Source organism: Callionymus lyra, chromosome 13 (assembly GCF_982586985.1).
Source record: "Callionymus lyra chromosome 13, fCalLyr1.hap1.1, whole genome shotgun sequence".
Classification (NCBI taxonomy): domain Eukaryota; kingdom Metazoa; phylum Chordata; class Actinopteri; order Syngnathiformes; family Callionymidae; genus Callionymus; species Callionymus lyra.
Window position 1 is genome coordinate 7220437 of NC_141830.1, and position 53449 is coordinate 7273885.

The window sequence follows — 53449 nt, forward strand, 5'->3', positions numbered from 1 at the left end:
ATGGTTCCTGAACACACTTCAGGACCAGAGGAGAGAAATCCTTCCAGGCTGCTAAGCTTTGGAACGATCTTCCTCTCCCTCTGTGTTTGATGATCTACTGACTCCTTCAAGAAACATCTTTTAGACATTTTTATTTGTGCTTTTCCCTGATTTTCTGAGACTCCTGTGTTTGTCTTATGAGTCTTGATTTTTTAAAGTATATATTTTAACTGTGTCCTGGTCTAAAAGGCTCTTTACGAATATCTATTACTAATTCACTTACTTTGTCTCCCCATAAGACAAGTTGATGAGCTCAGTCATCGACTTGAGACATGGAGTAGTTTTAACTAATTGACTTGGTTCTATCATCACTAGAACCAGATCAGGTTTTTCGCTCTTAATATGGAATCAGTTTGTCCCTGACTCATCAAATCCTGATGAATATGTAAAAAGAGTAAAAAGTATCCATGAAGAAAAGAAGAAGCAGATAAAGTCTACAGTTTTCAACGTTTTTATTTCATTATTCTTCCTCCAGTACCCGTTGGTTTTGACCTCTTCACCCCAAAAACAGCTCAGCAACTACTCAGTCTGGGTAGAAAACACTTGATGATCAGTGTTTTCACTGGTTAATCCATCCCTTGTCCCCATCCTTCCTGCTTCCTCCTCTCTTTATCTCTCCATCGCCGCCTCTCTCTGTTGACCTTCCTCCTCTCGCTCTGTCACCTCATCTCCATCTCGGCTTTTCATTTAGACGCTTCGCTTGACGCTGCTTTCTCTCCACACTTTTTTGTGCAACCCTCTCCCACACACTCTGCCACAAAAGAGGGGGGGGGGGGAATGAATCATATGGCGACAATCTCTGGCTCAGTCTGTCTCTTAAGCACTTCTTTACTCGGCGTCTCTCCTCCATCTCCACCGCTGTCCATTCCTTTTAAAGGATAATCTTCAACTAAGAGGACAGCGCTTCGCTCTTCCCTCTTAAGTGACCATCCCATAATCTCAGGACTCCATGTTCCAAGCGCCACTCAGAGGGTTCGAGAGAACGGCTCAGAGTGCGTGTCCAGAACTGGGTCAAGACAACTGGGTTTTGTATTAAAGGTTTGTATTAAATAACATCAAAGTCTAGTGATGTTGAAATTGAAATAATATATTTACCAATAAGATAAGATATTTTATCAGATGTTTTTACCAGTAAAAACATAATGTATTACGCAAAACACGATACAATTAAACATATCATAAATAACTTATTTTAAGTTTTATATTTTAAGATTTTTTTTGTATTATTATAGGCTGCAAATCTTTCACATCTACTTGAAACTTTCTCCTATTGTGTTGTTCAGTTTAACTGGTTTAAACTGCTTTTCAGGTTTGTGTCTCAACGAAGGCTCTATTCATTTCTTTATCAAGAGAACTTGCATTTATTTGGGTCTTTTAAAAGAAAAATGCTGACTTAGCGCTTTCACTGCAACGAATAGAATGTTTTTTACTTGAAATGTAGGGCAGGTCGAAAGCAGAAATATTGGCATCTGGCATCATGAATAGATTGCCTCTGTTTTTGGCAACAACAACAACTTCCGGGTTCAACAATTGCTGTAAAGATAGGTTCACACCAGATGTTCACAGTGTGTTGATTCGATCGTTCTTCGGTGTTTCTGTCTGTCTTTTAAGTCAAGACTCGTCCATTTCCAGCTCTCTGGTTGAACGACAAAACTGCTATATTTTTTACAAACAATTTTGATTGATCATCATGACTAAATATATCAATACACCCTCTTTCCTCAAGTCAACATCCTTCCACTTCCTGTCCCCTTTGTAAAGTCCGGTTGAATATGTCCCAGTGACACGTGTTGCGGTGAGGATGGTTAATATGCTGACGGACCACACATTCAAACAGATAGTCGGGAAAATTATTATTATACAAGAATCATTCTTTTTTTTTTCATCCAAGACATCCAGACTCTTAAAATTACTTTTCCACAGGACAAACTTTTTATGAATTATTTAAATGGATGATGGAATCTTTTTTTTTGTTGGTAAAAAAAGGGCATGACACTGGATGCACACACACACACACACACACAACTCCCAGGTTGTGCTGAATGCACAAGATTCATGGTGCCGTCTTACTTGAATGAAAAGAAACCCTTAGTCAGGTTAGACACACACACACAAAAACACTCACACAGACACACTGTCCTCTGCACGGGTCATTGGATGAATAAAGCTGCTGTCGCTTTCCTTCGGGAGTCACTGAGAGCTTGACCACGATAAACTTCCGTACAGGAAGGGTAGATTCCTGCAAGGAAAAGGCCAAGAGGATCAGGAGAAGCCCCGGGCACCACTTGTCCTCTGGCTGGGCTTGAATTACTGAAAGCAGCGTGTGTGCGACGATGTGTGTGTGAAACAAAGGGACGCTAATTCCTCCAGAACAACAAAGAATTTTTCAAGATTTCCTCTTTTGCTTATCAGCTTATCACGATGCTGTCATGTGACCCACGCTGGAATCATCATACCTTTATTCGGGTAACTTACCATCCTTTTAACGCGTGATCTGGCTTTAACAAAGACATTGTTTCTTTAAATGACATCACAGAAAGAAAATGACATTACTCAAACCCTTGCAGGAGCCAAGGTTCCTAATTTGACTTGTAAGATTTGTAACTTTTACACTTTTTAAAAAGAATCACAAATTATTTCTGTATATCGTGCTTAAAAGAAAATACTTTTTTGGGGTGTGGGGTGGGATTTGGATTTGGAGGTGACACCCAAGACGACCAATAACTGGGGGTGTTTCCCAAATGGCGCACTTCTTCGAGTGCACTGGTTTACAGTACACATTAAGATAGCGCACGTATTGCCCAGTGCACAAATTTCGACATGTAGTATTTTCTAAAATCAAACACTGCTGCTACACACTTACAGGAAATGACTCGACAGCTTCTTCTTCTACTAATTTTAATGCTGATCGCAACCAGAAGTTGGAACACGATCATCGGCCAATTGAAACAAGTTATTAACTTGTGTTTTATTTTATATTTACTTTTGTTTTTGTTCGTTTGTGTTGTTTTGTGGTAAAAATTAGCGCTTTCTCAAGAAATTTACTGCCGATATCTGCTCTGGAAACGCATCGTGAAATAAACTCTGTGTGAAGACACCAATTATCCTGGAGTCACTTGAGAAATCACAAAGGGTTTTTTTTGTATTTTGGTTGGTATTCAACATTCAGCGAGAGTTCTGAGCCGCTCTAGTAGAAGAACTCACATTTCTCCGATCCTTAAAACTCTTTAATCTTTGATTAGCAATCTTTGGTGATTGCTCCTGATGATAAGATTCCAGGGTTGAGTCAGTACTTGGGTGACTTAGGTCAGTCTGTCAAACTGAGCCTGAGAAACCTGGGTGTTGTATTTGATAAAGACATGTCTCTTGTTCGACACTGCAGAAAACTGACCAGAAACTGTTTCCTTCAACTGAGAAAAATCTCTAAACTTAGGAAAATGTTGTCGGAACATGATCTGGAGCTTGTAATCCATGCGTTTGTTTCTTCTCGTCTGGACTATTGTAACAGTTTATTTTCATGTCTTAACAAGAAGGAGCTGTCTCGTATGCCGTTGATTCAGAACTCTGCAGCGAGAATTCTGACCCGCTCAAGTAGAAGAACTCACATCTCTCCGATCCTTAAAACTCTTCACTGGCTTCCAGTTTCTTTCAGGATCAACTTTAAAATTCTGGTTCTTACTTTCAGATCTATTCATGGTCAGACTCCTCCTTACATCACTGATCTGATCCAGCCTTACACCCCAGCTCGGGCTCTGAGGTCTGTGGATCAGAATCTACTGATGGTTCCTGAACACGGTTCAGGACCAGAGGAGAGAAATCTTTTCAGGCTGTTGCTCCTAAGCTTTGGAACGATCTTCCTCTCTCTTTGTGCTTGATGGATCTACTGACTCCTTTAAGAAACATCTTAAGACGTTTCTATTTGTTCAGGCTTTTCCTTGAATTTCTCGAACTCCTGTGTTGTTCTCAGTATTATCTTGATCTTCTTGATTTTTGAGTATTGTTTTGATTGTTTAAGCGCTTTGTGACCCTGGTCTCGAAAAGCGCTATATACATAAATATTACTTACTTACTTACTTACTTTACTGGCTGCCAGTTTCTTTCAGGATCAACTTTAAAATTCTGGTTCTTACTTTCAGATCTATTCATGGTCAGGCTCCTCCTTCCATCAGTGATCTGATCCAGCCTTACACCCCAGCTCGGGCTCTGAGGTCTGTGGATTAGAATCTACTGATGGTTCCTGAACACGCTTCAGGACCAGAGGAGAGAAATCCTTCCAGACTGTTAGCTTTGGAACGATCTTCCTCTCTCTCTGTGTTTGATGATCTAAGGAATCCTTCAAGAAACATCTTAAGACATTTTTATTTGTGCTTTTCCCTGATTTTCTGAGACTCGTGTTTGTCTTATGTGTCTTGATCTTTTAAAGTATAGATTTTAACTGTGTATTGTTTTTTATTGTTAAAGTGATTTTTTGCCCTGGTCTGGAAAGGCGCTTTACAAAAAACATTTACTTACTTACAAACTTACTTGTTTCTTTTTTTTCTTTCTTGCTGTTTAAAATCACTGTAAACCTAAAACAGTCACTTTTCTTTTCAACAATTGTTATTTTACTGAAGGCTACTATTACTAGCTTAGATTGTGAATTGCAATAATTGCTGCAGTCATTCTGAAGTGAAATTTACCAGCCCTGTAAGAATTAGTTTTTTCGTATGTTGTGAGGATTAGAATGAAAACTCTAACGAAATAAGACATTTTCATGACATGAGGAATTGAAAGTCTTTAAACAAATATATAAATAAAGTTTCAAAATCAGTGTCTGCTAGGGTGTAGTTAAGAACAACAACAATAATAATTATTTTAATCAATTTTATCTGAAGGATGAGTGGATCCATTATGAAATTAAAATTTGTTTAAAAATAAAAAAGCATATTCAAAGATGATTGATGTGAACTTGATGAGTTTAAAAGTGGAATCATTGTCATCAAGTGTTTCTTGATGATTTAAAAAGATCAATCGCTGACAAACATAGATGATGAAACCTAGACGAGCTTCACTCATCAGCCAAATTTGACACTGTAAATGAAAGCCTCTGTTTTTTTTTTCCCTCCTCTCGTTTTCTAATGAAAAGACAGTGTTGCGTGTCACTGCTTTCGTAAGCATTTTTCTTTGATATTAAATTTCACACTTCTTGCCAAGCAACACAAGCCAAGCTTTTCCAGAGCGGGTTTTTTTTTGCCTCCAACAAGACTTTTTGTGGTGCCAGTACCGGATGTTTGCCTTGCGTCTCCTCCTGTGGCTGTAAAAATCAAAGGAAATAATCAGCAGATGACCCCGAACTTCTCGCATTCTTCACGTATGGAGCTGTTTAATGGGACTCGAACCTGTAAAATCACCCCGATGTAAAGTAGCAACACCTGAACTGAACAGATGCGCGACAGGATGAGGGTGTCGGCATCCTCCGCTTAAACGTCTGCTTCCTGTTCATATTTTCGAGTCTTCCACCCGATTCTCATATTCCAGTCTTGAAGCAGGAAGTTGTTGGAATGGAGAAGTGGAGCAAAGAGGGAATTTTAAAAAAGTTGTTTTGTTGGTGCAAACAAGTATCGCGCTCCCTCAAGCCAGAGGTTCTAAAGATAGACGCCGGAGCTGGAGGAGAAAACTCTCCGAGAGAAAGGGAAGAAGGAAGGGAGAACGTGCGAGGGGAGAGGTGGTGGAGGGTCTTCTCTGGGGGTCGGGCTCGGGGGGGTCATCGGACGGCACGAGAGGCAGGATGTTATGGTTTATTCAGTCCAGGGGTGGGGGCCGTGTGGACAAGGTGCGCCTTGCCCTCAGCACCAACATCAGTGTGATTTATAGCCGCGCTGGCAGACGCCTACGTCCACGGGGAAGTCTTTGAAATGGCCCAGAGTCTGTCTGTGTACCATAGGATCTACACCCGAGTTTTTTTTTTACCCTGTCACACAAGTAAATATCAGATTCACTACCAGCAGGCTAAAAGTAACTGGTGTATAACAGTGTGTATCCTCAATACTGTCCTCTGCCTCTTGACCTCTACGTTTTGTCTTTGGCGTGAGGGGTCATTGAAAGGTCAAAAGAGGTCAACAACGGACGGCCAGACACGCGCGGAGAGAACAGATAAATAATCTAGAAGAGAAGCTTCAGATGAACAAGATGTTCCACTGGAAGCTCAAGCTTTTATTTTGAAAACCATCCACAAATACAGATCCAATAAAAAAATATTCATTAAAATACTACTACTACAGTCTTTTAAGCAGAATCAAGGTATACATGTGGATTCACCAAATAGTTTTTCACCATTAAAGGCAGAACATCTGCTACTTTTAGTATTAAAAAAAACTTCATTTGAGCATCATTTGAGAATAAATGCTGAGTCACTGTGAACAACATTATTGTCACAGTATTGAGCACATTTTCAAAACTACAGGGAGTGCGGAAATATTAGGCAAGTTGTATTTTTGAGGATTAATTTTATTATTGAACAACAACCATGCTCTTAATTAACCCAAAACACTCATTAATATCAAAGGTGAATATTTTTGGAAGTTGGAGCAGGGCTTTTTTAGTTTTAGCTATTTTAGGAAGATATCTGTGTGTGCAGGTGACTTTTACTGTGCATAATTATTAGGCAACTTAACAAAAAACAAATATATACCCATTATAATTATTTATTTTCACCAGGGAAACCAATATAACAGTTCAACAATCACAAATATACATTTCTGACATTCAAAAACAAAACAAAAACAAATCAGTGACCAATATAGCCACCTTTCTTTGCAAGGACACTCAAAAGCCTGCCATCCATGGATTCTGTCAGTGTTTTGATCTGTTCACGATCAACATTGCGTGCAGCAGCAACCACAGCCTCCCAGACACGTTCAGAGAGGTGTACTGTTTTCCCTTCTTGTAAATCTGACATTTGATGAGGGACCACAGGTTCTCTATGGGGTTCAGATCAGGTGAACAAGGAGGCCATGTCATTAGTTTTTCTTCTTTTAGACCCTTTCTTGCCAGCAATGATGGAGCATTGTCCTGCATGAAAATCATGTTTTTCTTGAAGGATGCCGACTTCTTCCTGTACCACTGCTTGAAGAAGGTGTCTTCCAGAAACTGGCAGTAGGACTGGGAGTTGAGCTTGACTCCATCCTCAACCCGAAAAGGCCCCACAAGCTCATCTTTGATGATACCAGCCCATACCAGTACCCCACCTCCACCTTGCTGGCGTCTGAGTCGGACTGGAGCTCTCTGCCCTTTACCGATCCAGCCACGGGCCCATCCATCTGGCCCATCAAGACTCACTCTCATTTCATCAGTCCATAAAACCTTAGAAAAATCAGTCTTGAGATATTTCTTGGCCCAGTCTACAAGTAGACGTTTCAGCTTGTGTGTCTTGTTCAGTGGTGGTCGTTTTTCAGCCTTTCTTACCTTGGCCATGTCTCTGAGTATTGCACACCTTGTGCTTTTTGGCACTCCAGTGATGTTGCAGCTCTGAAATATGGCAAAACTGGTGGCAAGTGGCATCTTGGCAGCTGCATGCTTGACTTTTCTCAGTTCATGGGCAGTTATTTTGCGCCTTGGTTTTTCCACACGCTTTTTGCAACCCTGTTGACTATTTTGAATGAAACGCTTGATTGTTCGATGATCACGCTTCAGAAGCTTGGCAATTTTAAGAGTGCTGCATCCCTCTGCAAGATATCTCACTATTTTTGACTTTTCGGAGCCTGTCAAGTCCCTCTTCTGACCCATTTTGCCAAAGGAAAGGAAGTTGCCTAATAATTATGCACACCTGATATAGGGTGTTGATGTCATTAGACCACACCCCTTCTCATTACAGAGATGCACATCACCTGATATGCGTAATTGGGAGTAGGCTTTCGAGCCTATACAACTTGGAGTAAGACAACATGCACAAAGAGCATGATGTGGTCAAAATACTCATTTGCCTAATAATTCTGCACTCCCTGTATGTACTGTATCATTTCAACAAAACATATAAAGGATACAAATCCATTTCTTTCCATTAAAAAGTAAACTTTCAAAAAAAGTCTTCTTGGAACAAGCTGCAGATAATACTTTATTTTGGAAGGTGCTCTTGTTGTGATGACGCAACATAAGCTAAGGAGCCTCCGTTAATTAAAATAAGGTTTGGTTTGTGGAATTATTTTCTAGTTTTTCATTGAGTTCAAGCATCTTCTCTATTCAAGTGCCATTTAACAGCTGAGAGAGATAAGAACAGGATTTCTCTATATTTGAAGAGGAACATAAAAGGATTATTCAAATAATTCTATTTACTAAAGATCACGTCAGAGTTTGCGGTACATTAAAACCATTTGAAAAAGTAAATTACATCTTTTAGCAAAATATAAGCTCATTTAAAGATCATCCAAGAGGTCCTTTGAGGAGAAAAACGGCGTCTCAGCATAGAGATAAAGTTGTTTAGGCGACTTTTATTTTGTCTTTAGAGAGTAAAAACTTGACTGCTTTACCCGCAATCGGATTTTGAAGGATGGTATTAAAATGAGTTTTACTATAGAATTAAAAAACAATTAAAAATAAATGAGCTTACATGTCCATAAAAGATCATCTCTTCATTTTAACTCGTTTCATACAAAGAACCATAAGATAAATTATCGTTTATCTGATGTAGCAATAAAAACATCTACGACTGGAGTGTGTGCTGCTTTAACAGACGTATGTATTTAAAAAAAGACTGGAGATAAACGTTGGTCTGCTTTCACTCTCCTGATCGCAGGTAATTACATTAGTTAGCGTGGAGGTAAGTGGTCCCCCCGGGGGGGCGTATTCTACTCCACTTAGTCCCCGTCATAAAACAAAATTACAAGGAAAGAAGAAGAAGCGTCGCCGTGGCAAGTGGTAAAATCAAAGAGCTAAATTAAATCTGCATGACAAACACTGGGTGAAAATACATTAGGGATCAGGTGAGACGTACACGGGGGCCACGAGGGGCTTCAGGTCCAACATGTTAATGAGGTTTTATGAGCAGTTATATGGTTGTCACACAAACACAGGCGGCACAATTCAAGCTAATTAGACGTCGCAACTGCAGCTTCAATCGGCAAATAATGGACATATTGTGACGTTTTAGGGACCGTCAAAATGTTACCAACTTGAGGGTTTTTCTGTCTGTGGAAGTTTTCCTTTGGTTTTTGAACTTCATGAAAAAAACAAAACAGAAAATCACCCAAAAAAGTGAAAACAAAAGTCAGAAATGATAACCAACTCTGCTGCATTTCAGTTTCATTGTTGTAACTTATGCTGATTATCCATGAAATATAAATGACAATAAAGACTACTAGTGATAGTTCATCCAAAGTTTCACACATTTCTACTCTGCCCTCACGTTGAGTAATTTGTTCCTTTTTTGAAGACACAGGCAAAAATGTATGTTCGTTTAAAGTAGCAAACAGTGCTCAGTTGTTGTCGTCTCCATCTTCGTCCAAAAAGACAAACATCCATAAAAACATCCAAATACCTCCATACTGCTCTTAACGTCCCTCTTGTATTGAAGCCTCAATATGAGGAATTGTTCAGTAAAAAAATTTAAAAGAGTCTATATTTTAAGATTGTTTGTAGCAGAAGCTAAAAGGCTAACATGCTACACAGACAGGAAACAATATCGCGAGTGTAGAAAGTTGACTGGAAGAGTCTAAAATATACACTTTATTAAGTAAGGTTAAGTTTTTCCGGAAAAAAATCCTCATGTCAAGGTGTCACAACAAGGGGGACATTACACACAAGCAGTATGGAGGTGTTTGGATGCTTTTGGTGTTTGTGTTTATTGTATTTATTTTGGCACAAGCAGTTATGGTGTTGTTGTTGGTGATTGATTGTTTTGTTGAGATATTTAAAAACGTTAGTAAGTTAACCTATAGTACTAGGTACTAGGTGGAGAAGGGGTGGGATTTAATTAACTAATCCTTCTCCTTTTCAAACATTGTTTCTTTTTTCTCAACTAGTTCAAGTTTATATTGTTTTTATTCACATGTTTGAAATAAAGCATTCATTCACTCATTTTTAAGTGTGTATTTTTGAAAGAAAAAACTAAATTAAGCACAGTTGATATGAGCATACATTTCTGCCTATAAGTAACTCACTAAAGAGTGAGTTTACTCTGTAAAGAATCCCAACCCTTGGGGTGAGTAGAAAATGAGTGAAATACAGTGAAATCGTAAGTTTGAATTTTGGGTAAACTATCACTTTAAGACTGAGTTGAAAATTAAAGTTTACCATTACACTCTATTCACAGCAACGCATTTAATTCAAACTAAAGCCGATAAAACAACCAATAAATAAGGTTCCTCAAGAATAATCTGGATAAAGATTATTCACCATTTCCACCAAATGTGTTACCGAGCTGCAGAGCAAGTAGAGCACAGACCACTTGAGGAGTTAAATGCAGCATCAGAACATGTGCTTTAGTTTCAATGGGTTCAAATACTGTCCTGGATTTCTTGTACAAATAGTCAACACATAAACAATAACAATCCTTTCCACTACTCTGTTCACTTTAATTAATTCATCATTCCTGGCATTTTATGAAATTACGATAAGGTTTTCAGACAATTTTATAGTTAAACTTTTTCAAGATCCAAATATGTTTCTGAATCTTTGTGGTAACTTTTTGTTCTGTGATTCACTTGGACAGAAAAGGAAGATTCATGTAAATAAATGTTTTTCTTTTCACGATTTTAATGTTTTTTAACACATGTTATCTCAGGGTCAAGGTGACCCAAATGCGTTTGTAGTATCCCTTGTGTTGTCTCTGGGTCAAGGTGAACGACCTCCCTGGCTTCCATAAATACATGCAGTGGTAGAGGTCGTTCACCTTGACCCAGAGGCAACACGAGGGATACCACAAACACATTTGTCTTTGGGGGCCTTTGGGTCACCTTGACCCAGAGATAACTCAATGGTTAATACAGTCATGAAAAACACAATACATATTTTCTTCATTTTTGTGTCTGTTCATGCAAAATGAACCGCGATTAAATCAGATAGAAATGAAAGTTATCGACTTGTGATTTATCAAAATTAATCCACAGACTCCTGTGATTCATCTAGTTACAATTTTTTTTATCGTTTGACAACATTGGAATATTTACAACCCAGAGATGGAAAACATAACAGACTTACCTTTATTTAGTTTTTTTTTTTTACACGTTTAACATTGAAAATGTTCCTCTAGAATCACACAAATGGATTCAATTGTTTCATGATAATTGTGCGTTAAGTTTGTTCGGAGTCCTTCTTACTTATCTTCTTACTCTCCTGACTATTCCAGATGGGGGTCGGCGTGGAGTTCAAGGTCGACCTGCAGTAGCCAGCAGCCAGTCAGCGGCAGAAGTAAACAGCGAAAGTCCTTTTGTGTTTACCCAGTAAAGTCCTCTGCCCCATGTTGACAGGTGAGAGTTCACGGCAGCGAAGTTGGTCCTCCACTACACAGGCCCTGTGTGTGTGTGAGTGTGTGTGTAAGTGTGTGTGTGTGTGTGTGTTACCCCCAAGAAAGTGCGTGTCAAACAGAGCCGGCAATAAACACACACTGAGGGCTCTGTTTGACATTGAGCCGGACGATACCCTCGTTTTTTTTATGGCACTTGTTTTAAGGATGCCACTGAGATAGACCCCCTGGAGCGGTGGTTGTGCGTACGACCCCGGGGAGCTGGACTCACGTCAGGAGCCAACTCAAGTGTGTGTTTTCCAGACCAGTGTTATTTTTTCCTGTCTAAAAGCTCAACTCTGACGGTTAGCCACTCGGAAGTGATGTGAAATGCAAGTGTAGATTTTAATGAGCCGCGGCTCGCATCAGCCCAGCAGAGAGAGATGATTTTAATTACCTATTACAGCCGCTCGGGCAAGACATAAAGCTTGATTTAAGATTGTAAGAGAAACCGTTTTTTAATTTAATGAGGAATCAATATACTGAACAAGCCACGGAGATAATAGAGTCGCCACTTAAATCCTGTTTGGATCTTTAAGTCCTGCTGACACAAATGAAATACAGCCGTGTAGAACTCCCTCTCTTCCTCTCCCACACACACACACACACACACACACACACACACACACACACACACACACACACACACACACACACACACACACACACATAATCACCGTAGCCTAGAAAGAGGGATGTGGGTCATGAAGGGCCACATACTGCCAGCTATCACGTGTAATATCTAATAATAGCATGTGTATAATAATGTAATTTTTAAAGAGAGAAAAAAAGAAAAAGATGTTGACTAGGTTCAACGTGGGAAAATATTTCTGAGAAAAAGCCACGGAATACATGAAGTAAACAATATTTCCAGTTATCGTTCTATTCATTTTCATTGCTTACTAATCTAATGTCCTAGTTAACAACTTGTTTATTTATCGCTTTCTACTTTCATTTAGCAAACATTTTATTAAAATGCTTTTTGAATGTTTATATATTAAATGAATGTACTTGAGTGATTGAAACCTTCCAGAGATGGACGTAAGATAAGTGTTTTATTTATTTTCAAAAATATTAGATTTCATTAGATTTGTTTATTTCAATCAGTAAATTCATACAGTTGAAGTTATCACTTATTTTTCCATTTTAATGTTTAAGGTTTTGAATAAAAATTAAACCTTCAAAACAAAATAAATTGTAACATGTCGCTAACATTAATGCTAACTTGAAATTGATAGTACTGCCTTCATCTGAGGTTTATTTTTGTTGAAATTGAAATTGTCTGTGCTTGAGTCAGTCCAAATATAACTTTGATAATAATCCAAACAGAAAATTACAAATATTACACATGTTTAGTGCAACATGTTTTAAGTAAGTATTATATCTGTGCGTTTAGCGAAAATCTATGTTTAGAGTTTTGCAAGAACGCACAGTTGATGATAGATGACAATATGAGAAAATATATATATATATATTGTAGAATTTGTTCATTTTTGCTTTGGATGTGTCCTTGTTTTAATCTCAATATTCCTGTTCAAATCCATTATGCTAACAGAAAAAAATGTTAGCATGACATAGCGCCACCTCTGTGAACTTTGCGCAGTGAAACCGAATATAATAATAACTCACGGAGAAGATTTGAATATTATATACTGGGTGATAATTCAAGTTCGAAAAATGTTAACAGAAAAATGTACAGCGCCACCTATATGTTCTTTTTATCCAGGTAGAAATGTACATTTATTTTCGGATTTCTTTTTTACAAACCAATTGCTGCTAAATTTAAACTTGGATTTGAGGCAATGGGTTATTTCGCAGTTTAGTTGTTTTAATTTTAAATCGATTCAACTGACTTTTTATTGTGTATTAATTAAATAGCAACATTGCTTATGGTCGTCGTGTTGATCTGGATTAATGCAGAGAAGTTTTTTAGAAAAGAATGACAACGAGGATAAAAAAAAAACGCTTTGGACGCACGAGAAAGTCGAAAAATAATCCTCAACGCTGAAAAAAAGTGGGTGAAAAGCTGGCACCGGTCCAAATCCAAACGTACCAAAAAAAAACTGCTTGTTGTGCCTCCGTTGTTATAAATATATAGTTTTTGACGACACCTCTGGGATCCATACTGTCCTCACTTTCCCTCTCCATCCTCCCATAAACGTGTCAGTGAAACGCGCCATCAGTGCGCGTTATCAGTCTTGGGCATCGAGGTGTTCCCCTCCTGGTTCCAAATAGATTCGAGGCTCGATCCACCTGGACCGGGCCTGAGATAAGAGCAACTGGTGTTAACGAGCCCGTTTCCGAGTCTTCCGTTTCCAAACACGGGAGTCTTTGAATGTCCGGGCCTGGGTTTTTTTTTTTTCCAGCCTGAGCGCAGCAGCGGCGGCACCGGGGGAGCCGAGGCCACGATCAGACGCAGGCCGGTCAGAGAGCACGGGGGGCCGGACACACGCAGAGGAGGAGGCGTGGGGCACCTGATTTTTTTTTTTTTAGGGGAAAAGACATTGCGTTGCATTTCACTCGTCCCAAAAAAAAAAACAAAAAAAAAATCCCTCTGCTTGCGACATGGAAAAGAGTCGCGCCTTTTCCTTTCTGGCACCTGCATAGAGGGGAATATGGAAAATAAGATTTAGAGTTAAGTACTTTGGAATCCTGTTTGCGCAAAAGATTTATAAAAAAAAAAAAAGAAGATAATTATACCTGCCACGGATGAATGTCAGAGGAGGGGGGAGTAAAGATCTCATCTGATCATGAAAATCCTCTATTTTAATCCTTATTTGTAGCTAAAATAATACCAAACGAGACATTCAAAATAAATGATAAATCATAAAATAAGGGGGTGCAGCAAGTCCTCTTACAATAATAGAACAAGGGAACTAATAAAAGTGTATTTACATTCAGTAAATGCCGTGTGATATTTGAGAAGACCACGTTAATATAAAAACGAGAGCAGCAGCGTCAACTCTGCAAATAGGTTTTCAATGAAAGGGATCAAATGTCTGCGGTGGAGTTTGTAAAAGAGGGAAGATTTCATAATAAATATATTTTAAATTGTCTTACCAACGAATCCACGTGACTTATTTCATCGACACTTTCCGATTTTATAAAAACGCAATTTTAGTCATTTATATAAATAAATATGTCGTCATTTAGTTCATTTAAGCTTCTTTTTTTTATAGAGGATCGTAAAAAAAGAAAAAAGAAGATTATCATGGTATATTTGCAAGATCAGTAGATTCGATTACATTTTTTATGCCGATAATAATAGTGACGCTTGTATTCTAGACCGACATTGTATTTATAAATCCATTATGTATCTAATATTTTAAAAAGCAAAACGATCTTTCTTGAATTGAATGCAACATTTACGGAAATCTTTAAAAAAAAACTTTGATTATATTTGTAATTTCATTCGTATGTGTCTAGAAATAACACCTGAGCGCTTCTTCTTTTATGTCAGATTAAAGCGTCGAAAACTGCGTAAAAAAATATCTCGATATAAAAATTCCCGAGGGAGCACAGGATCAGAAATAAACAATGAATTGTCGTGAAAACTTGCCAAAACACAATCCCTGAAACATTCTCCTAAACATTTTATTTTTTGCCAAAGTGTGTAACGATTCTTACTGATCACGGGCGGCGTGAAAGGGAAGAGAATGATTAGTAAAAGTGCTGTTTCCCTTTTGTCCGTCATCTCTCTCTCTTTCTCTCTACCCTTCCCTCTCTCTCTCTTCTCTCTCTCTCTCTCTCTCTCTCTCTCTCTCTCTCTCGCCGGAGTCCCAGTCTGTGGTCCAGTCCAGCTCGGAGTCCGGCGGGCGCTTCTTATTGGACGGCAGCTGCGGTTACATCACCGCGCCGGTGACGCGCACGTCTTCCTGTTTCCTTCAGTCGCGTCTTAAAGTGAATCTTGGTGTCGGAGGAGATCCAGCATCAGTCCTCTGCATCCGAGGCTCGGAGACGATCCCTCTCTCCTCTCTCTCTCTCTGCCGTCCTCCTCTCGCTTTATGTCGCTCACTCTTTTTTAGTTCCAGCTGAGGATAGGAGGAGACGCGCCGTTTTATTTTGCTTTTTTGTTCATCTAGATCCACCTTGTTCCAGTGCTTTCTTTTGACTTTTTCAAGTTTTTTTTTCATTTTTTTTTCTCCCTCGGATCTCAGAACCAAACTCCTCTTCAATTGCCGAGTAAGTAACTTCATCTTATTCAAAAACAAAGCAAATAAAAAGAGTATTAAAGTAGCCGCTCATTATTTGGCAGCAGCGCTCTCTTGTTTTGTTTTGCGCTGGTCTTGTTTTTGGCAGGATCGTTTGGAAGCTTCATCATCACTTTTATGTTTTAACTTGTTCAAGTTAATTCAACTGTGTGTCCATAGATCGGGCTTTATTTATTTTTGTTTAACTCTCGTGCGTGTCGATTTAAAGTCATTCTGTCGACTTTCATCACTTGTTCGCCTCGTAATTCTTTTTGAAGTCAGACAACTACACAAAACGCGGAACACATTTTCAACATCTGTTTTAGTTTTTATTTGACTTAAATCGAGTGGTTTCTCTCCAAATTGAAGATAGTTAAATGGCTGAGCGCATGCGCAGGAGCAGACAGGTGCACAGTCGACGACAGGTGGTGGCTCTATTTGAGTGTAATTGTAAAGATCGCTCAGGTTCGAGAGAAGAGCTCAAAACAAGGTGATCTGAGATTTAAACTTGACTTCACTATCATGCGTCCTCCGCATGTGTGATCTGTTCCAGTGACTTGCCAAAACTCACACTCGGTAGTTTAATTTGCTGTCAGATCTTGTTACCAAGAATCTGGTTATATATACCTTTTTCTCTTAATTTCAATAAGGTTGTTAAGTTTAAGTTATCAATCTCTTTCAGATGCCACCAATAATTCACTTCACTACCTTCTGTCACTTAGTTTAAATGTCCGTGTGTTGGTTCTGCTCCTTTGTCTGGCCTATAAAACACTTGCAAAAAGTAATCTGTATTAAACTCTCTTTTGTGTAAATTTAACATTGATAAAACATTTTTTATTAAATACGGTATTTAAAATGTTGAATTAAGAAATATTGAGCCCATAAATGTAATATTTGCCGTCCTAATAGCATAACTATAAACTATTAATCACATTGAAGTTGTCGTAAATACTGTGGAGGATTATCTTATAGTGGAAATGTAATAGTTTATAGTTTTGCTGAATCAATAATTAATTTTTATTATAATAAAAAGCCATAAAATAATTTCTCATTCATGTAATACTAAAAAGATTTTTACAAAAATAAACTGCGTAACAATTAAAAGTTAAATGTTTTGCTATCAAATAAAAAGAAAGATTTTAGAGATGATTATTTAATATATGTTCTTCAATTATGAAGTTTAAATTATTTCATTTTGTTTTGCCTTTTTCTATATTAACGACGACCAAAGATATTCGTGATCATAAAGTACGATGATAAATCTAAGCGTCCACACGCATTTTTGTGATTAATAATAATCTGATTTTCAGCCGCACGCCTCCGATCGCCACAGCTGCTTACACAGTATTGTTGGTGCTGGTCTGTACTGACAAAACGCTTGGCTTTCAGGGGCGTTTAGGTTTTTGTCAGCGCGCTTTGGGTTTCTCCTTGCCTGAGTTGACCCGCGTGACCTATTCGTTTGAGCAGAATTAACTGCCCTTGCCAGATGAAAAGGCAAACAAAAAAATCATAGAAGTGAACTCACGCTGGCACGAAAATCAATTGGCCTATTTTGTGTGTCTTTTATGTGTCACTCTGCCTATCGCTCAAGATATGATTGCCGTATCGATTCAATCAATATTGTGACTGAAATATTGGCTTTGTCCTAATGAAAGCGCCAAGTTAGAGTTAATCCACTGACTTGAATAAGACTTTATCGACTTTGCAAACTATTTTTTTTTTTTTATAAACCTAATGAGTGCACGGTAATTTGTGTGTTGACCGGTCTTATGTTTGTCCACATAAATATGGAAATGAGGACAAATACTTAAGTAATTATCATAATTTTATGCAGCTTTGTGTTCCGTGGGAACTGGTTCAGTGTCGCGCAGGGGATGGAATAAAATGTAGGACTTCGCCCTGGAATGTTGGGAGAAGCCCTAATTCTGAACCTTGTCTCACCTATTTTTCCGACGTTGGTATTATGTACTGCCTTTGTTAATTTTTCAATTAGAAAATGAGACATTTGACTTTATTTAAAGAATCAAATGTATCTACTTTTAATGAAGAAAGTTTTAAATTTGACTCTCGGTGAGTTTTATGTTTCCTTCTCACCCTGCAGGAAATCAGAGGCGTTGATCCTAAAGGGCTAGCTCTGTCGGATATGGCCCAATAGCAGCAGCCCGTGATGCCGGACCATGACAGCGATTCCCTTCTGAACAGACAGACCAAGCGAAGACGTGTGGACATCGGTGTTAAGCGAACCGTGGGCAGCATAACCTCCTCCACAGTAACCGCAACGACGGATCACATTGCTCGCGCCAAAGCAGCCATTTTTAGTGCCATGAACTCTCTGAGCTCACACTCTCATCACGGATCAGACACCGACTCCATGGAGTGCTCTGTGGTGCAGCCACATGGTGGCCCTGGCGTTGTATCAGCTAGTGACAGTGAGTCCAATGTGCTCCGGAAGCTTCTGAAGAGGGCCAACTCTTACGAGGATGCCATGATGCCCTTCCCTGGAACAACCATCATCTCGCAGCTTCTCAAGAATAACATGGCTAAAAATGGTGGCGGACCAGATAGGGGTGAGAGAGGAGACAGTGGTTTCCCTGGCTCAGGCCTTTCTAATGCAAGCTCAGACGCACCCCAGGAAGATGCCTGCAGTAACTCCTCCCAAGATAGTACCCCTCAGGAATGCCTATCCCCGTTTGGCCGTCCTCCTGGCCTGGGTTCCTTTGAAATTGAGCGTCTCAACGACGAGCACCTACGTGCAAAGCGAGCCCGTGTAGAAAATATCATCCGAGGCATGAGTCATTCACCCAGCGTAGTAGTACCTTCTGCCTCCCGCCATGACCGTGACCACGAGATGGATGGCGAGCGGGAGTTGGACCTGGACTGCCCGCCGCCTCAGTCTCAGCAGCAGGGTCCAAGCAGCCCCCGAGGAGGTGAGGTCGGCAGCAACAGCCGGGAGAACAAGCGTAAACAGCGTCTGCCTCAGCAGCAACAGCAGAGCTTTACCCAGCTGGTGTGTCAGAGAAAAGAACAGAAGCAAGAAGAGCGACGACAACTAAAGCTGCAGCTTGAAGACATGCAGAAGCAACTGCGGCAACTACAGGAGAAGTTCTTTCAGATTTATGACTCGACTGACGACTCAGAACACAACGACCTCCATAATGATCTCCACAATGATATAGGAAACATGTCTGAAGACAGCCCAGCAAGGTCCGACGGGGACGAAAATCGGGTAGGCGATGACATGCGCTCTGACAATGAGATGTCTGATTTAGACCCAGGTCACTTCCTGGACAGGGCACGAGCGTTGCTTCAAGAGCAGGCTATGCTCGGTAATAGGGAGAAGCCGAGAAGAGAGGGGATTAGCCGAAGCAAAGGACCTGGAGGTCCAGGATCCTCCATGCATGCTGAAGGTAAACAGCTGGCAGAAACACTAAAGCAGGAACTCAACTCTGCTATGAACCAGGTTGTGGACACAGTTGTAAAAGTGTTTGCCAAGCCTCCACGCCCCACACCTCAGCAGGCCTTCCCCACTCTTTCCTTGCCCCCCGAAAGGTTTCCCAACAATGTCAACGTGGACAATTCAAACTTCCACACCGCCAACCAGAGGCTGCAGTGTTTCGGTGATGTCATAATTCCTAATCCAATGGACCCCTTCGCTAGCATGCCTGGCATTCCAGGAGGTGCCAATGACCAAACCGAAGCATTGCCTTTAGTCGTGAGGAAGACCCCCACTGAGCACCATCATCAGTCATCAGCAGTGGGAGCCCACGGTGGACACCACCACCCTTCTCTTCATCCATCGTCCCTCTCTGCCTCCATGCGTTTCAGCCCACCATCCTTTAGACATCCCTTTCCCCTGCCTCTTTTAGGTTACCCTTTCCAGAGTCCTCTGGGTGCGCCCAACGCCTACACTGGCAAAGACCGTTCCTCACCAGACTCCATGGACCTGTCCCGGGAGACCACGAGTCTGAGAACCAAGATGGCTTCAGGACACCACATGGGACACCACCACCGCTCCTGCTCACCATCGCATCCCGGCAGCACCGCGGAGGGTCTCTCACTATCCCTCATCAAGTCCGAGTGCAGCGACCTCCAGGACATGTCCGATATCTCACCCTACTCCGGCAGTAATGTATCCTTGACTACGTTTGTAGAGCTAAATGATTTTAAAGTTATCTTTTGATATGAAGGCTGCAACACTGAATTCACAAAAGTTAGTTATTGTTAAATCTTTGTTTGAATGCATCTGAAAACAAATTTATTTCAGTCACAACGCAAGTGGCATTTCTTAATTTAGAGCCTATATCTCACAAGGCATGTCAGTGAGAGTGAAAAAAACACACAAGGCTGTTTAGTAAACAAAAAATATTCATATTTGTTTTTTCATTCTACAATTTAATAATCTAGTTTTGTCTTTTCTTCCATTCAAACTGGTAAGTTGAGCTTCCAGATGAACAAACTTTAAAGTATCTTAGAAAAAGCAATTTTTTTTAAACAATTCTACAGCTGTGAAATCAAAATCATTGACACAACCTGCATTAAATTGTAGTATTAAAGGGTTATTTGCCTCATAGTGTTCTTGGACAGGTGTGCATTTGAACAGAGAATAGGTAAATTCTTTTGAAGAATAGCACAAGAATCTTTGAACTAGTTGATGAATCACTTTTCCACCCACTGCTGTGCTCCTTTCCTTTGTATTGTTGCGTTTATTTTTATACCCAGTACCTCTCATTCTCACCACGGTCCATCTTCAAACCTAAGTGCTTTAAAAGCTCTTGTCACATATCACTTACTCCGACAGATTAGGTCCCCATTACATTTCCTGGCCCAGTTACTGTTATAAAAAAAAAAAAAGTTCTCAAAGAAGGTGAAGGTAGATAGCATCCACAAACTTGGCACACAATAGTATTATATAGCCTCCCTTATAGTTTAACCCCAGTGTGCCCTAATCGTGCCCTGCAGATAAAGAAGCCGTCCCCTATGGGAGGCTCAAATTAAATCCCCCGGGGTCTTGGGACTAATAGCTTAAACTGATACATTCAGTCCCTTCTCTGTTTTCTGTATACCTTCTGAGTGCCACAAGTACCCGACACCCCTTCACCCGTATGAAAGTTTGATTTGTGTACCAGATGCTTTTATCCTGAAATCGTTAACATTCATTACAGACTAAAGTATGCAAACGTTTACACCTGAAACTGCTCTTTATTTAACCATTAGGATGATGTCTTCGCGCACCTGAGTGAGTCTGCGTGTGCGTTTCAGATGAGTGTGTGTCACAAAAGGTTCGCCTGAGGACTCCGTAAGGATGTGTATTTATGATTGGTTGTGTTTTCTCTAGTGTTCCTCTTATCATCTATCCCTGTTGTAAAAAAGCCCACTATCATTGTCGTTTCTTTTCTATTTTTTTTCATTTCATAAAGATCTGTCAACAGCCCGGGGGGCCCTTTGGCTGTTGCTTGGCAGCCAAATACTTCTTTTTTTTTTTTTTGTTTTCTCTTCCACCAATACCCCCTCTCCTCCTCCTCCCTGTCTTTTCTTTGAAGAGGACGTTAACAGGTGTTTGCAGCGAGCTGTTTATCTTTCATTACCTCGCCTTGTCTTGTCTTCTGACCCAAGGGTGAATGCTTTCCAGAGATCCATAATCCTTTGCTTCAGCCGGCTCCCGATGGTGGGATGAAAAGAGAGAAGAGAAAAGGGAGAGACACCAAACCAGAAAACAATCAAACTATCACCACATATGCCAGAATTTGCGGCTTTTTATTATAGCATTTTGGAGCTGGAACAGATGCTGTCTTATAAGAGTGTCTGAAATTATCGATTAATTTGTTCGGGGATACAACTTTTTTTTAGGGGGGATACGCTAAACTCAATTTCCATTTGGCATTTTCATTAGAGCACAAAGATTAGAAGCAGCTTGTCAGACATTTCGCGAGGTATGTTCAAGTTCACCTGCGTTGTTGCCGAGCAGATGGCCACGATCACTTCCCTTCATTCGCTCCCAGATCGACTCCAAATAGTCTTGTCCTTACACCTGGAATTAGGAACGAGACCCGCTATTTTTCCCTCTCATGACTTTGGGCTTTGGGGAAGTGTTGTGAGAATGATGATGTCTTGTCAGATGTGGCAGAGGAACATAGAGCCAGCTGGTGTGAGCGAGCCATCATGACAAAATAATAGCCTTCGTACGCCACCCCTAAGTCCAATCACAATCACATTTGCAAGCTGTGAGGGAAGTGCAGATGAAAATGCCTCATCAGGAGATGCGAAGCGTCCTAATTGTCAACGGAAGGGAGGTGATATTGTTGTGATTGCTTCGCTAGTAAAAGCTCTTTGTTTGGGAATAATCTTAAGTGGAGAGGTGCAAACACATTGATCAATCTCTTAAGTTATAATACCACAAAAGGGGGACGAAAAAAAAAAGCCATTTGTTGTGGAAAGCTGTTTTTCTCTGCCTCCCTCTGTCACTGGGTCCATTGTATCCCCTCCACTCGGAGCAGATGGTGCGGTGTGGAGAGCGGAGCGCTGCTCTTTTGGCCAGGCCTGTCAGAGTAACACCAGTCTGCCAGGGTTTCCCCCACAAGACCCTTGCTGTGTATACAACTAACTCGCTCTCTCTCACTGAATCAGACAAAGTAGACAGGGTCTTTAAGGAGCCAGCCCAGCGTGGTTCAGCATTTGCTGGCTTTGCTTTCTAACCCTGAGGCCAAGGGCAATCCAATCGAGCAGCTGATGCCTTCTTCCATAGTTACTGCTACATCTGGACACTTGACTGATTTTAACGACCACAGCCACCCCTGTCCATCATAAATGATGTCACACAATGGATTTTCTCCATTCGAGTGTGAACCGTCTCCTTGTAAACTAAAGGGTCCATCTCCTGTCCTGTATAAATTCTTGTCGAGGTGAAAACCGACGCAGGTTTTATTGTCGCCCTCCTTCTAATTCCCCTTTCCCGTGTCTTATCCGGCAGATTGATATTATCAGATGCATTATACGGCCGTTAATTCACCATGGAAATGGCTTGGGCAGTTCTGTGGCGCAGATGTGTTTCAGTCCCCTCCTCATTTCTGGCTCGGTCCAAAGTATTAGATACCCTCTTCTCCTTCTCCTCCTCCTTCTATTGCTCCTCCAAGGGTTTGGCAGAGAAGCTGAAGCTAAAGGGGGAGGAGCAGAGGGAGGAGGAAGGGGGGGGTGTAATTGAAGGTTGGAACTATGCTTTCCCTCAAGGTGCCCCAACAGCTCCTCGCCATCCTCCCGGGTGTTCCATTCAAGCGATCCATTAGGAATACAAGGCCGGAGATAGAGACGAGCGGGCGTCTTGTCTTGCGATGATCTCCTGGACCTGATATTCCTTTACGTTTACCAAACCCCTTACAGTCATATCCAGGCTTGGCACGTGTCACTGCCAAACCATTACGCCTTCTCGTCCATCACTGGCGTTAACTGCTATCTTTGTTTGAGATATGCAAATGCCTTGTTTTCTTCTCTGCCGGTGAACTCAGGGTGTAGGCAAAAAAGGCGTCTGCACACTTTGACTGTGAAATGAGCCTCCTTATGTAAAAGCGTCGGGCAGCGTTTCATTCACCGTGACCCTGTCAACACCTGACGCTAACGATGCTAATTGCAAGCAAATGGCCTAGCGTTGGTTCGGCGTCTTCGACAAATCTGCGATCGGGCGTGACAACGCTTGGATTTCTTACCTAACAACGAACAGGAAGTTGAAATTTTCAAATCTGTGATAATGTCCAAGATGTTTCCGAACTTCCCTTAACAGCAGCCACTCTCAGATACAGGAGGGTCTTTCCCCGAATCACCTGAAGAAGGCCAAGCTCATGTTTTTCTACACCCGCTACCCGAGCTCCAACATGCTGAAGATGTACTTCTCTGATGTCAAGGTGAGACCTTTTTATTTACTCACAAACTGTCTATCAAATTGTCTGAAAAACATAGGAAAATAGACGTTTTTTTCTTGCATTATTAAGGAATATGTGTATGTCCCATTAGAAAATACCCCCAAATTAAAGAATATTGATCAAATTTAAAATGATTTGTTATATATTGTTCGTGGATTTTTATGTCAGGGGATTTCTAGTTGCACTAAAAACCTAAATTTGAACCAACTAGAAAATGTATCTATGGACTCTCATGGTTTTTCCTGAATTTGTTTAAATGGGTTGACTTAGAAAGGATACAGTTTTGGTGTCGTGAGTTTCATCAGGATATAGAAATATTTTGAAGGTCCTGCTATTCAGTTATTTGACGAGGTATTTATTTGATCTACATAGTCAATACTTTAAATTGTACTAATGATTCAGAGATAGAAGAGAAGAAGAACGGTCCAAGACAGGGACAAATCCTTCAAATAATTCCTGGGTCCAGATGGTAAACCAAAACAGCACCAGAACTGTCTGCTTACTTGTGATATCGTCATCATATCCTAAATTAAAATATCCATTCTTTGGGTTAGTTATTGGCTAAACAAAGAAACAACCACGGTCTCATAGTCTCCTTGGCAGAGGTATCAGTCGCTGCAGGATCTCACAACAAACTTAAAAGTCTATCCTGTTAATTGTTTTCGTCTTTTTTGCATATATTTTTAGCTACTCCTAGTGCATTCACCTGTTAAAGTCGTGACAAGTTGAGTCAAGGTTTTTTGAAATCTGCCTGTTAGCGCGAGCTGGTTTTCGTGGCGAAGGTAGAGAAAGGACGAGCATCGCGGAGAGAAAAGAGTGAGTAATGGAGGACAAGCGAGCAGCCTGGAGACAGAAGAGTGGTTAACGGAGCAGGTGTAGGGTGGATGCTAACACAGACGGACGGGGGGGGAGGAGAGAGAAACCGTTTCGAGAATGAGCGTTGGCACAAATGGGAGTTTAATAATTAGGAAAAAACAAAGCACAATATGTATGCTGCAACAGAAAGAAACCAACAAAAACAAGAACAACAACACAATGGCCGTTGTGCACGAGCGTGTTAGTTCTCGTTGTTGTGCGTTTGTGCGCTCTCGGACCATACGGAGGGGAAAACACTGTGACAGATCCAGGCCATCTTATTCAAATCAGAAGATAAAGGTTCCCTTTTCTCTCAGCTGCTCGCTCTTGGACGCTTGTTTCCACCAACCATGACTCACAGGTCACGTGACTTCCCCTCATTTTGAAAAAAAAAAGAAGAAGAAGAAGGGCGTACGTTGGCAAGGAAGGCGAGCACCTGTAAACGGCGATTTCTTTATAATACTTAATTCACTTTTTTAATTGCACGATCAGAGTCGGTGCCAAAGCCCCCAGCCTCGCTAATTCTCCCCGCACAACGTGGCCTCTTCACATATGGCCTCATCAGATCCTAAATAAGGTCAAGATAGTTAAGGGGATTAACAGTCACATAGATTTGTTTTTGTTTTCGGTACTAGACAATAGACTCAAGGTCCAAGTTAGCAGACATGTATGGGAATGGGACTGTCTAATGAGATTCAGATACGCGACCCCTTAAGCGAGTGGCCATCCTCAGACTTGGAGGCTAATCAGGTCCCCGCTAATCGGGGTCTTGATTGTCAAGAATCTAATGAATGTGGGAAGTGGGTTGCCCTAATGAGTGTAGGACGCGTTCACTGTTTGGCTCAATAACCTCCTTTCAAGACTGTCGTGACTTCTCGTGTGACTTCGGGCCTGCTCTGAATTGTTTTGACAGATATGCGATAATACCATCATGCTGTCTCCTTAAGACGTCTCATTGTGTGGCTTTTATGACGACGGATTAATGTCCGAGTTCTTAGTCAATTAATAAAGTCAAAAAAACTGTTGATTGTTTTCAATTCACGCTCTTTGGCCTCCTTAATTTTGTCCTGTGCTTCTTTTTCAACCAGCCGAGCTGTCGAGAAACAGATTTTAGAAGGGTCAGTCACTTCTATATGTCATTCCTTCTCTTTTATTTATCTTTTTTCGCTGATGGTGTGGCATACTATGTGGGGCCGGGGTTGGAAAAAAAAAAAAAAAAAAAGAAAAAAAAGAAAAAGAAAAGCCAGCGGCTGGATTTGAGTCGCCGCAGTAACAAAAGCCTGCTTTCCAGGGCTGCTTTTTTTGTGTGTAGTCAGCCAATAGGCGGTCGGAGATTATCTCCCACAATTCACCCCTGCAAAAACAGGAAACGTTAGAAAGCCCCGATGACTATGAAGGGGCTTACGAGAGAGAGAAAGACAGATAGGGAGGGAAGTGAGAGAGAGAGAGAGAGAGAGAGAGGAGGCCTGTACAGGCTTCTGTGCATTTCATGCTCCTCTCAGTTTGTTCTGGATGTAGCGCCGCACTCTGAGGTCATCTGAGCGCCATTGTTGACCCCCCGGAGATAAAAGTTCTCCAAGTACACACACTTTTTTATACATTGCTTTTTAATTAATAAAGAAAAATAAGTATTTAAATTCAGCCTAAAATGACTCAATATTCTCCCTCTGTATATTTAGTTTGATAGCTGCTGTAGAAGTTTTTTGCTGACATTCTTGCCATTTTCACTGTATAATGATATAACTACAGGATTATTATGACAAAATTGTAGGTTAAAGCTTTCCTATCGAATAATTTTCACTTTAATTATGTTTTAACAAATTAAATTTAAGCATTCTCTAAACTAAACCCATGCTTTTATTCTATATTAATTGTGTATTTAATAGTTTTCATCTATTTATTTTCACATAGCTGGAGCCAATTACGTTTTAGTTTCGGCAAACATTGACAGTCAAGATTTTGGAACACGCCAACAGTGTGTACCCGTGACTCGCCCGGCGCTTGGCAGGCGACTAATACAGTTTACCGCGAGACGCTCGAGTGTTCTCCTATTGTGGACAAAAGTACGACACGCATGTGTGTGTGTGTGTGTGTGTGTGTGTGTGTCACGTTTTATCTGGTCCTGTTAGCACTAAGCGCTGACCTTTCACAGGCTCTTGAGTGTGAGTGTGAGAAACACACTCGCGTTGTGTCTCTATCATCTGCTTCTCACACACACACACACACACACACACTTCTGCATCTCATGTCTGTGCTGCTGACCCCTGCCAAGCCTGATTAAGAAGCTGCAGTGAGTTGCGCCTTTCAAGCGATTCCCCTCTTTTACCCAGAACACCCTTGTCCTGAGCCGCTATAAGGGGGTCTCTATCCCCCACCAGCAACCTAATGAACCAAGACCGCCTCATGCCCGCTTGCCAAACTCAAGTCAGTGGCCACGGCGAAGGAAATGTATCACATTATTAGGTTTCTTTCATAAATTATATGTCAGAGTCCCGGCTGTACTTGGTGTTTCTTTAGTCTCCGGCAGCTTCCATAGATCTGCTGCGGAGCTGTCAGAGTTATGAAATGATCCTTGTCTAAAGTGACGAATGTGTCCGTCCACCTGACGGCGGCGACACCAAAGGTCTCCCGTATGAGTGATGGTGACTGTAGGCTCAACCTTAGCATCAGGAAGCAGCAACGTACACACTGATGATGGGAGGATACGAAGCTCTACGATGGAGACTCTTAACACACCAATGCAAGTAGTTTCACTAAATCCACGCTGGTTGAATGTTTGGCCTCAAAGATTGAACTAACAAGAGTTTAAAGTTGTTAATCTGACCAGCTCTCCATTCATCCATCTTTCCGTGAACTGATTGTCCATCCATCCATCCATTCATCCATCCATCCATCCATCCATCCATCCATCCATCCATCCATCCATCCATCCATCCATCCATCCATCCATCCATCCATCCATCCATCCATCCATCCATCCATCCATCCATCCATCCATCCATCCATCCATCCATCCATCCATCCAACCACCAAACCATTAATCATTCAATCAATCCATTTATCTTTGCGTCTTTCTATCCATCTGTCCATCCATTCATTCATCCATCCAATATGTTTGTCTGTCTATACATCTCTCTGTGTGCCCCCGTCCATCTGTCCATATACATCCATCTATCTATCATTCCTATTATCTGCCTGTCTGTTAGTTAAATTTATCCATCCATTTGTTTATTCATCCGTCCATCCACATGAGCAACTGTTTAACCATACATACTTACCTGTCTGTCTATCTTCACATCCATTCATCCATCCGCCCATTAGTCCACCTGCCCCTCCATCAAACTGTCCATCCATCCATCCTTCTGCCCATCCATCCATCCATCCATCCATCCATCCATCCATCCACCAATTTTCACATTGATTTCTTCAGCCAGACACTTATCTAGATCACCATCTATGAAGTTCTTCATCCTATAATCCACTCATTCTGCTCTTGAAGAACATCCTCTTTATCACAGCGGTTGAAATCTAGCCAGGTATGTTATCAGTGCATTCTGTGTAGTTTTACTACTCTGTCTGTCACATGATAATGGGGAAGTGAATTGAATTTAGGCCAAAAGCCTTTGATCCACTTCCTCTATTGCAGATAAGAACTGTGAGCAGCATCAGCACAGAACACCACTGTGAGCATCTTCTCACCGAAAACATAGTTTTCTCTCCACCTGTAGAGTGTTTAAGAGGCACGTTTAAGAACGGCCCCGCACAGCAGACCTGTAATTGTGAGAGTCAGTAGTTTGTTTGTTTGATTCCACCGTGTCACGACCCCAGCTTGCTGACACTCACGTTCCGACCGCCTGCCCCCACCCACAGCTAAACGCCATTGTCTGACACGGCTGACCTGCAACCCCCCCCCCCCCGCCGACCCTCCCCTGGCTTATTTCTGCATACATGCTCGCGCTCCAACAATCCACCAAACATTCTTCTGTCAAACTCTAGAAAGTGACCCGCCACACGGGAGTCATTTCTGACTTCTCTAGCGTGGACTTTTGACGATTCATGCAGTTGCTTGCGGCGTGTTTGCCCACCATCCGGACCGTCAAAAAAGAAAAGAAAATGCATGTGTGTGTAGATGTGTGTGTGTGTGTGTCTGTGTTTTGGCGAACAATAGTCACAGCTTAATCTCCATGTCAAAACCACTCTACCTCCCCAGCGGGCAGTCCGCTCAGCATTTAGTAGCGTTTTTGTCCCCCATTCTTCGTGGACCACAAAAAGAGCAGAGAGGGAGAGGCAGGAGTGGCGAGTGTGTTTCCATCTGTGTGTGAATTCTGAGGAGGTGTCTTGCTTGATAAGATATTGTTGGAATTGTGGCATTGGAAACTTAGGGGGAGAAAATCTGACGTCTTTTTAAAGGTTTTATAGACGTTATCAAACTTGATATAAATGATGAAATAGTATAAATGAAAACTTGCTCTATTTGCTCCAATATAATGTTTAAAGAGGTTCTTACAGAAATAACAATATTTAAGATGTCAATATGAGACTCATTATTTGTTCAGGAGTAGGATTTTTCTTGGACGTGTTTCAATTAAAATATCAGGTGAATAAAAAAAGGCACTCAAATTTAGGCACATTGACATTTTTGCACACCTACACTGAACTCAATTGTAGACTTTCAGTAAAAACGGTAAATCCTCAGTAAACTGAATGTCTAAAATTGCTATTTTTTTAGCAAATTCTATTGTGATTTTTTTATCTGGACTAAAAAAAATAAAAGAAAAATTCTCTCAAATTAAGTACAAATATTAACAAAAATATTACATGATTAATAATAGCTTAAACACATTTCAAAGTAAATTATTAAACATAAAGACTGTATCTATTTTTATCTTGTTTACATGTTTTTTATCAAATAACTTCTTTCTATAACTACATAATTATTTAAAAAAAAAAATCTTTCTTGTCCATTGCTCTTAAAATATTTTAATGCTATTGGTTATTTATTTATAAATTATTCTGGGGCGTCTTGTGCACATCCAGGTGTATCGCTTTGAGTTGGTGTCTGTCTGGGTGATGCCTCTATCTTGTGGCTAAGCAGGAAGTGAGTGATGTTTCAAACTATGGATTATTAAACATGTCAGAGTGAATGAAAGATGCAGCAAAGTCAGAACGATTAGCCAAACAGCAGATTGATGGTACCTTGGGGGAAACCATTCTAATGAGCTCAAGATGGAGAAGGCTGATATTTGGAAGAGTGGAATGAATTCGGTGCCAACAGTATGACGGTAAAAACTATTTTTTTAGGAAATCAAATTTTAGTTGGTGTCCAGAAGGAAGTAGAGTTTATTAAATTTGGTTTTGAAGAAGTTTTAATCCAGACCCCCCGTGGTCCTCGTCTCTGTGTTTCGAACACTGTCTTTTCACCACTGAGACCGGGCGGAGAAAAGAGCGAGGACCAGCTGAGGCTCCTAATAGGTTTACCTCGGCCCATTGAGTCCAGCCGAGCGGCACAGATCAGATAGCCACAGCTTTCTTCACAGACCTTATCATCTTCTTCTTTCTGCTTCGCTCCTTTTCTTCTCCTCCTGCCTGGGAGGTGCAGAGAGGGGAGGAGAATCGGGGTGTAATTGGTGAACGGGGTTAAGTACATGTTTGAGCCCCCTGCGGGCCGGGGCCGCTTCAGATGATGACTTAATCGTTTTTCTGGTCAATTATGTGTTTGTGGTCCTGGAGTCGCCCGCGCCCCTTCCCCTCCTCCTCGAATCATCGTCTTGCACTCTTCGGGTTATGATACTGTGATGTCTGATCCCAGCGGGGAAGATGAACTGCACACACTCTCGCTGTCTCTCCCCCTCCTCACCCTCCTCACCCTCTGTCTTACTTAATGTCTCTATTATCTTCCGTCACGTCCTAATCTGTGCGAGCGCTCGTCCATTTGCTCCCGAAGAATTTGCTCTCACACTTAGGAGCAAAACTTCTCCTACATGGAGCGAAAGATAAGATTTGGACTTTTTAAAAGTAGCAGATTTGTGATTTGAAAAGTCATAGATTTGGGGGGTTTAAAAGTAGCATATTTGGGGTTTTAAAAAGTCGTAGATTTGGAGTTTTTAAAAGTCATGGATTTGGACTTTTAAAAGTAGTAGATCGGACATTGATAAGTCGTAGATTTGGACATTGAAAAGTAATAGAGTTTGACTCATAAAAGTCATAGATTTAGACGTTGAAAAGTCGTTGATCTGGACTTTTAAAAGTTGTGGATTTGGTCTTAAAAGTCGTAGATTTGGACATTGAAAAGTCGTAGTTTTGGACATTAAAAAGTCGTAGATTTGGACTTTTAAAAGTTGTAGATTTGGACATTGAAAAGTCGTAGATTTGGACATTGAAAAGTCATAGAGTTGGACATTGAAAAGTCGTAGATTGGGACTTTTAAAAGTCGTAGATTTGGACATTGAAAAGTCGTAGTTTTGGACATTAAAAAGTCGTAGATTTGGACATTGAAAAGTCGTAGTTTTGGACATTAAAAAGTCGTAGATTTGGACTTTTAAAAGTCGTAGATTTGGACATTGAAAAGTCGTGGATTTGGACATTGAAAAGTCATAGAGTTGGACATTGAAAAGTCGTAGATTGGGACTTTTAAAAGTTGTAGATTTGGGGTTTGAAAGGTCAAACAAATTATTGCAAATGAAGCCTCACTTGATTTCTAGAGTATAAATAGTATATATATAGTAGTATTTTTTTTGTTGTTGAAAACACCAACATTTTAGTGACTTTCTTTTCTCTTTTTTTTTCAAATACATGTTTGTTTCACCATCTGTGTGTTCAGCTAAAATCTCTGAAACAGGAGATGCTTTTTTTTCTTCTCTCTCTGCTAGCAGCCGTAGCGCGATAACGGCATTAGCTTTCATCGACGCTAATGCAAAAAAAAAAAAAAAAAAGTCCTGCTCTGGTGTCGCCGCACACGACGCTAACGAAACCATCTCTCGTCTCTCCCTCCAGTTCAACCGGTGCATCACCTCCCAGCTCATCAAGTGGTTCAGCAACTTCCGAGAGTTCTACTACATCCAGATGGAGAAGTTCGCCCGTCAGTCCATCAACGACGGCGTGACGGGCGTGGAGGAGCTGAGCGTGAGCCGCGACAGCGAACTCTTCCGCGCGCTCAACATGCACTACAACAAAGCCAACGACTTTGAGGTACACACTCCTTACAGCCGCCGTGAAAAAAAAAAAGAGGAAGAAACCACTTCCACCATCTCTTGTAGTTTCCTATCATTCATTGTGTGCGTTGGATTTACTTCCCTTTGAGTTTTTACTATATTGTGCAGCAGCTTCCCCTTTTTTTTTTTTTTTTTTTTTTCCCTCTGCCACGCTCGCAGGCTGCTCGTGTGTGTGTGATATGAGTGTGTTCGGAGGATATCTCCGGTTGCTCTCTGAATGTCAGCTGACAATAGACCTTGAAAAGACTCGGACTAAGAAGGTTTCCGATCGGGTCTATGTGAGCCCGGGTGTGTTTTGTTGTTGCTGCATTTCCCAGTGTCCCGCCTCACCTCGAAGGGTACAGCCGTCCCTTGGACCGGCCCGAGCATGCTGGCAAAGCACTTCTTCACTGTGTGTGTGTGTGTGTGTGTGTGTCACTTTGAGAGAGGGGGGGGGGGAATCTCACTGTTATCAAGGTTAAGCGTCCTACTGTTTTAGTGAAGGGGAAGGGGAGAGAAAGGGGGGAAGAGGGAGATGGATAGATAGGGGGTAGAGGGTGAGAGCTCAGAGACAAAAGCGGTGACGGGAGGGTGAGAGAAAGGATTGAGAATGGACAGGGGAGAAAGCGAGGGAGAGAAGAGAGATGACGTGTAGGAGAGAAGTGCCCTTGTGAGCAGTGGGAGTTTTGCAGTGCTCACATTTAAAGTGCTTCACTCTCTCTTTCGCCCTGTTTACGCCTCTCGTCTCCGTCTGTTATTTGTCCACCGGGGCTCCTCTCCTCGCACCCGGATCGCACACAGATACACACTTCCAAGCATCCATCTTCGGCCCCTCTTCAGGGAGGCTTTTGAAAAGACCCTGGCAGGCAGAAGCACTTGTCTATATGAGGTCTCAATAAGGTGGTCACACATCCCTGCGAGCTTTTTTTTTTGAACACACAAAAAAAATCCTGCTTTTTCTTTTTCTCGCTCTCAACGATGAACATTTTATGTTGTTTAAAAAAAAAATCCTCACCAAGTATTACACTTTTCAGAAAAGTTTTTAAGTCCAAATTCACATTTTTATTTATTTATTTAAAAGTGCATTACATCGCAGAAACACCAGAAAACTGATCAGCCAATCACAGAGCAGCACCGTTGATTTAAAAACATCCGTATTTTCTTCCTGAAAAAAAAAACAGTTTAAAGACTTTTCATTCGCTTGATCCTGATTTATTCTTTGACAATTATCATCTATTTTCAAGCGAGCATCACCTTGGAAAAGCTTCAACACTTTTTGTGAAGAGGGCCAAGTGAAAAAGAGGAAAACATTTGCAAATTAGACCCAAATTTTTAGCTTCCATTCTATACATCAACACTTTTGCGGACAGGCAGGAAAAGACGGTATTTTTCTGTATTTATTTCTGTATTTTTTCCATATTTACAGTAGTATTAGTATCTGCACTTTGCATATTCAACTTTTTTTCAAAAGTTTTACTTTAGCATTTTTAAAATATTTCTGAATGGCGGAAAATTGGCCCACTGACTGGATCACATCAATGTTATAAGAAGAACATTTTGATAACTGGTCAAATTGGCTTCATACCCAAAAGATGGATGATCAGGACTTAAATTTTGAACCCATTATATTCAAAATATTTCGCTCTTTTTGTGTCAACTCCGTCTTAAGGGGTTGCCGACTCCTCACAACAGTTAATGGTTGTCCTTCTCGGCGGCCACCACCAGAGGCGCTGTCTCAGCCCCTTCCTCTTGACACCTTTTCTCAGTGATAATCTTCTCTTTTTTCTCTTTTTTTCTTCTTTTGAACACGGCCAACGTATTCTGGTCCAGTAGTGACGCATGTGCCCGCCTCGTTGCCAACCCCATGAACGGGCTAAACAAGGTCGTCTGTAACAGACAGGTTACAGTGTACCGGGGTCACCAGGTGAAGACCCAGCCAAGTACCCCGAGTAGCCAGTTGGCAGCTGAAATCAGCACAGAAAAAAAACAAAAAAACATGCTCCTGTCAATGACTGTATTTAAAAAAAAAAAAAGTCTTCAGACACTGTGAAAGAGGTGAAGGAAAGAAGATAAGTTTGGCCACGGCCGCCCAACAAACATGGCGTAACTGCCTAGCAGGTCTTCCTCGCCCCCGGACAGACCTCTTCATTCTGGGCCCTAAATGGCGCCGTCACACCTCAGACAAGACCTTCGTTCTTGTGCTGGCACCAGGAAGCTGCTGTTGGAACCCGCTTAAGGGGGTGAACAGCCTATTTGCATGGCTAAATGGGAGAGATTTGCAAGACGACAGACAGAGAGGAGCAGGGTGAGACGGGGCAGGTGAATAAGTCTTCTGTTGGTCGAGGAGCTGCTGCCGGGGGGGGGGGGAGATGAGGGTGAGGGTGAGGGAGGTGTTTTGCATGTGAAGGTTTATTTTCTGGCCCGGGCAGGTGTCTGAGAGATACTGGAGCTGATTAGACTTCAACACAAGGAAAAAATTTGCTCAGCCATGCAAATTTTTAACCCCCCACACACCCGACGAACCAACCGCCTTGGTGAGGAGTGTGTGGGGAAGTGTGTGTGTGTTTGTGGGTGCGTGGGTTGTGTGTTTTTTCCTGTTTGATGTTTGTGTGGGACCTGTGTGTGAAGTGCATGTGCACGGACATACTTGCGCTCCGTGTGTGTGTGTGTGTGAGTCAGAGAGGAAACGTGAAGATGGAAATGTACCAGTATCAGGATGCCCCTCAGGCCATTTTTTTCTGTGGATATCTCCCCTTTCTCCTCCTCCTCCTCCTCGTCCTCCTCCTCCTCCTCCTCCTCCTCGTCTTCCTCCTCTACCTGCCTGCACTTGAAACAGGAGCCTACGCAGATTCAGCACACAAACACACACACTTTTTTTTCCCTTTGCCAGATTCTGCATCATCAAAGTTCCATCCACCTTGGTGGCGTCTTTGGAATGAATATGTCCTCTGTTTCTCACACACACACACATAGACACATGCGTCCGCACACACACACGTCTGTGGCCTTTCTTGTTTGATGCTAATCTGCTCTGTCACTGTGCTGGCCTAATACGCTCCCCATCTCCCTCCCAGCTCCTCTTTTGTCGCGATTGTTTCCTCTTTTCCTTTCATATCCCTCCTCCCTCGCTCCCTCTTCTCTTTTCCTTCTGTTGCCTCTCTCCTTTCATTCTTTCATCCTCCTCTTTTGCATGTCTTCTGTTGCGCCCTCCTTTATTTTCCTCCCATTAGGAAGTTTTAATGGCATAATTGTCACATTCCTTCTGGCACAATGAACACCAGTGGTAATTAAAGAGCTCGCCGTTAATTACCTAGACCCCGGCTCCACTTTCCTCTTTTCTCAGCGCACCCCCCGACCGATTCCCCCTCTTTTTCCTCTCTTTCTTCTTCGCTCCTCGTCCGCTCCGGCCGTCGCCATCAAAGTCCTCCGGAACGCACGCCGCTTCCCAAAAGCCTTGACTTTGAGCCGGCTGCGCTTTCATGTGACGACTCAAGTGAAGATTTTTTTTTTTCCCTGAAAGTGTCCTTTTTCTTTTTGACTCCCCCCATCCTCCCCCCCCCCCGCTCTGTGTTTCAACCCCCAAATGACAATACGCATCATCTTTCATAAGACAGGAATGTGTGCGGCCTGGTAATGGGCTTGAAAGTGTGATGGAGGGCTGATGAAAAAAAAAGGGAAGTTTTTATGAAGGGAAACTTTCCAGGTTTTTCCTGTCAAAGTGACCACTGCTGCTGTCGCACATGCATTTTGCTTTTTTTTGTTCTATGATGGTCACATGATGAGTGATGGAACTTAATTCAGCCGACAGGTCCGTCCAGGTGACTCCTGGCTACTTTCCAAAGGTTTTCCGAAAACCAACTTTTTCCCTCTCCCTCTTTTCCTGCGCTCTGACTTTCCTCGTGTCTCTCCATCCATTACCGGAGCCACCGAGAGCCGAGAGCAGATGCTGTCTGTCCAACTGCCATGCCCCATAGCATTGTGTGATTCACCTCTCCTTCCCCCTTTTCCCTCATCCCCCCCTCTTCACTTCTCTCTCGGGGCTCCATTTGTTCTCCGCCCTAATGTCTCACTTCTCCTCCTCCGCCCCGGCTTCTCTTTTTTTTTTTCTTTTTTTTTCTTCTCCCCGCGACGTAGGTTTGTTTATGTGGGCCCTGAGTGGGCGTGTCTTTGACCGGGGTTCGACCTCGGAGGGTTTCGGGGGTTATAAGGTCGAGGCCATTGTGCTGTGACGCAAGAGGAGCGAGACGTAGACGTGGATTTTTTAGGTGCGGTGCGTTCAGAGACCCACCCCGAGGGTCCGACTTTGAAATAGCGATTGAAGACACCAAAGCCGGTGGTATAGATTTAAGTTCAGAGCCGCCTAAAAATATCCAATTTGCCAGTAGGTTTGTGTCAAGAACTCACTCATCGCACACAAGTCTCTCGCCTGCACTAAACTTGGCTTTGAGAATTGACAACATCGCAGCTGCAGCGGCAACAGAGTATCAGCACGACTCTAGCGTGTAAAACGGGAATAGAAAAAAAAAAAAAGGGATACACAAAGGGGAAGCAGGTGGAAGTGTGTTTTTTATTACGCTTTTAATCAATCCATAAATGTCGTCTTTATCGTACTTAAGATGGATTCCGTGTTGGACGTGTGCGGGTCAAAACAAACAACTGGAACTTTTATTGCTGACGGATAGATTCAGAACTCAAATATTCTCCAGTATAATTCACTTTTAAATCAATTATTTATTGATATTTTCCATTAGAACGTCTATCACGACTAGAAAAACAACTTAATAAAAGTAGGATCAAATTATTATTATTATTTTTGTAATGTTTGTTGGCCGGGAATCACTTGTCTTCGAAGCTTCTAAGAAGTTTTATTATAATATAACTAATACATGTCGCTCTTTACATTCAAGTGAAAGATGAAACCTTCAAAACCTTTCTAAGTCCAGATGGACCTACAGAACGCCACCAAAATGACCATCAGTCCATTGTCAAAATCTCCTTAAAGTGTTTGCCTGACGATGGCATGAGCTCCTTGGCAGAGGTATTAATAACATAGCAGCTCACTTCATATATTGTTGACTGAACACCCGATGGTGACTTTTTGATTCTCGCCGACGGTGGAAAAGATTTGTTAGCATCTGCGTCAGCATGAATAGCCGGGGGCTATTGGGGAGCCCCTCGTGACGAAGCTTGACAGGTCTTTTCTTCGCCATGTGGTGTGTGTGTGTGTGTGTATGTACATGAGATAAGTCACAAAAAATGAGCAGGGTTGCTAACACCCCGGGGCAACGAGGGCAGCACGAATCACTTTAACATAAAGAACTACACAACCCCCCCCGCCTTCCTCCCCTTCACCTTTTCTCCTGCGAAACACACACTTAAGCTCTCGCCGTCCGGTCCTCCTCCTCCTCCCTTCTTCCTCGACTCCTTCCCCCTCCTCCTCCTGGTGTCCCTGGTCACCTTGCGAGGGGGGCGGCCTGCTCGGTGGCACAGCTGCTGATTATGTCATTATTTCTAGACCGTTTTGGTGTGTGTGTGTGTGTGTGTGTGTGTGTGTGTGTGTCGACGTGTGCGAGCGTAATGAAGCTCGGCGAGGAGGGACTCATGCCAAAATGACCAGGGCGCTCATCCTGGGCGCCGCACATGCGTCTCACCGACGACTCCCAACGACTCTCCTTCCCCGGCGTCTTACCATCCGTCCTCACGCTCTCCTTCCATCCATCACTTTCTCCTTCATTGCATCACTTGTTCCCTCCATCCGTTATTGTTTGCATGCCTGCCCTCACCCTCCTTCCACTTACCCCTTCTATTCTTTCCTCTCCCTCCCTCCCCTCTGCTCTCCTCCTCTCCAGATGTCCTGCTCCTATCTTCCAGACTCCCTCGCCCTTTTCTTTTCCCTCTCGCCTCTGCTCCCTCCATCTCCCTGAGCTGCGATGACTTCCTGACCTCCAGAGGCCCTTCTATTACACGACTTCATGACCCCCCACCCCCACCCCCCCTCGCCCTCTGTTATGTCGGCTTTCACTCCGGTCGATGAATATTTCAGGCTCTAAATAAGGGGCTGACCTACACCTGTTCGTACCAGACACCTGTGTGTTTTCTAAATCCATCGTTATCATCGTTTCCGGGGTAGATATTTCAGGAAGACATGAGAGTAAAGACGATCCTGAGAGGACGACTGAGCTTGATAGTAACTCGGCCAAGAGACTAGCATCAGGACCATCGGTAACAGTACCATAAATTACACTAAAATCAACAAAAAGTTGGGCCATTTCATTTTAACCTCTTCAATAAGAAGAACTTCCACCGACATAATTGCGTTGAAAAAAAGCCTTTCACGCAATCCTGTCTCCTGCTGAGAGGGTGCTTGGCTACTTCCTCCTTTTACATGGCATTAATGAAGGACATTTTAGGCTATAAAGTAAATGTTCAGATGAAAAATCTTTGACCGGTTTTATTTCAAACCTGTCGACAAACGACGAGCGGTTGAGGAACCTCGTCGAGCCGCATCATTGGCCCATTAGAAGTGTTCTGGAGCCGCGAAGGTGGGAGGAAGAAAAATGGGCCGGGAGAGCGACTTCATCATCGTCTTTGGCCCTGTCCCGTCCTTGACTCCTGAGCGGAGGTCCACCTTGAGAAGGGCCCATGTGACGCAAGTGTTGGTGCTCACACACACACACACACACACACACACACACACACACACACAGTGGTTCCTCAAGGCTCCATGGATATCAGTGGGGAGAGGGGCGGAAGGGGGGGGTGTTTACTCAGCTTTAAGGTTCAATTCCTGTCCCAGCAGTCAGTCTTTTATTAAAGACGTACGATAACAGCTGGACGACATCATCGGTTTATAATGCAAGAGAGCTTTGAAAAGCATTAAAATTGCAATTAATAATAGTTTTGTGACAGCAAAGCTAACATAGCTGATGCGCTAATAGGCTCTTTTTATGAATCCAATTTAGTTTAAAAATATGAACATTTGGCTGTAATAGGTCTTTTAAAAGGGATTTTAAAAGACACGTCTTCAGTGGCGTAGCTTCCATTTAGCGTCATCTACGTCACTAAGATGGCGGCCGTTGAGGGTGGAAAGTGTCCATCGATCCACACTTGATTTTCTGTCCGCACTACATTTAAGCACACTGCTAATTGGGACGCACTTGTGCACTCAAAACACTAAGTGTAAGTGCAGAAGTGTGTGATTTGGGACACAGCATCATACTTGCTAGCTTAGCAAGTGGCTAGCGGTGTTAGCTGTGACAAAAGTTTAAACCCTGTTACATGTTAAACTTTGAATACTAGAACCTAAATTACTATGACTGGAAAATATAAAATATTTTGAACTACGTGTCTAAAGTAGAGTTTATTTTGTTTCCTACAGTTTGGTAAACTAGTCACAGTTAAAATAATCATATTTGAAAAGTTATGTCTGTGGTTTGAAACTAGTTTTGGTTATAAATGTTTAATGAATATTTTTAGTCAAATCGAAATGTTATTTACCACATTCATATTTGGATGCAAATAGAAAGATTATTTAGCCATCTTAATCTGTGAAAAGTCAAGAAATGCTGTTTTACACGTTCAGGTCTGTTATCGTAGGTTTGGGGGGAACCAGCAGTGAGAAGAAACGGGGCATGGGTTGTGTTTGCCAAAAGTGACAGTGCGGGCCAAGCCTTTATCAAGGACTTTGTCGATTATTGATCAGAGCAGATATGTGAAGCAATTCAGCTTGTGTTTTCATGTGTGTGAGGTTTTGGAGATTTAAGTTTCGACTCAATAAGTTGAAAATCTAGAGTAAACCAGGAGTTGGAAATAACAAGAAAAAAAAGGAATATTGTAATAATCTAAAGATGATTGATGATTTTTAATTAAATGTCATCATAATGATAACATGAAATGACACATAACTATGATTTAAAGGTTAAAAAAGAGGTATTTTTCAAATTCATTTTTATTCATTTTGACATAAATGAAACACTCAAATGATAAGAACCAAAGTGTACTAAATGGAAATGGAAGGTCCAGAATATCTTTTTTTCCTTATTTTCTGGGCCTCCTGTGATTGTCTTATGTCTTGGACTTTTGGAGTTTTTAAATTTGTAGGTATTTTTAAATGTATTCAAGCGATTTGTGACCATTTTACAAAAAACTATTGTTTTCTTACTAAAACTGTGGATTGATAACTAAGGGGCCACACTTTTCACTTCATCTGAAGCAAACGTTTGTCCTGGAATACAGAGTTCCCTTGAGGTCTTCCATACAGCGACCGAAAAGCAAAACATGGGAAGAGTTTGTATTCCCAGGCTGTGTCGGGATTAAGAATTAACCTGCATGTGCTGTCCCTGCGTTTCATCCTTCAAGGCTGCACACACCGGGTGACAGACACACACATGCACAGTCTTATCTTCCAGGGTCTTGTCTTGTTTGGCCAACGCTGTGCAAATAGAAGGTGCAATACATCTCCTGACAGTTCCCAAAAAGCAAGGGGGGAGAAAACACGTTGGCCAAACAAACAGCCAACCCTTAGTCACCCGGAGAGGAGCGATTTCTCAGGCTTTGCCCCGAAACACACACATCCTCGCTCGCATGTGTGCAACAGTGGGATTTAATCGAAGGACCTCTGGCTATCTTTTTTAAACGTTTGTCTGAGCAGTCTTAAGACAGGAGCAGCCGCCGCCGCTCTGAATGGCTCCCAGCAAGCCGTCCACAGGCTCCTTTTGTCCTCCGTCATATTTTATTATCTCATCAAAAAGCAGGAAATCCGATTCCTTCTCTGTGAAAAAGAGCTTATCCTTGTGTCTCAAAGCAACCTGTCACGAGAGAGGGCGATGGAGAGAATGGGGGAGAAGGGGGGAGTCGCTGAATGAGAGTGATTAACTGCCTCCCTGCTTGTCGGAGCAATCCCCCCTTTTTTCTTTTCTCTTTCTTTCTGTTCCTCGATTGCTCTTTACCTTACAAGCGACGCGAGGCGGAGGTCACGGGCGCCGTGTGTCCGGGTCCCGTTTTCTTCTTTTCCATGATTATCGCTCTCTTCTCGCCTCTTCCTGTCTTCGGATTGTGTTACACGGGTAGATTAACAACGATCTCCCTTTTCACAGACGTCTTTGTTTTTTTTTTTCGGTGTCCTGAATCTAACACGGGCGTCCTGCTGAAAAACTGACTCGCGCGAAAGAAACAAACGATGAAAATTAACGCGCCGTCTCAGTGAACGTGGAAGGTCTAAAAACATCTTATCAAATCTACTCACACGTGCCACTCTTAAGACGGCCAGATGTAACTTTATGAGCCGATGGTGGATTCTATAATGAGCTCGTTTTATGTGGCTTCGGTAACGAGCTGCGCACTGATTGGCCGAGTCGATAAAATGCCCCGCCCCCTTCAATTAACGGAGCAGATGCTGATCAAGATTATAAGAGAGTCCTGTTTCAATATTGACCTAAAGTGATGCTTCAATCCCTAATATTGTTGATATCTTTATGTTTTTGGTTTAGGAAATACCGTAATGACACTAGTGTGAGCACACAGGAGATATGATCATTTTGGGCTTTTTTGGCCAAATTTTAAAATGATTATACATCCTAAAGATTTACCTTATCTTATCCTGCCCTCATGTATGGTCATTACGGTATCCGTACAATAAAGGTCAGATTCACCTGCGCCAACATCAATCATCCTTGTATGAAGACGCTAATAATTAGCTTAACCGTAATGATGAGTTCACAGAGAGGGAGTGAGTCTCATTTGAAACCATCATAAAGAAATATTAGTTTAGTTTTAAGTTCAAACTACCTAGATACTGACTTCAGTTTCATTTATTTTATTTTTTTCAACATGTCATATAGCATATAGTTAAAACTATCTTCTTAAAAATATAACTCATCCTGGAAAAAGAGAAAAATAATTTTTAAATTAATTTTACACCCCTGAAATCTATTTGACCTGAATATGATTGTAGACATTAAGGGGTTAAATTAGTCTACGTTACGATGACATCCCATGTTCTTTGGTGTGGAAATGGTCAAGTATGGAGAGGTTCGTCGATCCTCGCTCACTCTTTAGTTTCAGGCGAAACTTTGATAACAACTGAGTGATTTACTGGACACAAGAGCGACTGAGCGATAGTGCTAGATAATCCCCCACAATGCCTCTGGAAACAAAGACCCAACAGCTGACCCAGGAGAGAGAGAGCGAGCGAGCGAGGTGGGCGGGGTGTGAGGCAGACTCTCTGTTGGTCAAGTAGATTCCTAAAAACACAAAGGCTCTCCGGACAGAACTCTCTCCCTTCTTAGAATGATCCTTCCCTCGCCATCCCTCCTCTCCGCCGCCTCCCACTTCTCCCCCCCGCCTTCAGAGCATCTGAAATACCAATACCCTTTTCTCCTTGACTTTGCGCTCTCCTTCCAGTCAGCATTTTCTCGTCCTTTTATAGTCAAAACGTCAGGAGAAATTCCACGCAGGAATATTCTTAGCAATGCAGCATCAGACGCTGCTGCGGCCAGGTCTTCTGAGGGGAAGTGGGTTTATTATCTGCCCTCACTCGGTGGGGGGGGGGGGGGGTCAACGTGGGAGATGGCGGCAAACAATAATCCAGGTCTGGATGGATTTCAGTGGTAGAGATGAAGTGGGTTTATTTAGCAGAGGAGGTGGGATAGTGTCACGGCAAAATAGTTTCTTTCTAACTCTTTGCGCACATGCGCACAAAACAGCCTCGGTTACCCCCATTTATCACCCTGAGGGGGGGCGCCTACCTCTACCCCTTGTGTACATGAGTGTGTGTAGAGCACCGAGTGTTGCGGTCGCCGCTAACCTTGCTGTGTCCTGACACTCCTGATGAGTATCTGCAGGACACTGGAGGAGGAGGAGCGGCGAGAAGTGCACACTGTCAGGCATTTGGGCGTACGGCTATATATGTGTGTGTGTGTGTGTGTGTGTGTGAGGGAGACAGTCAGCAGTATCTAAGCAGGTGACCCCTCAAGGCTGAGACGCCCTCAAGCTTTTACAGTTCGGGCTCGGCCAAGAGTGTGTGCGTCTGAAGCCGTATGTAGCCGTGTCACTGAGCAGGACGTGTCATCTCCTTGGCACCGGCAGGTGTGTGTGCGTTGGTGTGTGTGTGTGTGTGTGTGTGTGTGTGTTGGCTTGGGTGAAGGTGTCACAGATCTTTGCCAGACTAATCATCTCCATGGTGTCGCTGAGCGTTGCTGTCAGGGACACTAAAGAGGCGGCGTGTCTCGCCGTTCCCAAAACATTTAGTACTTCCTCTTTTTTCGCCGGCGTCGCTCTCCTCTTTGTCGCGGCCCGCCGTCACAGATTTACAGTAGGAGACATAAAGACGTCACGGCGTGCCAGGGCAGGGGGGAGGAGGTGTGAGAAACTTGAAGAGAGAGAGAGAGCGCCGTCGCTTGAACAGTTTAGGGAAGTAGAGTTTAATAGTTTTACGTCCACTGTCAGATGAAGGGAAATAAAAAAAAGTTCCACTTGTGTTATCTCAAGGCATGGAAAGAAATGTGTTTGTGGTATCCCTTGTGTTGTCACTGGGTTAAGAGGAACGACCTCCCTGGCTTCCCGAAATACATATGCACTAGTGGAGGTCGTTCAATTTGACCCAGAGGCAACACAAGGGGTACCACAAACGCATTTCTTTCCATGCCTTGAAATAACAAGTGGAACTTTTTTATTTTCCTTCATCCGACTTAACAGTGGACGTAAAACTATTAAACTCTACTTCCCTAAACTGTTCAAGCGACGGCGCTCTCTCTCTTCAAGAACCTCAAACACATTTGTTTTCAGGCCTTCGGGTCACCTTGACCCCGAGCCCCAGAGCAAGTTCAGTCGAGTTCAATCTTGTTAGACACGTCATTAAATCTTTCCTTTTTTTGTTGTCATTTTAAGGTTCCCGAGCGCTTCCTGGAGGTCGCCGAGGTCACCCTGAGAGAATTCTTCAACGCCATCGTGGCCGGCAAAGACGTGGACCCGTCCTGGAAGAAGGCCATCTACAAGGTCATCTGCAAACTGGACAGCGAAGTCCCCGAGGTCTTCAAGTCCCCCAACTGCCTCCAGGAGCTCCTACACGAGTAAAAACCCATCTCTGCTCCTCTTCATCCTTCGCTTCGCTCTGTTTGATTAAAAAAAAAAGAAATAGAATTTTAAATATTCTCTAATTTTATCTTTTACTTTTTCTTTTTTTTTTTAATGTATGAAAGTATGAAGTAGCATTCCCACTATGACGCCGGACTGGCACTTCCTGAATTGACCTAGTTATTGTGTTGTTGTTCTTCTATGATAATTATTGAAACGATTATTATTATTATTGTTTTGTTGTTTTTTTCTTTGCTGAAATGAAGAGACTGATGTTTGCTTGTTGGGATTTTTTGCACCTGAACACTGACCAGAAGCCGGAACGCTTTCCTTTATAAGTTCCGAAATAGACTTCCTCCTTCACGCTCTCGCGGGGAAAAAAGAAATTCCGAACTCTCCCTGCAGAGAAGTTGCTGAAAAGACATTTTGCTTCTTCTTCAGACGTCCCCGAAAACTGCGTCACACAAAAATGCACACGACAAAATGAAGAGGTTCTCCTGGACCGGTCCGGACTGGTCTCTGGGACCGGGGTTGTTGTTTTGTTTTTTTTTGTTTGTTTTTTTAAACTGAAGTGTTTTATCTGCGAGTAGATTGTTGTGTTTATGGGGTGAATATTACTATTTTAATTTCTACAATTGTTGTTGATTGTGACCTGTCATCACTGCTTGGCATAAACAAATATTTTGTCCCTTAATAAATAAATTATTGATATAAATATAATCACACACGAGTTTAGATTGAAGTAATTTCCCTTTTTTTTTTATTTCTCAGGAATGTCTTCATTTCTACACTAATAACACACTGTGTTTTATTTTCAAGTTATATATTATGGTGGTGAATATCATAAGAAAGCAAAAAAAAAAAAAATTAATCTGAAATGATCCAGTCTGAGCTGAAGATTGTGTTCCTTTGTCTTTTCCACTGCTTTTATAACGTGGGGTAAATATTTAGCAAACACTTTTAATCCGAAACACATTTGGAAAAACAGAAATGTTCTTGAGCACATCTTTGAGGAGGCACAGGTGGTCATAATGTCGTGGCTGATTAATCCATAATCCCCCCCCACCCCCCAAAAAAATAAATCCAATTCTCAAATAAACAGATTGAGATTCATAATCTGATCATCTTAACCCAAACTTAAGGAGTTAAATTTGGATTCATTCAGTTATAAATGCTTATTGTTGGACTTTAATTCAGTATAAACATGTTCAAAAATAAGTATTAGAACTGAATGTGATTTAAAGTTGTTTTGAATATATATTTTAAACCAACATCAATGTAGATCCTGTGCTTTCACCTGTTTAAATAGTTAAGGATGTATAACTATGAAAAATAAGAACAGGTGACTTTGAACGCATCAGCTCAGGTTTGACACGATTTCAGAAATGACTTTAAGCGTTGACGCGCGAAACAAGAAGCCACCTGAGGTCAAAGGTGACTCACTCAAGGTGGAAATATATTTTTAAAAAAACTTCACAAATCACTCCTGAGCTTTGTTGTGCTAAAAGGCTCCGTCACCGTGGCGACGTCGCCTGACAAAAGGATCAAAAGGTGCAGGTTTGCTTCACCTGCCGACTCTTCCGTGAGACAAAGCGTTTGACAAGAAAAAAAAAAAAGACAAGTGCGCTCCTCCCTGCATTATCCTCCTCTCCTCCCCAGACAGAGTTTCTTCTTAAGATCTGGAGGCCTGAGAGATCCACTCGCTCTCGTTTCTCACTGACCCGCGGGCCTCACAGAACCGGCCCGGGGCTCGGAGGCAGACAAAAGGGAGAGAGTGGAGAGGACACTTTTATCTGATGCTCAGATTATTATCGCGTCACACCCTTCCTGCCGCCTCCTTCAACGCCCTGGAGTTATAAAGCGTCCACAGAACAATATAAATGTCCCTGGATCTTTTTGTCTGATATAACTGACTCTTCTATTCATACTTTGAACATTTCACTTCACGATTCAACAAGTTATTTTTTAATTAATGTATTTAGCATTAAATATGTTCTTTTAAATAAAGTTTTTACACTAAATAAAAATGACCACTTAATGATTTAAGATATATATATATAAAAAAAAAAACCACCCAAAATAACCAACACTTTGAATTTAGCAGATTATTTTCCTTTACTAGAAATGATTAGTTAGACTTATTAATTATTCTATTATTATTCAAGGCTTATTCTAATTTAATTGGAATAATTCGTGTTAAAATTCCAAAATTAAAACATCAGGAAACATTTTAGGTAATAAAGTCAATTATTTAATACGGAAAAAAAAACACATTTTCATCAGAAATAGTCATTTAAAAAAAACAGAAGCTGAAGATTTACTTTCATGCGTCACCGTTCCAAACATTTGCTAAACACAGTGAGAAGAAAACTGGTTTATTTGTTCGTGGTTGGCGTCGGTTTGTTGTCTGATCACGTTTTTCTACTGAGCCGAAAAGGAAAACGTTGCTACTGTAAATACTCAGAAGGACTGTACAGACTTTTCTATCGTGTTCTCGCTCGCACCCTCGTTCCTGAGGCGTTCAGGGACGTCAGGAAACGGCAGTGAATTATTCTTCATTATTATTATTATTATTATTATTATTATTATGGCTGATGAGACTGCAAGACTAGAAGGTGATTTATACACTTTTGTACCAGATTAAAATTGTTTGGATTAAGATCCCTCTATGCTTTGTGTGAGTGTGTGAGTGTGTGTGTGTGTGAGTGTGTGTGTGTGTGGGAGAAACAGACCTGTGAACCAGTGAGTGACACAATTCTCAACACAGCGGCCCCTCCCCCACCCATGGGAGTGCCATCCTGACATGTAAATGATTCTCATTAAGAATTGCGTGTGTTAAATACTTCTGACCTGTTTGAAGGGATTTGTTTCCTCCTCGCCGTTTGTTTTTTGTCGCCGTTATTCCGTGTAAATATCATTTAAATCGGTCCACTCAGCAGTATGTGATGTACATAGTGTTTCGTTGATGCTTTTGGTTCGTGCGGTAGTGAACTTAACACACGGCATTATTTTCTATTTGTCTCGAAAATTACGAGTAATTTATTGGTTTTTAATTTATCCTAATTTATTGGACGTTCCTTTTTCAAACAGGGAAGCTCTGCACTGACGTACAATCCACTTGAAAAATCGCTCTAATAAAGTCAAACGAAGCTCCACGTTCTGGAAGGGAAGTAGACAAAAATGAAGGTTGTCCGGGCAGTATCGTTTATTTTTTATTTTTATTTTTTTTCAATCTGTTTCCTCCTGAGATTTTACCTGCTGTCTTTGCTTTGGCCCCCAAAAAAACAACCCTGTAGTCGAACTGCCTTTGGTGCCTTGGCCCTCTCTCAACTGAATGTATGTGCAGTATATATGCAAGCTTGTGCAGATGAATAAACATGACGGACACACAAGTCTTCTCGCTGGTGCTTCATTCCTCACGATACTGGGTAGCGTTCCCACTTCCTCTGAACACTCTGGTTTCCTCCCTCGGTCTTTAAAACAAACAGGCTCGTAGATGACACTGGCCTGGTCAGATTACACGATATCAGGTCAAGTTCAACCCAAGTTTAAAGATGTCTGACTCCATTTTTTTCTCCATTTAAACGAATATATTGTATTGGACGTGACATGCTGTATGACCGTTCATCATTTCTACCATGGACCCTATTGTGTATATACACATCAAGCTAGTCACCTGTAGCTAGCATAGACGAGACTAGCCAAGAGCAGTATTCGCCAGATGACGTTGTTGCCAAGACGACGTAAACGAAGCACGATAAATGACTGAATGGATTTCTCTCGTAAAAAAGAATCACTGCTTCAGATTGACGTAACTAACAAAATGTTAAAAAATTAAAATGAGGAACATAAAAAAATTGATATAGATAGATATAATATAATAGATGTTGAAATAACGAAATACATAAACAATTAAATCTAAATAAAGATAAAACTTTGTCAAAAAGAAAATTAGTACCCATTTTTTAGTTTATTTTGCCATTTTTTATATTTATTCATACACTGATTTATTCACTTGTACTTTTAGTTTTGTATTTAAACATGTATTTAATGATTTATTATTATATAATTTAGGTGCACGGCGCCACAGTGGTGTTGATCACAGTGGTGATGTTCTCCCCGTGTTGCCTGGGTTTACTCCGGGCACTCCGGTTTCCTCCCACAGTCCAAAAACGTACATAGGTTGATTGAGGACTTTCAGAAATTGTCCGTAGGTATGAGTGTGTGTGTGAATGGTTGTCCGTCTTTGTGTGCCCTGAGGCGGACTGGCTTCCTGTCCAGGGTGTCCCCTGTCTCTCTCCAGCCCCCCCGCGACCACAATGACGGATTAGGTGGCAAATGAATGAATGATAATATAATTTATTGTCATTCATAGTGGAGCTGGCGATACCTTCAAGATTCAAAGAATGACAATCAAATGACAAAATATTGTAGTTGTGACAAAATGAAGAGGGAACTGGACAAGCCAGACACATCATTAGGACCAAAGTCTCTACATATGACTATAGGGTTTTTGTTTTAGGACTTTAGTCATTTTCTGATTAAGTTTTGTCCCTCAAAATGTCGATATAAAAAAAAGGGATTTGATATCAGATTACATGCAAATAAAAGGTAATACGAAATTACAGTTTTAACATATTTATCTTAGTTTTATACTTCCTTTCTCCCTCCTTTATTTTTTTAAAACGTGGCCCCTTGAGATTAATCGCTCACCACAGCCCTAGAGACTCTTTTGCCCTTGAGGCGATCGGAAGAGTGAATAAAAATGGTTTCACACAAACACTTTGTTGCCACTTCTTTACTTCTTTAACCTTATGTGTTGCAAAGATTAATGACTTGTATTTGCATGTAATAAATGTGTGTAATAATCCATTTTATATTTATGTACATGTTGAATTATCTATAAAACATTGTTTTTTTTATCAATAAAATATTGCCGTATGAAGGTCTAAAGAAGATGCAGAATTAAAGAGCCAAAACAAAAGTTAAAAAAAAGGTGAATTAGTCTCTTGCGATGATTCTTTCCGTCTAAACTGGTTGTTGACAACACACTTGGACACACAATCGTCCGGCGACGACTCGTCTTTCATCCTGCAGCAGTGGAGACGGGACGGTGGGGGGGGGGGGGGGGCTGCTGGATCTAATCCCGTCTGAATTGACAGTTTAGTGTTTAAACGCCGCGGAGTTTAGAAGTTGAGAAGCAAACGTGTATCGTTTACCTTCTTACTCACCGTGACCCGAGTTTTCTACCACGCCTGCACATTCTCTCTGTTCCTTTTCTTCCTTTTGTTCTCGCCCGACTGCTCCTCACTCTGTTTATGCTTTGATGCTCATTTTTGGAGTTGCCTCTTTTGTGTCTTTCTTGCTTGCTTGCTTTTATTCTTTTTTTTTTTTTTCACGTGTGTTTCTTCTCCCTCTTGTGCGGCGCCGGCCTCCCCGCGCTCGCCTCCACCGGAGGCTACGACTCCTTCAGTCGGGCTGAGACAGCATCTTTGTACAACACCGACCGTCTGCTCGGTAATCAAATACCATCTGTCGCTACATCTGAAGACTCACACACACACACACCGCACATCTGTGCCTCACACACTTCAACGCCGCGTGTGTGTGTGTGTGCGTTATTGTACAATGACCCGTGTACTTTAAATCATTCCACCTGATTCGTTCTTGGCCTGCAGGGAGGAAGTCGCGAGAGTCACTTTCACTACTTCCTGTTGTTCCCCCGCCGGGGGTTCAAAGGTCATTGTCTTCAGGTATCCGTGTTTGTTCTGTGTGTGTCAGCGAGACCTTGGCTGCAGTATCAGACGGGAGATTGTGGACTTTAGCTTCTCAGTCTTAGATCAACGGCCCACTATCTCAAAGGCTGCCAGTCTTTCCCAATGTTTGCCCAAATGTTTGTCCCCACGTCGGCACCGAAAACATTGACTCGGTCCCCAAGGTCCCTCTTCAAGTCCCTCCTCCTCTGGTTATCACACGCTCAGGTTCAAGAACATTTTCCATCTGCTTGTTTTTTGGGATCAAAGGTTCATCCAAGTTCTCATTATTTATCAACCTGAGTTCATCAGAGGAGCTGAGCCTGCACTTTTCACTTTTCCTTTTTAAGGAATTTTATTTAAGTCTTTTTTTTCAACAGAAAACGAGTCACTTAAGGTGGTCTTTAAAATAATCTGTTGCTAAATTGCTTATTATTTACTGACTCTGCGATTACTGAAATTATTTTCATGAATCTTAAAATATTACTAAACATGTACTTTAGGGTTAGTTCACCCAAAATTTAAACTTCACTTATTTTCTTCTCGCCCTCGTGTCGACTAAAGTTTGGGGATTATTTTCAGATTAATCTGTTCCTTTAAGAAACATTTTAAGACATTTTTATTTGTTCAGGCTTTTCCTTGATTTTCTGGAACTCCTGTTGTGTTATCAGTTTTATCTTGATCTTTAAAGTATATACTTTATTGAATATTGTTTTGATTGTTTAAGTGCTTTGTGACCCTGGTCTGGAAAAGCGCTATACAAATAAAAATTACTTACTTACTTACTTACTTTTTAGAGTTAAACGCAAAAATGTGCGCCCAGGGGTGACCTTTCGTTCAAAAAGACACACTTAAAAACATCAATATATCTCCATACTTCTCGTAGGTAACATCCATCTTTAACTGAAGCCTCGATAGGAACAATTGTTCTGGAACTAAAAACAGGAAGTACTCGCTTCAAGACAGACAGTCTTCTGTCTACTCTACTAAAAGCGCTTGCGATATTACCCAGAGTACTTCCTGTCGATATGTCTTGCTACTGTTTAAACGTCAAATTTAGGCTTGTCTAATTTTTTCCTAATGGTCTAACGTCTCACCTGGAGGCGCCTTTCCGAACTGCAACACAACGTATCCACTATTTATTCAACACAAACTTATGAACTGTGATTGATTCATGTTCCTAAAAGGGTCGCTGGTTTTTTTTAGCTATATCCCAGCTACCAGGGGCAAGATGCAGGGCACACTGTGAACAAGACAGAGAATCAATCACAGGCACACTCTCGCCTATGGACGGTTAAGAATAATTAAATTAAGTCTTTATATTCTTGGATTGTAGGAGAAAACCCACGCATTCAAACTTCATGCAGGATGACCAAAATTTCCAGGAGTTGTCTAAAAGTGTTAACCGTTATGATTGTATTTCACCCCGACAAAAAGTTGTGACGGAGACAAGAACAAGATGTTCATTAACTTCATTTATTGATTTGTTTTTTTGACCTCATCCAAACAGAAAAGATTCCCGACACATCAGAGCGCTCTCTCTTCTTCTTTCTCTCCCTCTCTCTCCGGACTGGAAGGCTCCAACGCAACTGGAGCCTCCGAGGCTCAAGAGAGGAGCCTGGGAAAGGAGGAACAAAGGGCCGTCCGTCTGCAGCCATCACCATCTCCTCTGAGCCACCCGCCCCCCAGCCCTCCTCTGGTCCCCGGGTCCCCCGCTCTCCGCTCTCCCCACTGGCCAGGCAGCGCCCCAAATTAAGACTTCAGACAAGAAAATGGGCTCACTAAAAAGGGAGAGATAGAGTGAAAAGAAGGAAGTCCATAACAAGCCAAGAGGAGCAGAGTGACAAAGCCTCTGTTGTTGGATGGCAGGGCCCCTCTGTCGCTCGGCGAGTAGCTGTCACTGTGTCGACTTGGAGCACAAACACAGGCCGTAATGAACACACACACACACACACACATATTTGCACTGAACATGCGCCTGTACAGAATGAGGACACACTTGCGTGGATGTACACAGAAGCCCCACAACACACACTCGGTGTGTGTGCGTGTGTGATGTTACAACAACTCAATCCTTCATCTTCACTGCCAACAGTGTCAGAGGTCAGAGCCAGTCTGGAGGAACTTGAAAGACTCGCAGGAGTCGAGGAAAGTGAACTCGTGTCGGCAGACAAAAGAAGGATAAATGATAGATAAATGATATCTGGCCATCCTTAGGTAAGAGGTCTTCGAGGTTCAAAGCCCCCGTGGGCAAACACCTGTTACTGAACACACACACACACACACACACACACAAAAAAAACAACACACAATTAACCGTGCATGTGAGCACATCATCATTTGGTAATCTTGTTTCTTCATCTAAAGTACCTTTTTCATGCCTCAAGATGTAGGTGACGGGAGCCAAGTTCTTAAGCAGGTAAGTTAGATAGATCAGACACAAACGTATTCCATTGTTTTATACAAACAGACACATACTGATAAGTACAATAGAGGTCCAATTAAATCAATCAATTAGTTGCTCTTTAAGGGCAGGAACATGTTTAATTATTTGAAATAAATGCATGCATTAGGTAAGTAAGTAAAATTATATTTGTAGAGTGCTTTTCCAGACCAGGGTCACAAAGCGCTTGAACAATCAAAACAAAACTCAATAAAATAAATACTTAAAGATCAAGATAACACAGAGACAAACACAAGAGTCTCAGAAAATCAAGGTCAGTAGATCCATCAAACACAGAGGGAGAGGAAGATAATTCCAAAGTTTAGGAGCAACAGCATGGAAGGATTTCTCTCCTCTGGTCCTGAACCGTGTTCAGGAACCATCAGTAGATTCTGATCCACAGACCTCAGAGCCCGAGCTGGGGTGTAAGGCTGGATCAGATCACTGATGGAAGGAGGAGTCTGACCATGAATAGATCTGAAAGTAAGAACCATTTAAAGTTGATCCTGAAAGAAACTGGAAGCCAGTGAAGAGTTTTAAGGATCAGAGAAATGTGAGTTCTTCTACTAGAGCGGCTCAGAATTCTCGCTGCATGTTTTCTATTAACTGCAGGCTCCTAGGTCTTAAATATCCCAGGTGAATATCAGGTGATATGACAGCTAGTTCAATATAAAAAGAAAATCTCGATAGGTATTTATGTCTCTGGCGGCAAAGGTCAAGTGTCTTTAAAAAAAAAAGTTTTTATCAAAATATATGTTAAAATATATAACTTTTAAACATTTCAAGACTTTCATTTTTTGCATGTTGTGTTACACAAGATTCTCCATAGATTCATATGAATTGATGTAGACATTGAATCGTTAAAAACATTGTCAAGTGGAAGTTCTGCTCATTCGAACCATCATTAGCTGATTTGACACGATTTGAATCACAATAAAAACTGGAGCAGGTTTTTTGAATGAAGCCATTAGCAACCCAAACATTTTTCTCAAACATTTGGACACAATCACAACTATCACTCTGACAAAAGACAACTGGTGAAAGAAAACATTAATGAAGACTTCGCCCTCCATCTGGAATTAATGGACGTCACAAGATTCTCCACATGATACAGTATGTTCTCTCTTTACATGTCCTGAATGCAGCACACCTGTCTTTATTGACACACGATGTTAGCATCAAACAAAGACACAAGTTTAACTTCAGTCCCATCGGTGTTTATGAGCAAATATTCCAACGTTTTCTGTCTGTTCGTGAAGAAGTGAGAGTTTTCAGTTTAGCTTGAGATAAATGCACTTCATCTTTTTGTTGTGATCCAGGGTTTAAATTTGGTTGATGTGTTAGAATGAAGTTGATATTTGAGTTTATTATATTTTATTTTCCTGTTTACTGCCCTCCTACCATTTGCCGTCTCAACATTATGTCCCACTTTTGGTGGCTGTTTAAGAAACGGTTCTTGGCGTTGGTCTGTTTGGACGGTCCAAGACAGATGGCAGTCAGGGCAAAGCTGGGACGGGTTTT

General features: G+C 41.7%; 1 protein-coding gene across 1 annotated transcript; it reads left to right on the forward strand.

Moving 5' to 3' along the window:
- The first annotated feature begins 15309 nt into the window (after positions 1 to 15309).
- Positions 15310 to 44452, forward strand: LOC148067226 (prospero homeobox protein 1-like). The gene is made up of 5 exons (XM_087805350.1): positions 15310 to 15697; positions 17807 to 19834; positions 23490 to 23597; positions 31464 to 31658; positions 43547 to 44452. Exons 2-5 carry the CDS (start codon positions 17873 to 17875, stop codon positions 43730 to 43732), a joined length of 2451 nt encoding a protein of 816 aa, XP_087661476.1. The 5' UTR covers positions 15310 to 15697; positions 17807 to 17872; the 3' UTR covers positions 43733 to 44452.
- Positions 44453 to 53449: the final 8997 nt, after the last annotated feature.

Bases quoted from the DNA above. Each gene is read 5' to 3' on its own strand.
- LOC148067226 (XM_087805350.1), top strand. From the start codon at position 17,873: ATGCCGGACCATGACAGCGATTCCCTTCTGAACAGACAGACCAAGCGA. The intron at 19,835-23,489 runs GTATCCTTGACT...AGCCACTCTCAG, and splicing joins CACCCTACTCCGGCAGTAAT to ATACAGGAGGGTCTTTCCCC. The intron at 23,598-31,463 runs GTGAGACCTTTT...CTCTCCCTCCAG, and splicing joins TGTACTTCTCTGATGTCAAG to TTCAACCGGTGCATCACCTC.